The sequence below is a fragment of the Panicum virgatum genome, chromosome 9K (genome assembly GCF_016808335.1).
Source record: "Panicum virgatum strain AP13 chromosome 9K, P.virgatum_v5, whole genome shotgun sequence".
Classification (NCBI taxonomy): domain Eukaryota; kingdom Viridiplantae; phylum Streptophyta; class Magnoliopsida; order Poales; family Poaceae; genus Panicum; species Panicum virgatum.
This window is the reverse complement of record NC_053144.1, coordinates 6,019,010-6,086,950: the sequence shown is the minus strand read 5'-3', so window position 1 is coordinate 6,086,950 and position 67,941 is coordinate 6,019,010. Positions and strand designations below refer to the sequence as shown.

At 48.8% G+C, this 67,941-nt stretch overlaps 8 protein-coding genes across 17 annotated transcripts; 4 read left to right on the top strand and 4 right to left on the bottom strand.

The window, feature by feature from the left end:
• Window positions 1-24,490: 24,490 nt before the first annotated feature.
• LOC120649657 (serine/threonine-protein kinase Aurora-3-like) lies at window positions 24,491-28,313 on the top strand. Its single transcript, XM_039926515.1, has 7 exons — window positions 24,491-24,817; window positions 24,921-25,163; window positions 26,043-26,138; window positions 26,551-26,765; window positions 26,845-26,917; window positions 27,036-27,158; window positions 27,941-28,313. The coding sequence occupies exons 1-7, from the start codon at window positions 24,719-24,721 to the stop codon at window positions 27,953-27,955; spliced, it is 864 nt and encodes a 287-aa protein (XP_039782449.1). The 5' UTR covers window positions 24,491-24,718; the 3' UTR covers window positions 27,956-28,313.
• A 626-nt stretch (window positions 28,314-28,939) lies between these two features.
• Window positions 28,940-32,132, top strand: LOC120649654. Its single transcript, XM_039926511.1, has 2 exons — window positions 28,940-29,628; window positions 31,155-32,132. Exons 1-2 carry the CDS (start codon window positions 29,089-29,091, stop codon window positions 31,914-31,916), a joined length of 1,302 nt encoding a protein of 433 aa, XP_039782445.1. The 5' UTR covers window positions 28,940-29,088; the 3' UTR covers window positions 31,917-32,132.
• A 285-nt stretch (window positions 32,133-32,417) lies between these two features.
• LOC120649653 (mucin-1-like) lies at window positions 32,418-35,626 on the bottom strand. 2 transcript variants are annotated; one of them, XR_005665329.1, is made up of 6 exons: window positions 34,234-35,626; window positions 34,054-34,122; window positions 33,891-33,978; window positions 33,688-33,774; window positions 33,267-33,334; window positions 32,418-33,178 (listed from the first exon to the last, which is right to left on the bottom strand). XR_005665329.1 is itself a non-coding variant. In XM_039926510.1 (6 exons), the coding sequence occupies exons 1-6, from the start codon at window positions 35,248-35,250 to the stop codon at window positions 33,058-33,060; spliced, it is 1,431 nt and encodes a 476-aa protein (XP_039782444.1). In that variant the 5' UTR covers window positions 35,251-35,621; the 3' UTR covers window positions 32,418-33,057. The 2 variants fall into 2 exon arrangements, 1 of the variants encoding a protein (XP_039782444.1); XM_039926510.1 differs by having other exon boundaries at window positions 33,910-33,978; window positions 34,234-35,621.
• Window positions 35,627-36,240: 614 nt separating this feature from the next.
• Window positions 36,241-41,736, bottom strand: LOC120649652 (nuclear pore complex protein NUP58-like). 9 transcript variants are annotated; one of them, XR_005665326.1, is made up of 9 exons: window positions 41,015-41,728; window positions 40,089-40,197; window positions 39,125-39,559; window positions 38,327-38,591; window positions 38,212-38,261; window positions 37,638-37,678; window positions 37,355-37,425; window positions 36,577-36,687; window positions 36,241-36,467 (listed from the first exon to the last, which is right to left on the bottom strand). XR_005665326.1 is itself a non-coding variant. In XM_039926503.1 (9 exons), exons 1-9 carry the CDS (start codon window positions 41,638-41,640, stop codon window positions 36,320-36,322), a joined length of 1,836 nt encoding a protein of 611 aa, XP_039782437.1. In that variant the 5' UTR covers window positions 41,641-41,728; the 3' UTR covers window positions 36,241-36,319. The 9 variants fall into 9 exon arrangements, 6 of the variants coding, with proteins under 6 accessions (XP_039782437.1, XP_039782438.1, XP_039782443.1 ...); XM_039926503.1 differs by lacking the exon at window positions 37,355-37,425 and adding an exon at window positions 37,470-37,520; XM_039926504.1 differs by lacking the exon at window positions 37,355-37,425 and adding an exon at window positions 37,470-37,520 and having other exon boundaries at window positions 39,125-39,556.
• Window positions 41,737-42,226: 490 nt separating this feature from the next.
• On the bottom strand, window positions 42,227-44,034 carry LOC120649655 (CCG-binding protein 1-like). The gene is made up of 3 exons (XM_039926512.1): window positions 43,847-44,034; window positions 42,964-43,037; window positions 42,227-42,870 (listed from the first exon to the last, which is right to left on the bottom strand). Exons 1-3 carry the CDS (start codon window positions 44,016-44,018, stop codon window positions 42,547-42,549), a joined length of 570 nt encoding a protein of 189 aa, XP_039782446.1. The 5' UTR covers window positions 44,019-44,034; the 3' UTR covers window positions 42,227-42,546.
• A 4,712-nt stretch (window positions 44,035-48,746) lies between these two features.
• On the top strand, window positions 48,747-52,262 carry LOC120649651. Its single transcript, XM_039926502.1, has one exon. The coding sequence runs from the start codon at window positions 49,053-49,055 to the stop codon at window positions 51,849-51,851; it is 2,799 nt and encodes a 932-aa protein (XP_039782436.1). The 5' UTR covers window positions 48,747-49,052; the 3' UTR covers window positions 51,852-52,262.
• Window positions 52,263-56,854: 4,592 nt separating this feature from the next.
• On the top strand, window positions 56,855-57,744 carry LOC120649650. The gene is made up of 2 exons (XM_039926501.1): window positions 56,855-57,014; window positions 57,102-57,744. Exon 2 carries the CDS (start codon window positions 57,125-57,127, stop codon window positions 57,473-57,475), a length of 351 nt encoding a protein of 116 aa, XP_039782435.1. The 5' UTR covers window positions 56,855-57,014; window positions 57,102-57,124; the 3' UTR covers window positions 57,476-57,744.
• Window positions 57,745-57,755: 11 nt separating this feature from the next.
• On the bottom strand, window positions 57,756-62,349 carry LOC120649649 (transmembrane protein 147-like). The gene is made up of 7 exons (XM_039926500.1): window positions 62,160-62,349; window positions 61,276-61,345; window positions 60,145-60,204; window positions 59,939-60,053; window positions 59,437-59,552; window positions 59,209-59,333; window positions 57,756-58,243 (listed from the first exon to the last, which is right to left on the bottom strand). The coding sequence occupies exons 1-7, from the start codon at window positions 62,234-62,236 to the stop codon at window positions 58,123-58,125; spliced, it is 684 nt and encodes a 227-aa protein (XP_039782434.1). The 5' UTR covers window positions 62,237-62,349; the 3' UTR covers window positions 57,756-58,122.
• Between the last annotated feature and the right edge of the window lie 5,592 nt (window positions 62,350-67,941).

The window sequence follows — 67,941 nt, the reverse complement described above, 5'->3', positions numbered from 1 at the left end:
AGTCGTGCTTTGTAGTCGCATCCTATGAATATAAGAGATTTTATTTCGTTGAATTGACTGCGTGGCCCGTCGAGGCCTTGTGCGTTCGAGCCTATGTTTCTTTACTTTATTTCCGTGTTCTTCGTATGCGACTTAGATAAACATCTGCGAGGAAGTTTGCGTTCATAAGCAACGTAGGCGTAGGGTGGTGAGGGGGGTGCTGTATCCCGGAGGCGTAGGCGGCCCCAAGACTCGGCCGGCCCCGTACCGTAGTTGCTAACGCCTCGCGTCCATTTTTTCCAAGGATACGAGAAGCTTAGGGTCGAGACGGAAATATTTCGAAAAACATTGGCGACTTTTTGGGGATGTTCGGGGGTTCCCCCCGTAGTAGCCCCCGAGGGAGGCTCGGCTTTGCCGAGGGTAAAGCCGAGCGTACCTCAGTGTTAGTGCGCATCCGATCCCCCGAGGGTCCAGAAGGTTCCCAAAAATAAACCAGTAAAGCGTACTTTATTATTTCGGGAAATTGAAGATGTGAGTACAAACGATGTACAAATAGCTTGAAATGCTAGGGATAGAAGCGACGTAGCTGTTGTATGTTCCAAGCGTTGGTGAGGACTTCGCCTTTTTCGTTTGCCAGTTTGTACGTGCTGGGTTTGAGCACCTTGGCAATTATGTATGGTCCTTCCCATGGTGGTGAGAGCTTGTGGCGGCCCCAGTTGTCCTGTCGAAGCCTCAGCACCAAGTCCCCTTCATTGAGGTCTCGGCGCCGGACCCTCTGCGCCTGATACCTTCGCAAGGATTGCTGGTAGCGCGCAGAGTGTAGGAGTGCCACGTCTCGAGCCTCTTCCACTTGATCCAGCAAGTCTTCGCGAGCTCGCTGGTTTTGTTGCTCTTTGTATGCCATGAGCCTTGGCGACCCGTACTCCAAGTCAGTCGGGAGAATGGCCTCGGCGCCATAGACGAGGAAGAACGTGGAAAAGCCCGTGGCTCTACTTGGGGTCGTCCTCAGGCTCCAAATGACCGAGGGTAGCTCCGTGAGCCATCTTCGGCCAAACTTGTTCAGCTTGTTGAAGATTCTCGGCTTTAGTCCTTGGAGGATCATGCCATTGGCACGCTCCACTTGCCCGTTCGTCTGTGGGTGGGCCACAGCCGACCAGTCCACACGTATGTGGAAATTGTCGCAGAACGCTAAGAACTTCTTGCCTATGAACTGGGTGCCGTTGTCGATGGTGATCGAGTTCGGGACCCCGAACCTGAAAACGATGTCGGTGAAGAACAGAACTGCTTGCTCGGATTTGATCTTGCCGATGGGTCGAGCCTCGATCCACTTGGAGAATTTGTCGACCGCCACCAGCAAGTGGGTGAAGCCCCCGGGCGCCTTCTTCAGCGGACCGACGAGGTCTAGTCCCCACACGGCGAACGACCACGTGATGGGGATTGTCTGCAGAGCATGGGCCGGGAGGTGTGTTTTCCGAGCATAGAACTGGCAACGCTCGCAGGTTCGCACGACGTCGGTGGCGTCGGCGACCGCGGTGGGCCAGTAGAAACCTTGACGAAACGCGTTACCCACGAGGGTGCGCGGCGCGGCATGATGGCCGCAGATGCCGGCGTGGATGTCGCGGATCAGCTCCTTGCCCTCGGGGACGGGTATGCATCGCTGCATGACGCCCGAGGGACTGCACTTGTGTAGCAAGTCGTCGATTAGAACGAAGGACTTGGCCCTCCGGGCGAGGCGCCGCGCCTGAGCGCGGTTCGAGGGTAGGACCCCTCGAATCATCCAGTCAAGGTACTGGACGCGCCAGTCTCGTGAAGTGGGGGCCTCGTCAACTTCCATCGCTTCGGCCTCGTCCGCGGAGGTGGTCCCTGTAACACCCGGTTTATAAAAGAACATAAACCGAGCAATCATATACGTGCCAGGATCAAGTCACACGTATATACAACAGAATGAACAGTATATCATAGCACATATCACATAAAAAGATATAATAAAGCGAATACGAATGTTATTTATTACAATAATGACATAAATGTCTGATACAGCGGAAGCGAAGTACAAAAATACGAATAAAGCTCTCCGAAGCTGAAGCAGGGCGCCACAGGGACATCAACTGGGAGACGAACACCTAGAAGTCCTCGTAGTCCTGGTAGCGCTGGACGAACTCCCTCGTGTCGGCAGGAACTGAGCAGCAGTAGCGTAGTCAAGAGGAAAAAGTAGAGAAGAGGCAAGGGTGAGTACACAACTTGTACTCAACAAGTATAACACAAACTATGAGGCTCTAAGGTTGGCTGACTCAACTGCATTAGCTTTTAGTCTTGGCAAAATTTTATTAAAGCTATTTACCACGAGTTGATGAATTACCATTAACCCAGTTACATAGTAATTAATCAAGTTTAATCATATCACTAATGAGAAACCAAACCAAAACCAAGCCACCAAGGTAAACCCCGAGAAGCATCTCCCTCGTCGGAAGGAGATAACTTCACTAATCAAAAGGAGGATCTGGGCCGCTCATAACCGTGAGCACGGCTAGTATACCAGTTTTACACTCTGCAGAGGTTGCACATCTTTACCCACAAGTCGTGAGCTACGCCAGTTGTTCATCACACTTCCTTAGGTGAGATGACTAGCGACTCACTACGAGGCCTTTACAAAGAAACTCGTTGGTAGGGAGTAACCGCGAGGGTGGATCAGCGACTATGGAGCAGGTCTAGTGGGCGTCAAGACACGAAGCACAGACGAGGCCACTCAACACGAGGGCCATAGAAGCTTACCGCCCCTGCCCCGCAGGTAAGTTACTCCAAACCAAAAAGATCTAATTATTACGCCAAGTCTATCCCATTCTAGCCTTGTGGTAGCGCTGTTGTCCCAGGTTGTCGCTCTATGAACCGGTCCTTATGGAGAGTGGCCAACCAAGCACTAAGCACCGTGCTGGCCCCCTAAACCATGTTTCTACAAAAACATCTTTTGACGAGACGTGAGCCACTCAAGCACGAAGCACAGAGGGCCACTCTCAGAATTAAGTTCAAGTAAACCATTAATCAAATTAATTAAAAAGGGCCAGAGTATGTTATAGCGCAGCAACCTAGCACAACTAACCAAAATGCAACCCAAAGGTATATATAAAGGATATAAAGTGGCTAGGAAAGTCCTTATAGGCATACATAATTAAATGCAGTATGAAAAAAATGTAATTAAAGTGATAGGTTGTTCATGTTACACTTGCCTTCCTCGTACTGCTCTGGCTGCTGCTCAAACTGATCCGAAGACGGCTGCTCCGGGTACTGGTACTGGGGCTCCTCAGATGGATCAACGTCTACTCACGAACACATGGCCAAAACAATGCACAGAAATAAGCATACAAGCAAACACTAACAAAAACTAAGAAACAATACATCAATACATAAAAACAGCGCACAAAACTACTCTAGGACTATTCTACGCGTTACAACGATCGCGTGGATATAAAGAACGCCTAAAACGGAGCTAAAACGCATAAACTAGGCCAAAAACAAGTTCTAGGGGCTTATTTGTAAGAAAACTGAAGTTTCAGGGGCTTTTCTGCTAAAACCGAGGACTAAAACGTAAATAAACATTAGCTCCAGGGTCTAACTCGCAAAAAGACGAAGCTTGGACGGCGGGTTCAATTTCCAAAGAGCTCAGGGGGCTAAGTGTTAAAACCTGGACCTAAACCTAATTATTTTTCAACGCGCTAGGACTGCGGGTTGATTCTGATAAAACTCAGGGGGTCTTTAACAAAAGAGCCAGGCCGAAGGGGTACGTTTTAATCTGGGCGGTTGGTTCTGGATCTAGTGGTTCAGACCTGATGGAAACTCGATCTAATCTCACGCGTCCATTTTAGATCTAACGGCCTAGGGCCATCGGGCGTGGGAGCGGCGGCGCAAACCGCCGGAGCAGAGCTCCGCGGCGGCGAGCTCGCCGGAGTTGGCCGTTTGGCCGCTACAGGGGCTCGTTTGGGTCGGCGTCTGGTGCAAAAGGACGAGCTCGGCATGGGTAGTCCACTGGGGGACCCAGGGAGGCGGTTCGGGGCTCGGACGGGGTTCCTCGACGGCGAGGGCGGCCCGGCGGCCACGGAGTTCGCCGGAACTCGGTGCCTGGGCGCCTAGAACGCACCAGGGCCTACGGGATCTAGCGCAACAGAAAGGGGAAACTAGGAGGAGGCTCACCAGGCTTGGGAACGGGCCGTGGCGCGACACAACGGCGCAGGCGGCGAGATTCGGCGGCGAGGTAGGCGCGGTGTTCGCGGGGGTGGACGTCGAGGTGTGCTCCGGCGTCCTGGTGTCCTCGGATGGGTTCCTGAAGTCCCTGCGAGGGCGAGAAGGAGGTCAGCAGGCTCGGAGCGGCAACGGCGGTGAGTAATTCCGGCGGCGGAGCTTCTCACCGGAGATGCGTCCCTGGCAGAATCTCGGCGTAGGCGCGACTCGGTCCGGGGCCAAGGAGCTCGAGGAGTCTTCTGGTGCCAAGGCGGAGTGGTGGCGAGGTCTGGCCGGGGCTATGGCGTGGCCAAGTTGCTGGACCGCAGCGGCGCAGGGCTATGGCGCGGCGGTGCTTGGTGCGGCTGCGCTCTAGAATTTGTGGTGGCGGTGCGTAGGATAGGGTGGTCGCAGGGGGGTGTCCGCGGGGGTTTAAAGAGGGCGCCGGTGATCCTGGGAGGGCGCGCCCGGTTTGGAAGGCCGGCGAGATCCCAGGCGGGGATCGCGGGCGGGCGTTGCGGGAGGAAGGTGACGATGCTGACGGCTGGGCCCCAGCTGGCAGGGGCGGGGCGCGTGTTCTGCGGCTGCTGCGCGAGCGGGCTCGGGGGAGGAAGAGGAGCTGGGCCAGGAGGAAAGGCTGGGTCGGCCGGGGTTTGCTGCTGCGTGGGTGGGCCGCGTGGGGAGAGTGAGCTGGGCCTGCGCGAGAGAGAGGGGTGGGAGAGCGCTGGGCCGCCTTGGGCTGGGCTCGGGAAAAAGGGAAGGGGGAAGTGATGGGCCGGACTAGGTTGGGTTTTGGTTTCGGGTTGGGCTGGGTTTTGGGTTTTGCCTTTTCTATTTCCCTCTTCCTAAATCTAATTCAAACAAAGTTTGAATTCAAATATAAATTTGAATTCAAACCGCACTCAAATAAAAGTATGCACCAACATGAATGCAACACAAAATTTAACCTATGATAAATTTTAATTACTTATGAAACAAAATTAAATTAAATGCAAGGCTAAACACATTAAACCTTAGAAATTTAAATAAAGCCAATTAAATTTATTAATAAATGCTGAAATTTAAATTAGGGTGTTACAGTCCCGAAGCCAACGTCCATGGGTTCGACCCCGTCCGCCGGGGGGTTCCCGCCGGGGGACCCGGTGGACGAGGGACCCGGCCCCGCCGGATCCTTGAATTCGGCGGAGGGCTTGATGATGTCGCGAGTGAATATGTTCGGGGGAACGGTGGTCTGCCCTGACGCGATCTTGGCTAATTCGTCGGCGTCCTCGTTGTACTTGCGCGGGATATGATTGAGCTCTAGGCCGTCGAACTTGTCTTCGAGGCGGCGCACTGCATTGCAGTACGCCTCCATCTTCGGGTCGTGACAGCTAGACTCCTTCATGACTTGATCTACGACGAGTTGAGAGTCCCCGCGCATGTCGAGGCGCTTGACGCTGAGCTCGATGGCGATGCGGAGGCCACTGAGGAGGGCCTCGTACTCTGCCATATTGTTAGACATAGGGAAAAGCAAACGTATTACGTACCGCATGTGTTCCCCGAGGGGTGAGATGAAGAGAAGGCCGGCGCCGGCGCCGGTTTTCATCACCGACCCGTCAAAGTACATAGTCCAGCATTCGCCATGGATTTGCGGTGAGGGTAGCTGAATGTCCGTCCATTCAGCCACGAAATCGGCCAAGATTTGGGACTTGATCGCTTTGCGAGGGGCGTAGGTGAGTGTCTCTCCCATCAGCTCCACAGACCATTTGGCAATTCTACCCTCGGCTTCCCGGCTGCAGGCTATCTCTCCCAAGGGGGAAGACGAGACCACGGTGACGGGGTGGGCCTCGAAGTAGCGGTGCAGCTTGCGCCGAGCCAGAACCACTGTGTAAAGCAGCTTCTGAATCTGCGGATAGCGTGTCTTAGTTTTAGACAACACCTCGCGGATGTAGTACACCGGCCGCTGGACGGGCAGAGCATGGCCCTCCTCTTGTCTTTCGACCACGATCACTGTGCTGACCACTTGGGTCGTCGCAGCTACGTACAGATAGAGGGGCTCACCATCCGTGGGTGGCGTGAGAATGGGAGCATGAGTGAGCGACGCCTTCAGCCTTTCGAGGGCTTCTTGGGCTTCGGGGGTCCACATGAAGTGCTCAGTTTTCCTCAAGAGCCGATACAGGGGTAAGCCTTTCTCGCCGAGACGCGAGATGAACCGGCTAAGGGACGCTAGGTATCCCATGACCCTCTGTACCCCATTTAGGTCTCGGATTGGTCCCATCCGAGTGATGGCCGAGACTTTGTCAGGGTTGGGTTCAATGCCCCGCTGGGAGACAATGAAGCCCAAGAGCATGCCTCGAGGCACCCCGAACACGCACTTCTCGGGGTTAAGTTTTACCCCTTTGGCCCGTAGACAATCGAATGCGATCCTGAGATCGGCAACCAGGTCGTCCGCCTTCCTGGATTTTACAACGATGTCGTCGACATATGCCTCTACGCTGTGCCCGAGATGGTCCCCGAAAACGTGGAGCATACACCGCTGGTATGTGGCTCCGGCGTTTCTAAGGCCAAAGGGCATCGTCACGTAACAGTACATGCCGAAGGGTATGATAAAAGAAGTCGCGAGCTAGTCGGACTCTTTCATCTTGATTTGGTGGAAACCGGAATAAGCATCAAGAAAGGATAGGAGTTCACATCCCACAGTAGTATCTACAATCTGATCAATTCATGGCAAAGGAAAGGGAACCTTCGGACATGTCTTATTAAAACTAGTGTAATCTACACACATCCTCCAGTTTCCACTCTTTTTCTTCACTAATACCGGATTAGCTAGCCACTCGGGGATGGAATACCTCTTTAATGAATCCGGCCGCCAGAAGTTTCTGCAACTCCTCGCCGATCGCCCGGCGCTTGAGCTCATCGAAGCGTCGCAGGCGCTGCTTCACCGGCTTGGAGTTGGGTCGGACATCAAGGGTGTGCTCGGCGACCTCCCTCGGTATGCCAGGCATGTCCGAGGGGCTCCACGCAAAGATGTCTGCGTTGGCGCGGAGGAAATCGACGAGCACCACTTCCTATTTGTCGTCGAGGGTGGCGCTGATCTGCAACGCCTTGTCGTCGGAGTGGCTCGGATCGAGGGGCACCTTCTTGATACCCTCGGCGGGTTCGAAGCTCCCAGCGTGTCGGTGCGTGGAGTCCAAGGCCTCACTTGCCATTTTGTCGAGGGTGGCTGCGAGGGCCTCGTCCTCCGCTTGAGCTTCCGCGCGCTCAACGCACTCAACGCCGCACTCGTAGGCGTGCTCGAACGAAGAGCCGATGGTGATGACGCCCTTTGGACCCGGCATTTTGAGCTTGAGGTAGGTGTAGTTGGGGACGGCCATGAACTTGGCGTAGCAAGGACGACCAAGGATGGCATGATAGGATCCTCGAAACCCCACCACCTCAAAAGTGAGTACCTCCTTGCGGAAGTTAGCTGCCGTGCCGAAGCAGACAGGCAGATCGATCTGGCCGAGGGGTTGGACTCTCTTCCCCGGCGCAACGCCATGGAATGGCGACTTGCTGGGGCGGAGCTTGTCCAGTCCGATCCCCATGAGCTCCAAGGTGTGGGCGTACATGATGTTGAGGTTGCTGCCCCCGTCCATGAGCACCTTGGAGAAGCGTGTGTTGCCGATGATGGGATCAACAACGAGCGCGTAGCGTCCCGGATGTGGGACGTAATCGGGGTGGTCCTCGCGGCCAAAGGAAATAGTATCCTTCGACCAATCGAGGTAGGATGGCGTGGCCTTGGTAACGGAGAAAACTTCTCGGCGCTCGCGCTTGCGCTGCCGAGAAGTCATGTTCGTTGTTGCTCCTCCAAAGATGAAGAAGGCGTTCTCCACTGGGGGGGAACTCGTCATCTCCACCTTTGTCGCCAGCATCCTTCTTCTTGTCTTTGTCGCGATGCGCGACGTGGTTGTAGTATTTCTTGAGCATTTCGCACTGCTCGAGGGTATGATTGACCGGGCCCTTGTGGTAAGGGCACGGCTTCTTGAGCATGTCGTCGAATTGGCCACCACCGCCTCGAGGGGGGCCTCGCGGTCCTTTGCGGTCTGGGGAGGCAGCGAAGGCCTCCTCAGAGTCTTCTGCCTGCCCCGACCCGCGCTGGCCTGGTGGGACCGGCTTCTTTCCCTTCCTCCCCTGCTTCTGTTTCTTGGCGGGGGTGTTGGGCTTGGCGTTGCTGCCCTCCGCGGGCGCATCGTCCTTGCGCTTGCTCGATTTGTCGTCGAAGATGGCACCAACAGCCTCCTCGCCGGCGGCGTAGTTGGTGGCAGCGTCGAACAACTCATTAGTGTTGACGGGTCGGCTTCTCGCAACCTCGTGCACCAGGTTCCTGCACGTCGTACCCTCGAGGAAAGCGTTGATGACCTCGACGTGGGTGAAGCTAGGGAGCTCGGTGCACTGCTTGGAGAAGCGTCGCACGTAGTCGCGCAGGGACTCGTGGGGCTTCTGGCGACACCCTTTGAGATCCCAGGAGTTCCCAGGGCGCACGTACGTGCCTTGGAAATGGCCCACGAAGATGTGGACCAAGTCGGCCCAGTTGTGGATCTGATCCGCAGGCAGGTGCTCAAGCCACGTTCATGTGGCGTCAGCAAGATGAAGAGGAAGGTTGCGGATGATGACCGCGTCCTCTGTCGCGCCGCCTAGCTGACACACTAGGCGGTAGTCATTGAGCCAGACTGCAGGATCAGTCTCACCCGAGTACTTGACGAGGGTGTTGGGTTGTCGAAAGCGCGGGGGAAAAGATGCAGTTCGAATCTCCCGGCTGAATACCCGGGTGCCCGGAGGCTGCGGGGACTCACCCCTATCGTGCTCGGGGTCGAAGCGTCCACCCCGTCGAGGGGTGTACCTCCTGCCGTCGATGACGTTGCGGGTGTCGCCGTCGCCAGCGTGCCCACGAGTGTCGCGGATTCGCTACCTTACGGGAACTCTCCCGATGCGCTCGTGCACCGAGGGTGCCTTCGCGCCGGGCGCTACGGCTGCCTTGCCCTTCCCTGCTGGGGGTGTGTGCACAGAAACCTTGCGGTCCTGGTGCGCAGTCCCATCACGCTGCTCCGGGGCCTTTGAGCGCATACGAGACGCAGAACTCTCGGCCTGCTGCACGGCAGCTTGCTCGATGAGCTCCTGTGCCTCACGGCGCAGGTTGCGGCCTGAAGGCGTCGATGGCTCGGGCATAGCTTGAAGTAGATAGGCCGCAGCGACGAGTTTTTCGCCAGCCGTTTGCAGTTCCAGAGATTGGTCGATGTTGTCGTCGGCCAGGATGCGCTCCCGGGCTACACGTCCCGCCGCCTGGGCGTGTGCTCCACGCGCGGAACGCTGCTGCTCGAGTGCGGCGCGCAGGTCCTGGGTTTGTTGACGCTGCTCGTCGAGCTTGGCTTGAAGCTCATTGAGCTGCGCCAGCTGAGCTTGTCGCGCCGTCGAGCCCGACGAGGAAGGGGCTACAGGCGGGACCACCGGCTGCTTTGCTCGCGCGTCCGCCCCGCCGTCCCCGTCGTTGCTTGGGGCGTTGTCGTTCTGCTCGTCCGCAAGGTCCGCCATGAAGCACTCCCGGGAAGGATCGAAATCCCCCTCGCTGGAGTCTTCGGAGCAGGTGAGGCAGTAAGCCGTCACCAGTTGGAACGAGTGAAGAGCGTCGGGGTCGCGAACCCCGGAGTAGTCCTCGGCCTCCTCGGCCGTGAAGTTGTTCATAAACTAGTCGATGTCGTCGGCGATCGAGCTCGCCGTCTTGGGGTAGGATTCGTCAGGAGACGACGCGATGAGGCTGCGAATCGACAGAAGGTGATGACCCGGCAGATCCTCAAGCTCGATAAAGTTAGCGCTGGTTGACGAGGCGCGGGCAGCAGCGTTGAGCATCCCGAAAGGGAAGGGTGATGGCGACGTCGAACCCCCCCTAGGGAGCACTGGTGCTGCCGCAGAAGACGATGCCGGCGCAGATGATGCCGGGGCACGTGATGACGAAGCGGTGGGCCCGTTGGCCGAGATGCTGAGTTGCGACATGTCAGCTTCGACCCATGCGGGGGAGCTGTGGCGTGCCGCATGACGCCGCTCCGCGCGTGCTTGTCGCGAACGCTGACCCGAGCGCCCGTCGCGCCGGGCTGGTGAAGTAGAAGCGATGGGGTCGCGTCCGGGGGAGAGGAGCTGCATGAGGTAACCGTTGCCGGTTGCTCTGAACTCGAGACTCCCGAACGAGATCACGCGTCCCGCTGGGAGCGGATCCGAAACACCCATAGAGTGCGGGTTGGATCTGCTTGCCATCCCTGGAGATCAAATGGGAAGGAGAGAGAAAAATGTCACGCAGTCCCCTACCTGGCGCGCCAACTGTCGGTGTCCCGACCTGGGGGCCTGGATCCCAACTAGTAAATGCTGCATGTTTCCTCGTCCCAGATGATGATGCAAGAGGCAATCACAGTAACGCACAGTTTATCCTGGTTCCGGCCGCGGGGCCGTACGTCCAGCAAAGGGGTGTGCGAGGGCACTGTATTATCTTGCACCCGGAGTGCTTGTAGTAGGGGGTACAAGCAAGGCGAGAGAGGGAGGGAAGCTCCCAAGTCTCTGCTAGGAGTGGAGTCGATTAAGATGAATGCTCGGTAGTCCCTGAACGTCCTCTTGGAAAAGAGAAACCAGAGAAGGTCCAGCCAGAGTTCAGACGAGAGAGTCTAAAGGAAGCCCGCCTCCTCCTTTTATAGTTACAAGGAGGGGCGGGACACATGAGTGGGGGCGTGGAAGTCGTCGTTTTCCCCTGAATCGCGGGGGTATAGTGGTCGAACACTATAGGAAGTACACTGTGCGAAGGCGGCGAGCGTCGCAGTCATCCTTGATATTGTCCTTGGTCTTGCGAAGATCGCGCCGATCGTCCTGCAGTGTCCCTACAGGCGGCGTGGTCGTCGCCGGTGCATAGTCTTCTATATACGCGCGTGGTGGTGTTCAGTGGACCCTGCAGACTAGGGTCCTGCATGCACCAGCGGCAGTAATAGCGCGCGATGGCCCCGGACCCCCTGGTCGGAGTGCGGGCATGCACACTAGAAGGTCCGGGGGACACGTGGAAGTCCCGGACCCCTAAAGGGGAAGGTCCAGGACCCTGTCCATTTTGTACTGGGCGCCCCTCCCGGAAGGACACGTGACGTCGCCGGACCCCTTCCCCAGTGGGAGGCGAGTCCGGATGGTCGGTGTCGGCAGAACAGTGATGGGAGCAGTGCCGAGCCTGTCTTGTCCCGCGTTGCAGGTCCCAAGGTGCTGCTACAGCATCCGGGATGGCGGAATGGTGACCGGAGTCAGCGGATGGGACCCCGGTCATATCTACTGTGGGAGTGACAGCCTGACGCCGCCCGTCCTTTGAGCCGTGGTGGAGTGGCTGGCTTTTAATGCCTTCGTACGGCGAGCGGTTGGGCGGCGGGGTTGTTTGTCCCTTGTGCCAGGGGGTGGCCTCGAGCGAGGCGGAGATGAGCCACCTGCTCGAGGGTAGATCCGCTACCCTCGAGCGAGGCGGAGATGAGCCACCTGCTCGAGGGTAGATCCGCTACCCTCGAGCGAGGCGGGGATTGCCCAGCGGACTCGAGAGGGACCCTCGAGCGAGGCGGAGGTCGTTCCGCGGGTTCAAGGAGAAAGTGAATGGGCCGCACGCTGGGCTTCTTTGAGTCCTTTCCTTTCTTCCAAATGGGAAGCAGGCCGTGGGCCTTTGTGGGCCCAGTTGCCTCAACAGGTGTTTGTGTTTTTAAAGCGATCTTAGTACCCTGATTAGGGTGTCCCTAATCGTGGTACCCGACAATCCCGAAAATCACCCAAGCCCTCAAGTGTTCTGATCAAAGTTTGGAATAGCTATGGAAAAGCTAAACCAACACAAAAGGCCTCGAACGTGCGAACGAAACCACGAAGCAAATCGGAAGCGAATTGGGAAACAGCGGACCTTTCTGCCTGGACAGGTCTGACCGGTGCACTGGACCGGTCTGACCGGTCTTGTCTGTCCAAAGGCGAGCAGACCGGTCTGACCGGTCTTGCCTACCGGTCTGACCGGTGGCACCCAGAAAACCCCGAAAACTTAGATCCAAATGGTGGATCTCTACCAAACGACCACGGAATTCGATGAAATTTGAGGGATAGCTTCGCCCTACCCCGTGAACATATCTCCAAGAGATCTCGTCCTAAAGATTATCATAACACGAGAATTTCGGGATGAGATCAAAAGGGATGGGGATTTCTCAAGAACTCAAGAAATCCAATTCGAAAGAGCTCTCGATTCCAGAGGGTTTGGGTTAGAGCTAGAAGCAAGGGAATCACAACAAAGAGCTCGTAGAACCATCGCAATCGTGTGCACCAAAAATGAAACCAAAATCCATCACAAAAGGACACAAAAATGACGGGATTGGATTGATTCAAAAGCCCAGAGGGCACAAGGAGGATGGGGCCTCCTTTCCCAATCGAATCCAATACAAAGTCTCACAAATCCATAATCAAATCCTACTCTAAATAGAAGAACGGGGGGAGAGAGACACAGGGGCGGTGGCCTGGAGGAACAAGCAGTCCACGAACAGAATACAAAAGCCGCAACTAACCTAATACAAGTGAAGGGGCATTTATACCCGCGGAGACCGGTCAGACCGGTTCCATGGACCGGTCAGACCGGTTGGTTTGCAGCACCCCCTGTACACGATCCCATCTGACGGCTGAGGTTCTTTCTTCGGAACGAAGTCTTCTCCACGATGCCGCCATCTTGATGAAGATCCGGTCCGCGGTTTTGGAGGGTCCACGAAACCCGGGTAGATGGCCGGTTTTGAGAAAACCGCCAAACTCCACGTGCGGGAAGATTCCCGCCTCCACGCCGTGGCCCTAGACGCCGTTCCCGCCTCGGCCTCCTGACGGCCCTAAACGCCGCCCGACGCCCGTCACCTCCTCGCCCGCAGCGAGGCCCTAGACGCCGTCGACGCCCGTCGCCTCCGCCAGTCCCGAGACCGACGCCCGTGCCTCCACGACTTGGCGTCTTCAACCGCCGTCCGTCTGCTTGGTTTTGTGGCGCAAACCAAGAAACCCGCCTTCTATCGCCGCTTGCGCCCTCGATCCATGAGTGGACGCCACAGCTGCCGCCCGGCCTGAGCTCCGGTCCCGGCTGCCCTTCACCGCCGTCCACCGCACGGTCCATCGGCCACAGCACTTCCACGGCAACTCTCCGTCGACACTCGACGCCCGTGTACCTGCAATCCAAAGACCAAGCGCACGGCGCAATCTCCATAGAGTCGCGACTACACCACGGTTAGTCCACTCCACGTGTTGACCACCCGTCAACACCTAACGCTCCACACGGGCACTGAAGAAGGAAACACAAGAACATAAATAAAACGCACACACAACGGTTAGCCTGACACAAACACAAGCCACAATCAAACTAACACGCCAAAACCTCCAAGTCATCACGACAATCACTCATCACTATATATATACTTATATATGAGGTCAAGATACTTGTGACTTGACCTCTCAGTTCGCCGCCCGTCGGCGTCTCGCCGAATGACAGGACGTGACATGAGGAAACAAACTCTTTCGGGCCTTGTACCCTTCCATGCTTTTTCTTCCTCTGCGTGCTCCTCTCACCTGGAGTCACCTTCTTCCTCGCCGCGACTGCACGCACGCTGCTCGATGCATTCATGCATGCACGTCAGAAGAGAAGAATATCGGGTGGGGCTGCCGCGTCTTTTCTCGCCGGCCGGAGCGAGGGACGGGACTGCAGATGATGGTTGGTACCAGTAGGAAGGAAGGAGGGAAGCAGGAAGCATGATGATGGTGGTCAAGCTCGGGATTCGTGCCCGTCCTGCGCTAAGTAAGCTGTTCAAAAAGGTGCGGGACGGCACGCGCTTGAAAATTGGGCGCCCGCGCTCGCGAATCCACGCTTGAAACGAGGTGATCTCGCCACCAGAATCTTTCGGTGGTCTCGATCGATCTCACGAGACCGATCGAGAGCTTGGAATGCCCTTGGACATTCGACATCCAACCGCGCGGATTCTAGGGTAGCAGCTTATTGTAGAATGTATGTACGTTTCAAAAAACTCTTCTTATCTTATATTACTACTCCTTCTGTTCCAAAATATATATCGTTTTGATATTTTTAAATTTATAATTTTTGTTATGCATCTAGATATAATAAAATATATGAATTTAAAAAATTAAAACGACCTACATTTTGGAATGAAGGGAGTACATAGTAAAAAAAAAGAACTTAGTCGCTACAAGATACCTACACACCTCTGATACGTGACAGATTTGCGCTCTACGAGTACTACTCTACAATGCACGCATGCATACCGGTATACTGTTCCGTTCCGTGTGTCCCTGAATTCCTGACCTTCCATTTAGACACAGTACCAGTGCACAGTGGTATGGTCAGGGGCTCAGCGGTCAGGACTCAGAGGATCGACTGGCCCGTCAAATTAACAATGGCAGCCGGATACGTCACAGCTTTATCAGATCACCCCGCAGCGCGCTCGCTTTATTCCTCGGAATTTCCACACGCGGGGAAGAGGGCGAGCGGCAGCGGCAGCCTCCCGATAGCGATAGACAACAAGCCTAGTGCTTCCAATCCAGCCCGGATCGGGTGCGCGCGGCCAGAGGCGGGCGGCAACACAGCGCAGCGCGGCACGCAGCGGCGAGCAAAGATTCGGGAACCGCCATCATCACGGCAGGAGCACCACCTGCTCTCTGCGCCTGTGATGTGTGCCTGCCTTGCTTCCATCGATCGGCGGCAGCGCCACGCCCCAAGAACATTCCCACGCATCAGATCCTTGCCCCCCCCAATCCTTTTGTTTAATCGATCGCTCAGTGCTCACTAGCTAGGCCGCCTAGGCTAGGGCAGTGTGCGTCGCGGCGGCAGCGAGCAGGACGACTGTGCTTGTGTGTGACAGCGCGAGGGGGAGAGGGAATCGAAGACCGAATCGACGCCGGATCGCCATGCCAATCTGATGCCATGCACACCGCCGCCGCGCGCCTTGGACGGCACGAGGAGGAAACCATTGCGCCCATAACGTGCGTGATCCGGGCCAGGCGAGGCGCGCGCGCCGTCGCGGTAGCCAAGGCCGCATGCCCGGGATCCGGCCATTATACTAATGGCACACCGTCCGGGCGGCATGAATCATGAGCGGTGGGGGCAAAAGGAGCGGCGATCAAGATCGTGGTCGCAAACCCCAGGCGCATGATTACTGTCTGCCAATGCGCGTCGCTGATGGGGATTCGGTGCTGCCCGGACTCGCTTCCAAATGTAGTCTCTTGTGCGCAGAAGTTTTTTTTTTAGTTTGTCCGTTTGTGTAATCTTGGAGTAACGATGGCAAAGTTGGCAACAACGAACTGGGGAGAGTGAAAGATGCAAAGTAGGTTTCGTTACCCAGCAGCAACGTATTTCCGGAGTTCTTACTAAGCACAACTTAAGCCAATCTCAGTGCAAGGGTCATATGACTGTCATGATTATTAAATATTGTGACACATTAGCAAAATTGCTGATTTGGCAACAGAATTAAAAGAAGATAGATGATCTGGGTCATCACCATGACCTTCTCGTGGCACGGTTGTCAAAGCCATGACATGGCGAAATAATGAGGCGAAATACATTTTGCAGCTTCAACCCACCGAGAGGAGCTGAAATGAGTTTAGGTGTTGTTTGTTTTCAGGAATTTTTTTAAGTCACTGTCCAATCAAAAGGAATCTTACTATTTTGAAGTATTAAATAAAATTTGTTTATAATTTTTTTGACTGCTAAGTGCTAATTCGCGAGACGAATTTAATGAGCCTAATTAATCCATAATTTGCTACATTGATACTGCAATAACCATCCGCTAATCAAGGATTAATATACTTCATTAGATTCATCTCGCAGTTTACCCCTAGAGTTTTGCAGTTAGTTTTATAATTAACCTTTATTTAATACTTCTAAATATTAAGATCCTCTTTGATGTGATATAGACTAAAGTTTAGCTTCTGAAATTAAACAACCCCTTAATGGATGGTTTTGCTTTTGAAGCCGTTCCAAAAAGATCCGTTTGGCACCCTGTAGTGCCAACATGAAGCCAAAGCTACTGCAGAAATGACCTTATTACCGAGAGTTACTCCTACTACGCTATTTGGGCTAAAACAAGACAAGGGTTGTCGGACTTAGACACGCAGCCTGGTAGGTGCCGTAGAAACTGCATAAGAGCAAGTACATTGATACATGTCAATAGTCTCTTGTAGTTTTATGTAATATTTTTTATGACGTGGAGACGTGACAAAGAACTGTGAGACCGCTTCCACACTACTGTACGAGTTATTTGCTAAAAAAATCTTTTATGTATGGAGTACTAAATATAGTCTATTTGTAAAATCTTTTCAGGAATGGGTATAACTTTTCACGATGAATCTAATGACGGTAATTAATCTATAATTTTCTACAGTAATGCTACAGAAATCATTCTCTAATCGTGCGCTGAAAGGCTTCATTGGATTGGTCTCGTGAATTTACTAGGGGTCCGTGATTTTGTAATTAAATTTTATTTAATACTATAAATTAGTGGTCAAAGATGCAAAAGATTTTTGCGATTTTTTTTCACCTCAAAACAAACATAGCCTTAAGATGACTTGTTACAAGACGGCGGCGCACCGCAGGCTGCAGGCTGCAGCCGCCGGGTGAAAGCGGTACGGAGGGTGGGCGATGCTGCACTCTCGACCGCGCTTTTTTCTTTTTTTATATTAAAAAAATCAAAATTTCAAAAATATATGTCCGTTTTGAAAAATTTCAAAAATAACCCCGGTCGCCCCCCATAGGGCGACAGGCTCTAAGCATCCGACCCCCATTCCCTCTCATTTGAGCCCGAAAATTCCACCAAAAATCCAGAAAAAAAGGATAGGGGTGAGAAGAAGGGAAGCGGCGAAGCCCTGCCGGATTCAGCACTTGTGATCTGCAGGTTAGTACATTTAGTTTATGTATTTTTTCATTGGTATTGTAGAGTAATTTAATTTAATTAGTGCTATAGTAGAACCATTTAAGTAGGAGTTTAATGATACTTTAGTTTGTAGTTACGTAGTAATAAATTAGTTTAGAAAATTAGTACTACACATTTATTATTACAATTGCAGTACTATTAGAGACGTGTTTATAAATTAATTATGATTTAGAATAGAATTTGGCATTTGCAGTATAGAATTTGAGTGTCATCACGTAGTTATGAATACTTATACGTTGTAGTTGAATTCCATACTTAGTTTTTACGGATTATTGAATAAGGTAGTGAAGTAAAGAGTATAACTCGATAAGTATTATGTGATATACAGATATGTCGAGCAAGATGCAGTTTCAAGTATTTTATGGTGACTACAATGTTTTGTATGGGCCAAATGGAGTAGATCTTTCTGCCTTTAAGTGCACATCTAGCGTCATAGATAAACCTCTGGAAATGAGTTTTGGTTCCATATGTAAGTGGCTGCAGCGTGGGTTCCGTGTTGATCCGTTGACACATGTGATCACCGTCCAGTCTCTTGTTAATTGGGAGGTAGAAAGTGATTTATGGGAATTGATGATGATACACAACACTGATGACTGGCAGAAGTACATGCAAGCAGCTCTAGAGCGTGGGTGTCCTCTCGCCGTTCTTGTCCAAATCCGGGAGAAGACACAAAATGAAATCCATCATGGTGCAGATCAAGCAACTCCGAGTATTCGAAGATGAGTCAGAAGAGACAGAGAACCAAAACATGGGACCACAGGGCCTTGCTGATGAGGGAGAGAGGATACATAGCATTGTGGACGTGATGGAGGTAGAAGACCAAACCGCAATAGAGATGGAAGAATATGAGGGCTCATCTGATGACGAGCAGTACTCATTGCCAAAAGAGTGGAAGGAGCATGGTTTTGGTAGTCATGTCGCAGAAGACGTACGAAATCAGGAGTGGGAGTACAGAGGGAATGAGGTAGTGCAATGTGCAACATATCCAAACATTGAAGCTGTAAAAGATGCTGTGAGACTATGGGCAATATCATTGAAACGAGAATTCAGAGTCGTAAAGTCTGGCAGTAAAGAATATGAGGTGAAGTGTGTGTATGATGGATGTCCATGGCGAGTACATGCATTCAAGGGAAAATGGAAGTCGAACTGGAAATGTTCCATTGTGACAGAGCACACTTGTTTGCTGTCAGATGTTCTTCCCTCACATCGCAATATATCATGCGACTTTGTTGCAAAGCAAATGTATGGGTTGATTATGGACAACCTAAATTATGAGCCAAAAATGATTTTTCGACACATCGAGCAGACTTACCAGTACACCATTAGTTATTTGAAGGCATGGCGGGCTAAACAAAGGGTGTTCGAGATGCGGTTCGGCACATACGAGGCATCATATGATAACCTACCTTGTATGTTATCCCAGATTGCTGCTAGAAATCCTGAAAGCTTTTATGACACATACCTCGTACCAGCTGTGACTAGGGGGCAAAGAATTATGCAACGAGCCTTCTTTTGCATAGGTGCTTGTGTTAGAGCATTTCAGTGTTGTCTTCCGGTGATCTGCATTGATGGCACATTTCTGACTGGAAGGTATAAAGATCAGATACTCACCGCAATCGGGGTAGATTGCAACAACCAAATAGTTCCGCTCGCATTTGCATTTGTTGAGAATGAGAACTTAGACAGTTGGTATTGGTTGACCGCGTGGAAGAAGCAGGTCCGATCAACCCACACCCGCGAGCAGCAGGTCCTTCGAAGACCTGGTTCCTACAGTTTACAGTACGTATTCATTCCATATTTAAATTTAATTGTTACAATTCACATGTTCCATTGTCAATTGAAACCATTAATCTTAATTGTTTTTGCAGCCTGCTCTGTTGGCTGCGGATGCCGACGAGTACAGTGTGACCAGATCGCTGGAGGCGTACCTACTTTGGTTGTTTGGTTACATCATGTTCAACAACACTCATGGCAACTCGGTCGATCGGATTCTCCTTCCGTATGCACGGGAGATTACGGATGGGGACGAGGACGTACCGCCCTACAGCTGGGGTGAGGCGTTATTTGCAGCCACTTACCGTGGACTCTGCGACGGCTGCATGAAGACACATGGGAACGCTATCCTGTCAGGGTGCCCACTACTGCTACAGCTTTGGTCGTACGAGAGGCTAACCGTTGGTCGGCCCATGGTCAGCCACGAGCCTTACCACGGGGCCATGTACAACGACGAGGAGGACGAGAGGCCCACTATGGGAACTATCTGGATCTGGCGTCAGGTACGTTCGCAACAAATCTAATTTTGTTATTCATTGTTACATGATGCATTAACGCACTTTTAATTTTACTTATTCGGAATGCAGAGGTCCTGGACGCATGCGCAGGTTAGACGCGCATATCCTGAATTTGTTTCAGAGCTCGACATGCTGACGCCCGAGGACGTTGTCTGGGAGCCTTACAGCCCAGAGGCTGTGGCTACCCATGCACCAGTAGGCCTGTCTTCGCACTACTCCACGAATGCGAGCATGTGGCTTACTACAGCCATCCTGGTTTATGACATCGCGGTTGAGGCATATTGCCCCTGGAGAGTCAGGAGACAGTTTGGGCAGCACCAGGAGTTTCCGGTGCCCACCGCATTGGAGCGTGTCAGTCGCCAGGACCACAGGTAATTATGAATGAACTTGGCTCATATATTCGTGTCGAATCTAACGATTCTTCGTGGTCCACTTTTGTAGGTTGTCAAGGAGTGGCTTGCCGTGCTCTGATGATTGGCTCACCAAGATGCAGCCGTGGGTGGACCAATGGTAACAGGCAAACGAGCACTTGGTCCATCCAACAGGACCACACACAGACAGCTCCTTTAGGGCTTACCTCACCTGGTACTTACCCCGGACTCGGGCTCGTCTGGTTTATGTTGACACTCCCCCGCAGCCACACCAGGCGAGGCCTCAGGATGGCTATGCCCGACACCACGTGGAGGCATTAGCTGGCGCGGTGAGTCTCTTGATCATATTTGCATATATATATATATATATATATATATATATATATATATATATATATATATATATATATATATATATATATTCATAAGATAATTCATGTGTTTCTAACTGTTTCTTTACTGCATGGATGCAGTTTTGCCTTTGCAACATGATGGAGACGGACTGCTCGACTTACCTGACGAGGGTACGTGCCGGATCCCCAATGACCCAGTTTGAGCAGACAGAGGCATGGTCGAGGCAGCGTGACCAGTTGCGTCAGGTAGCGCACAACTTGGGAAGCCGTGTGCAGTACGAAGACAGCCACGGGTCGTCCCAGGCCTCGTCCTCGTTCCCGTGTCTGTCGACCGTGCACGAGCCGACGTCGCAGTTCTTCCTAAGTGCAGATAACGTACATATCTCTTTAAAATTAGATCAAGTGTTCCTACATATTTACAAATATCACAAACAGGATACGATCCAGCTACTGCGTTCGGCCATACTAGAATGTTTAGAGGGACAGCACCAGTTGGCGGACCGTATCTAGGGATGGTACCGGGGCCACAGATACCAGTCTACACAGGTTAGTTTATGTTTCGTATTTCAGTTTCTACATGTCATGACGAAAGACACGAGCGTACGTTAACATCCGCATTTTATGCCTAGGATTCTACCCCGATGCGGGCGCCGGACCTTCTTCTTCCTCCTTTCGACCAGATAACGAGGGCTTCACCTTAGACGACCTCGACAGCTTGACTCCAGAAGAGCCTGCCGTGCAAGGTGACCCCGATGTCTTGGGGTATTCACAGCTAGGAGGAGCACCACTTGGGATCTTTCAGCAGCAGACACCGCAGCGCCTTGCGCGTCCTGAGCGACAGGTGAGGTCTCCGGATGTTCTCACCTACTCCGAGGGCCATGTCCGTGCCCAGCAGAGGGCTAAGAGGGTCTGACGCCCTAGGGGTGGTTAGATATATCTGATGTTTGTATCTCTGATGTTTATTTGTAATGAGATAGCTGTGGACCGCTTATTTGTAGCCGATGTTTATGATTGTGCTAGTTTACTTGTCATTTGTTTCTATAGATACTATTGATGTGAACTTGTTATATTTGTGGGTTTCATAATGCTCGTGAAATAAGGGAAGTTCTTGCGAATTTTTTCCGTGATTTAATAAAGGACAAGTTAGGTGTGGTACGAGTTAGCGGCCGAGATCCTGCCGACGATGATGACGACTACACGCTCGAATAGCTCAAAATAGGAACCATAGTCTATCTAGCTGCGAGTACGAGATCATAGGTTGCCACTGCTCAGCACGGCGATCACGGGTTTCCCAAATGTCACATTCTTTGCCCAGACATACGTGACAAAAGACGACAACCCAATAGCAGTGCCCTTCCACCATTTCAAAAAGATGTGATAACACGGCAACCACACCAGCTCACCTTCAAAGCAGTCTCTCTGGCGAGGACGACGGACCTGTCATTCTACAGTGAAGGTCTGTGGCGTGTAGTGGGGAAGGCGGCATCTAGGCGCGATCGATCGAGCGGCAGCAATGCAGTGCTGTGAGTCTGCATGCACAGAGATGCATCGAGTAGTCATTTCGAGAATCGAATCTAGCCTTTTCAGTGTTAGGTCAGCTAGCCTCTTCACTGTGTTGTCATGTAGGCTTTTTAGGTGCATTTACACTCCACACTCCGGGTATCAGACCTTTGTGCGCCTATAAATACTCCGAAGTTTGTGAACTCCCAGCAGCACTCAAACACCAAAGCTCATTGTATACCCAATGTCTGGAGGTGGGTCTAGCGAGAAGAATTACTACGGTTTTGGAAAAGGAAAAGGGGGAAGAAAGGGAGACCCCATAATATGGGAGGGGCCTCTTGGACCTGATTCCTTTCTGGAACCAGTGTTTGAGTTTCCGCAATAGCACAAGAGTGAATTTACCAATGAAACTCCTCTTCGACAATACGATAACCGTATAGAACCGTGGCCAAAATGCAGACATGGTGAGGACTGCTTAGTGCAGATGTGCACCGACGGGATGGATGGCGGTCGGCGTTTCTTTAAATGTCCACACGCATGGGTAATACTCGGTTGTTTCATTTTTTTTATCTTCAATGAGACACCTTACATGAAATTTATTTTGCAGTCTTCCGATGCTCCAGAAAACGGTGGTTTTACTAGGTGGGTCGATCCTGCACCAATTGATTCTGTTCAGGAGTTCATCGAGTACCTCCAGATAAAGATCTTTGATCTGGAATGCAAGGTGAACCATTATGAGGAAGTGAGCGAGGGTAACAAAGATGACGAAGATGATGATACCAGAAATGCTGCCGGTTCACAGTATGAACCATGCACTATTCCTTACTGCAACTGCCCTTGTCACAAGAAGAAGGGCCCTGCGCCTCCGGCACCACCGCCTGCACCACCTGCAATGGGTGGATACTGCGGAGAAGGCTCAACGCAGTTTGCTACGTGGGGGTACGGCTACTAGGACAACCCTAGTGCTAGTGACATGCTGCATCGTTGTGTTTGTTGTGTTTATTTTAAAATTACCTAAGGCATGTTAGGTTAGTCCGGAATCTGTTTACCGTAGTTTGCAAAGGGTTCTGCCATGCCACTGCATGTGTGATGTGTGTTTCATTATGGTTGTATTATGATATAATATTTGATAGTTCACATTATGTAATGCATTTCTTAGTTCTTATTTCTTATCGTTATATTAATTAAATGTGTGTTTTTTAGTATTCTAGTGACATGAAAAACTCCGAAAATATTAAGGACAAGTTCAAACATTTCATAGATTCCCGGCTACAACTGCAAATTAATGGTAAAAGTTACAACACAGAGAGTCAAGCTCTCTACTGAAAACATAAACAACTAATTGCGGTGGCATGTGCACGCGACAAAGTAATTTTTTGTTGCATCTAAACCAACCATGCCTTATGGAATGCAAAATGCCGGGATTACATGGTACTACTCTACTGAGTGCACCGAGGATATTTGCCCTTCCTAATTGCTTCGGGGCCGGCTTCTTTCGCACGGCGTGCCCTCTCTCGCTTTCTCTCCCTGTCAGCTTCACGTTCGGCCGCCGACTTACGATCCACCTCCTCCATCCTCTTGCAGATCTCTTCTTGCTCTTTCTTGCGCTTCTCCTCTTGCTGTTCCTCGTGCTTCATTCGGCGCCAACGTTCTGCAGCCCACCTTGCTTGTTGTTCCACAAAGTCCTTTGCTTGCTGCGACTGCACGATGTCGAACCACTGCATAAAATCACAAAGAGGCGGAGGAGACTTTGTCCAACAAAAGTTAGAATCATAACTCAATGTTAGGTCACAAAGAAAAATAGTGTATGTTGTCCTGCTACTTTGGCCCGGTCTTTGCCGTATCGCTTAGGTGGATCATATTCGTAGTTCTCACACATAAAGAACCTCATGCCGTAGTCATCTCCTAAAACCTCAGATTGCATGAACTTGCATAACGAACCGCAGAAGCACATTGTCACATCAATTCCTTCAGGTACGGTGGCTACACACTCGCTCCACGGAATGTAGGTTGATCCTGACGAAGACATTGGCGCTATAGTGTGGTGCGCCAAATGACGAACAATGATTTAAATAATGCGCATATCGTATACCAAATCGATGCGTGAAAATATAGGTATTGTCATAATTCTATTGTCTTATGCTGCAATATCAATAAGGTACTGTCATAATTCTATTCTAATGCATAATTAATTTAAAAATAAGTCTGTAATAGTACTCAAATTGTAATACTAAACGAGTGTTCTAAATCACCAAATCTAATTCAGCTAATCCGCTAATTAAATAAAATTGTTATACAATATCAACGGATTCATACGGAAGTTACCGGTAGATCACAAGTGCGGAATTCGGCAGAGCTTCGCCGTTTTTCTTCTCCTCACCCCTCTCTTTTTTCCTGAATTTTTAGGTTCAAATGAAAAGGGAATAGCGGCCATGGCTTATATATAGGGGGGAGGGACCCTGTCGCCCCTGGGGTGGGCGACAGGCCCCTGTCGCCTGAGGGGGGGGGCGACATGCCCTTTTTTTTTTGCCAGGGACCTCGTTGCAAATTTGAAGAAAAAATTTACACTTAGGGCCTGTCGCCCTATGGGGGCGACCGGGGGTATTTTTGAAATTTTTCAAAACGGACATATATTTTTGAAATTTTGATTTTTTTTAAATATAAAAAAGAAAAAAGCGCCTCTCGACCAAATTGGGCCCGTGATGCACGTGGCGGCGCGTAGATGGGCTGTTTTTTCGGATGATGGGCCTCTATGTTCTGCGAAGAGGTGCGGGATATTGGGCCGAAGTGGTACTATGGTCCAGCCTGCAAAGCCTAGCCCAGAGTTCCCCAAGTCCCATTCCTCCAACGGTTCGCAATCGGGAACCCCCATATCCTGAATCTCTCCCTGCCGCCTACCAGTCCCGATCCGCCGGCCGCCGCTCCCATTTCAAATTCCGACCCCCAGCCGCCACCGTCCTCCCTCCGGCCTCCTCCTCGACGCAGCTCGTCGCCGTCTTCCTCACTCACCTCACCTCGCCTCCCTCCCGTGGCCGCCACTCTCGCGTGCGATGGCGGCGCGTCAGGAGTGGAGCATGTCGGACTTCGAGATCGGCAAGTACATCGGCGAGGGAAAGTTCGGCAAGGTCTACCTCGCCCGCGAGAAGCAGGTTGGTTCTCGGAAGCATTACCCACCGATTCTCCCAGATGCCCCACCCCCTCCCCCAAAATTTCGCCTCCGATGAGGCTGACCTGCGCGGGGCGATGATGCAGAGCGGGTACGTGGTGGCGCTCAAGGTGACGTACAAGGCCAAGCTGGAGAAGTACCGCTTCCACGCGCACTTGCGGCGAGAGATTGAGATCCAGCACGGACTCGACCACCCCAACGTGCTCCGCCTCTTCGCCTGGTTCCAGGACGAAGAGCGCGTCGTCCTCGTCCTCGAATACGCGGCCCGTGGTGAGCTATACAAGGTCCTTCGCGCTGCTGGCCACTTCACGGAGCGCACCGCCGCCACCGTAAGACCCCCCTGCCCCTGTCGTTCTTGTTACACTGTTAATTTTCACCCAAGCTTTTGTGCCTCTGGTTGGATTGGACCCATTGCGCTTCCTTCTACTGTTTACGAAATTATGTTAGCCTGAACCATAATATGTGAAGCCAGCCTCTTATAGCCGCAATTTGATGAGAAGGACAGAAGGAAAAGAGAAAAACGAAAGAGGAGGAAGAAAAACATCTCTACAAAGTTTCAGACAACTAAGTCCATGAGATGATTATGTCTTAAGTTGGCAATTGTATGATACGGAGTATTACTAGTCGACTCGTGAAAGAGAGCAAGAGGGTCTTTAGAAACGCCTCCAACTTAATGTATAATTCATTAATTTCTGATTCCTCAATAGTGCTTTCCTGTGCATTGGAAGCAAGTTGAAGTTACAGTTCATAAAAGAGGTGGTTCAAGCAGTAAATTATTTAATATTTGAAAACTTTAGTTCCAATCTATAAGTTGTCAGAATGGTTTAGGGGTTTCTATAGATTTTCGTATTATATGATTGCAACATTAAAAATCTTTAGAAACTCTGAAATACAAGGCAAGGATCCGTCCCATTTTACAAGTTAAGCTGAAACAAAGTTTTCCACAAATTGCGACCACATGAAGTGCACTCTGCGGTTTACTCCCCTCGACCTATACATTTATATGTGAAACAATTTGAAAACACTTAACATTTCCTTTAGCATGACACTGTTTCAGCTGGTCAGCTTTTGATAGTGCCATTAATGGCCAAAAATATGTGCTGGGATTGCCATACCAGGCCCTAGAGCATGATATACATATGCAGGCTTCCGTCTGATTTACCATTCTTTTGTTAGATTCTGACGGCACTGAACCTTATGTGTTTTAGTACGTTGCAAGCCTTGCTGGTGCACTGGCGTACTGTCACAAGAAGCAGGTCATTCATAGGGACATCAAACCTGAGAATTTGCTACTTGATATTGAGGTTGGTTCCTCTTATGCCATTGTTGCACTTCAATGCTGTTATCATGTCTAACCATCTTTGATTTGTGCATTTATGTTGGTATTATTTATTGTTTCGATCAAATTTAGTGGTGCCTATCTTTGTACTTTAACTGCCTTCTGTAATGTTGGTAGTTTTTTCTTCTTCTAACCCGATGGTCTCATTTCTGCTCAACATGTATTCTAACATAACCATTACTGTTATACACTTATACTGCAAACCTTGCTCAAGGGTAGTTCCCATACTTTTTACACCATTTTGTTATATTTTTAATAGGCTGATGGTCTTCTTTCTTCACACCAGAAGCTGATGCCTCATGCCGCTGTGTTGAGTTCTTGATGCACCAAGTACTGAATGTTTGACTTGATAACGAGTTAACTTCCTTATTCTCCAGGGCCGACTTAAAATTGCAGATTTTGGATGGGCAGCTCGGTCAAATGCTAAACGACACACACTTTGTGGCACAATTGATTATCTGGCACCAGAGATGATAGAGAAAAAAGCTCATGACCATGCCGTTGACAACTGGACTTTAGGAATCCTGTGCTATGAGTTCTTATTTGGTTCACCTCCTTTTGAAGCTGATGAACAGGATGATACCTTGAGAAGGTATGGCCCGAGACATCTGTTTTCTTTTTCTCCCTTATACCCATTCCTTAACATTCTGTGCCACATGTATTTTGAGCAGGATTCTTAGAGTGGATTTGACATTCCCTTCAAGTCCTTACGTATCTTCAGAAGCAAAGGATCTCATTTCCAAGGTAATGTAAAAAATTACTAGTTTTATATATATATATATATATATATCACATATTAGAGATTAATTAAAGTGATGAGTATGAGTTGGACTATTGACATGAAGTGTGAGTTTGAATGCAGCTTCTAGTGAAGGATTCAAGCAAGAGGCTTTCTCTTGAAGACATAATGAAGCATCCATGGATAAGAAAGAATGCAGAACCTTCAGGGAGTCGCATTAAGCAAAAAGATCTAGGAAGAGTTAAGGTAAATGATCCCTCCATTTGTTTCTATACGGCATATGAGGATGTGAAAATGCCAAACTTCATAAGTTTTAACCAGCAACTAATCAAATTATGTGCATGTCTACGTAGGAATGTTATATCAGTAATTTAGATTTCATAAGTTTTAATTCTTATTAGTAACAATTGATACTACTATATTTTTGGAGAACTTGGTGGTCAAAGTGTGCTCTTAAAGGCTTTTTCAAATCCTAAATATTATTTTGGTACAACACTCTAGTACTTAGCTGAGCATGGAAATTTGCCCCCATAGTATGTATTCTTCTTTAGCTTCACTTAATTTATCTTTGTCATGTCTGATTATATTGATCTGTCAAATACAAGAACTTGACGAGTATTGCACTCATAAGAATTAGTCCAGGTACAGGTCCAAAATAGCCAGTATCAATTTCAATGTGGTTATACATTTTCATGCTTGGCTGAGATACCTGGTCTGAACAAAAGGATAGCTCTTTTTTTTTTCCTAATCAGTCAGGAAAGCACCTTTTGCTCTTCTGATCATTGTTCTTAAGGCGTTAAGGCGAGTTGTGGCGAGTCAACACCGCCTAGCCGCCTAGGCAGACTAAGCCGACGCCTAGGCGGGCTAAAACGCCTAGGCGGGCCAAAACAGGGGAGCGCCTTGTCGCCTAGGCGACACCTAGGCGACGCCATAAGAACATTGCTTCTGACTACTTGTAGATGACACGGAACTACTGTGGAGTATCACTATGACTTTTTGCTAAAATTTCATTATGGTTTTCTCTACAGCCTGTACTCGTATGAAAATCGGCCCGTTTTGGCGAAGCACTTGTTTGCCAGTGGCCCAGAAACTCCACATGTTCGTTAGCTGATGTGGTGTGCCGAACTCGTCGCTTCTGGAGGTCAAATAAAATGCTGTCACTTTGGACGTCTGTAGTTCTGACACTTCGGATGCCTGCAGGCTTGCTCCTACTGTCCTACTACAGGCTGGAGGAGTCTTGTTGTCGATTGAGGTTAAATGCAGCGCTTGTGTGTTTGAACTGGGCTGTTAAACCTTTGCAAATGAGAACATTGATGGTAGTGGAGAGGAATGTGGTTTTGCCTGTGGGAACCTTATTTATCATTGCTGCAGTATTTTGTGTTATGATCCGTACTGACGGTATTAGTAATTCTGTGGTCTGTAGCAATGAAATGCAGATACAGCCGTCATGGAGAAAAAGAATCCTTTTCTCTGGTTGGAAAAAAGGGAAAAAAGAGAGGATATGCATTAGTATCATGGTGACTTCAAAACGAAATATAGAAGTTTCATCTTTTCAAAAAAAAATATACAAGCTTCCCCACCACTCTACCAAGAAGATGCCACCACACTAGCGTAGTTGCGTACCCTCTGTCCCAAAAAAAATGTAAATCTCGCTTCCTGAGGAGTCAAACAATTTCAAATTTGATCAAATTTATACAAAATAGTATTAATATTTGTGTTACAACATACTTTTATACTATATCTATTCGGAAACACAAATGTTAGTAATTTTTTGAATAAATTTGGTTAAAATTAAAATAGTTTGACTTCTTGGGAAACAAGATTTACATTCGGACGGAGGGAGTACTTGCGTTCGTCTGCTGAGGCAGGCGCGCTTCATACGATACGGACCGGAGCTGAGGAAGCGAGCAGCCGGCTCAACTGAGCAAAGCCGTCGTGGCCCAGAAGGCTGGGGCCACGCCGTAACCAATCTTGTTTCCCGGTCCCACACATCAGCCTTTGCGTGTACAATTTTAACCATCCACGAGGAAGCGCACCCACCAGGCTTCTTCGTCTCCGCTCTTCCTCCTCCGTGAAGAGGAGATCCCCCCTCTTCGGGGAAGGAGGCCCTGGAGACCTACCCCTCCTCGACCTCGAGCTCCAATCCTTCTAGAATCTTCCGGATCCTCCGAACCCCATGGCCCACTCGCCCCTCCCTCTCACCTCACTCCCCCTCCTCCTCCTCGCGCTGCTGCTCCTCTCCGCCCCATCCCCGTCTGCCTCCGCCTCGCTCTCCTTCCTCACCGATTCCTCTAACGCCTCCGTCTCCACCTTCGCCGACCCGGAGCTGGAGGACCCGGCCCCAGAGCCCACCTTCCTCGAGGAGGTCATCGACGACATCTCGGAGAAGTACGACTGGGACCCAGACGCCGAGGTCAGGGTCTGGCCGCTCGACGCCGACGCCGTCCGCGTCGGCGCAGTGCAGCGGTACGAGTTCCGGGCGCGGGGGGGCGGGTTGGCGGCGCTGGCGCGGTTCTCCGACGAGGCCGTGGACTGGAGGCGCCCCACCTCGCCCGCTGTCGAGGAGGTGGACGGGCCGGACGGAATCGACGTCGTCCCCGGCGATGGCGCGTTTGGGTTCAGCTCCGGCGTGAGGGACGTGGAGCTGGTCGGGCCGGTGGAGCTGAAGCTCGCTGGCAATGAGGATGGCGGCCTCGTCGAGCTCCAGTTGCCATCGGTGAGTGGGTTGACTTTGACTTATCGCTTCTCCCGATGTTGCATCCGGATCGGTTGCTTGCGTGTTAGGGTTGGTGCGGAAATTGTGTTAGTTCAAACTTCAAAGCCTTGATGATTAGTAGGCTTCAACAGCTGAGTTGATTTAGTAGCAGCTTTTGTACTGTATAGAAGTACATCTTCCAGTCCCAATATGCGAACGAGCGCTAGCTCGGCTGGTGGGAGTGCGGAAGCGAAAACCACCAGGTCGGGGTTCGATCTCGGCTCGCACAGGAAAAAAAACTCCCTCGCTTGTCCCACGTCCAAAGCACTGTGGAGCCCGGCCTAACTCACAAGGCGACGGGCCCCCGTGTACGGGTGGGGCAGGGGTTCGGGGGTTTTCTTGGCCTGCTGTGACAAGGTCATTCTACCTCTCAAACAATGCCGTGGGGGCGGTCTCACCCCCCGCAGGTCAAGTTTTTTTAGTCCCAATATTTAGTGTTGCTGATGACCTCACATTGATTGCTGGTGTGTAGTTGTTCAATGTTAAATCAGTGCGGATCCCTGGTTTACTTTGTTTCGTGTGTGCAAATTCATGCGTATGCTGAGACTTCAACATTTTTTTTACTCAAAACTTCGCTGGTTTTTGGTAAGGTAATTGTACAGAATCAACGCTAAGCTTGGTTCAACGTGTTGTTCTGACTTGATTATATTGGGGCTGTCTAGAAATGGACCCATATAGGCATGTGCTGTGATTTAAGCATAGTGCAATATACTGTGTGCATTTAAATTTCTCTAGATATTAATTGGCGCACATAATATGGGAATCTGTTACTAATGAATACAATGTGGATGCCTGTTATTAGATATTTAAATTTGGGATGCTCCTTTCTTTTCAGTTCCTGCTTTCTGATTGAAGTGAATGTATCTTCATAATTGTTTAAGTTGGAATAGAGTGTAGCTCAGCAACAAGAGATAAGATGGGATGAACGGTGAAATAGAACAAACATTCTGTTCTTGATTGCCATATAATCTGAGTATTGCTGGCTGTTGTGGGTTTAATGGAAAAAAGATATGAATAAATCGTGCAAAGCAATTATCGACCGGAAGTCTTTCTTGATCTGTTTTTAACTACCTATTCATAAGACCGTGCTATTAACAATGCATAAAGGAAGTTGCATTAGCAGCAACACCACTTTCATGCTTCTTGTTTTAGAACTTTGCTCGCTAGGTTTTACATATTTTATTAGAGTTTGCTACCATTGTCGTTTTTTTTTTGTCTTACTAGACTCTTCAATTGTCGTGTGCCCAGTACTAGACTCACTTTTCAAAATTTCTTGGTTTGCCCAGTATTTAACAAATTAGTAAGGTCTACCTCTTCACATTCTGTGCTAGCATCTTTTCATGAATTAACAACAAAACATTTATAGGCTAATTTTGTCTTTCCTTTCGTATACTTATGGCCGCCCTATTTTACTCAGCATCTTAACTCTTAGCAGTGCAACTTCTCCCTCGATTGTTACAGAATCTTATATTGCTCCTCTTGTGCAGGGGAATCTCACATATACAAGGCTGAAGAGGATACTTGTCGCTGATGGCGTTGGAATTAAGGTCATTGGTGCACAGAAAGTTTCAATTTCCCACCTACACAGTATAGGTCTTTTAGCAAATGGAAGCTTGTTGACTAGTAACAATGGCCTAAGCCAGATATGGCCTTGGAGCTACTCAACCTGTGCCCCGCTACTTCAAGTTGGTGTTGTAGGATCTGTTGTTATTGTTGTGCATCAGAACAGTGTGTCTGGAGGCCATGTGAAGACTACATTGAGGTCACATGACACCATGGAGTTATTGCTGGATAAGTGTCAAGTCAACCTGTCAAATCGATTGATCTCGGCATGTTTGTTTTGTTCCATTAGCCCAAGCCTGATAAAGCTTGAAAAGATCTTGAAGACTTGGTTTAGCAAAAGAAACCAGATGAGTAGCTCAATGCGCTTCGTTGAAGCTAAAGTAACATGGATACCTTTGGTGAAATTCCGTTTGGAGCTTGAAAGGGACATCACTGAAGAGGATTCCATCTGGGAAGATGTTCCAGAGTGGAAAACGAGACCGACAGTCCAGCGAGTCACCCTTGACATTATAGCTAGGGTGGAAGATGACGATAGGCTGAAGGCTATTTCAGTGAAGAAAGTTAAACAATCATTCCCTATAGTTGACACTACTACTTGGGGCAGCCTGACTTCAAATGTTTCGTTCACACAGTTTATGTCATTTGTATTACCACCAGAACCGCTGTCGCTGGATGTAAAATGGTGATAGTTTTTGCTCTGATCTGCTTCTCATAGGGATGATAGGAAATTGCACGTGTACATCGATTCCATGTATACTTGATTAGGCTGGAAGTGTACCTGAAAAATGGTATTGCTGTATGCCAGTATCATCTTGTATTCTTGTTACAGTTTTGTATTGCTTCTGGCAAATATGTGAGTAACGTCTTACATTGTTCATAGTGCCTTTGTGCAACGGCTGTCATTTAGTGCCATGCGTGCTGATTTATATCTGCCTAATTCAACTTTACAGCTATGCAATTCCACCAAAAAAAATCAGTCACGAGTCTGTATTTTCAAGTTATATATATCTGCTTTCTCTGTGCAGTGGCTATCTTTGGTGCCTTTGCATGTATTGTTGAATACCATGCCTTAGCATATGGAATTCTCAATTCTTCTCTATGAACAAAAATCTGAGCTGCAGACCCCTCGTGAACATGAGCTCCAGAACTACCCGTTATATACAAATAACAGTATCACATGATTATGATGTTCCCAAACAGGTGAACGTACCAGGTAAGATAGTTAAAAAAATATAACAGTACATTGGTTCATCTCACTCAAGTTACACGAACACCCCAAGATAATAGGGCTAGTAACGCATAAAAATTAAATCTAAAAATTTTACATCACACAATTTTTTGTCTGGGTGAATGCATCAATTCAGTCCAACCATACGGTTTCTCTCTCGGCAGTCGCACCATGCTGGCCAATACACAAATGAAGAGAGCCACATAACGCAGACCGACCAATCTTTTATGCTTCTATTTCCTTTACACAAGTTTCAAACATCATCTCCATGTCTCAAAAACATAACAGAACTTGCCATGTGATGCTAAGCCTACTGCCAGCCATGAAGCTCATTCATCTGCCTCCAGAAACATACAGGGTTTCCCTTCTTAGGCTACATAGTACAGGAATTGTTGCCTTCGAAAGTGCATCTGACAGTAGAGAGGGAAAAACTAATCTGTCAGCCAAGCTGCCAATGGGCATCTGAGGCAAGGCGACATCCAATAAATAAGAATGCAAAAACTGCGGCTCAGCTTTACACTTGTCAGTAAAGCTCGGCCGGAAAAAGAAAAGGAAAAATGGGACTGCATTTTCAATGTGGTACAGCCACAATGCATATCTCAGGATGTGGCGACTGTGAATTGCGCCATATCATGCTCATATATTGTATCTGTTATTTTCGACGGTGGCCAGTATCGAAGCACAGATCTCCCTAGAATGCTATTCACTGGAAGCGGTCCCCTGCAGAGATATACAACACATCAGCTATTATTGTGGAATTTGGGGTTAAAACATGAAGCATAAATCCTCTATTAGAAGTTTAGCATACCAGTTATGTGAATCAAAGCTGTTGTTTCTGTTGTCCCCTAGTACAAATACAAAGCCTTCAGGGACAGTCTGGTCAAGCAACAACAATTAATTAGCATGTGATACTAATGGAGTTTTGGAAGATAAAACTACTAGTTCTGTGCTTGTATGTGATCAAACCCATAAAAGGCGCAGCCAATAGAAATCAAGCAAGATAGAAAATACAAATAAATTTGAGGTTGCAGCCAATTGAAATTTCAACCTATCAGTTTTTTGAACACGCTGTTTCAACATATCAAATACTTGAAATTAACATATTCTCTAACAGGATCAACAGTTACTTGAGATAGGATTGATATCACAAAACTATGGTGTCAACTTGCCGCAGGTAAAACTACAAATAATGGTGCTCTAGTATGTAATAAGAAGAGAATCTGTTATACCAGTGGATCCATTTCATAGTCAGCCGGCTCCAGCACAAATTCTTCATCCTGGATTACTCCATTAACCAACAAGTTACCATCACGTACCTATCAAATACAGGGAATGCCAATGGTTACAAATCATAAGTGGACCATATAACTCCAAAAATTGTTTAACAAACAATGTACTGTAGAAAAGAAGAAAAACATAAAGAGGTTACTACCATTGGGATAAAAGCTTACTTCAACGATGTCCCCACCCTTCGCCACAACTCTCTTGATGAACACATCATTGGAGCTGTAGCCCAATGCCTACAGATCATCCTTGTTATATCTAAACTTGATGACGAACTAGATCAGTAAAATGGAGAAACAAGATTATCATACCTGAAGGACTGGAGGTGCACGAAAGATAACAATGTCCAAAACTTCTGGCTCCCGGAAAATGTAAGAAATCTACAGTCACGATAGGTGCAGGACATTAATGTTTGTTCACCAACATCAACAAACAATACATAGACAAGAAAAAACCACATTCATGTAACATAGTCAATGGAAATTTTATACCTTCTCAGCAAGGATTCGGTCACCAACATCAAATGTTGGGTACATTGATTTGGATGGGATGGACCTTGGCTCAGCTAGGGATGATCTATAGAGCAACGGCACAGTCACAGCAGCAAAGACAGTCTTCGCATCATCCGAGCATGAGCTCACCCACCTCGAGAGCCAACCAGCCTTCCTGCTTACCCTTGCACCGGCAGCAAGACTAGCACCACTCTTCCTCACCATCCCAGCTGCACCCGAGGCAATCGCGCCACTACCAATTCCAGCTGAACCTGAGGCAATGCTGGCACTTCCAACCAAAGCTTGAATGCCCACCTTGGACGGAGCAGCCACAGCAGGTGACGGCACAGGTGAAGGACCAGGCGATGGGACAGCTCTGCGTGGAGCAGGACGGGGTGATGGTGCAGCTGCAGGCGGTGCAGGCGCTATCGAGGCACCTGTTGCTCGCGGTGCAGGCGCCGTCGAGGCACCTGCTGGGCGTCTTGAGCCGCGGGACGCCGTGGCAGCGGTGACGATGTCACTGCAGGGGAGCCACTTGGTCGCCTGCAGGAACGGGAGCAGCGCCGCAGGGTTGAATCCGGCTGATATTGACGGGGACGCCGCGAGGGAGGAGGCCCCCGCAATGCCACCAGTCGAACCCATCTCGGACGCGAACACTGACAGCAGGCCCACGGCCAGCGACGTTGGCGGGTCATCCACCGGCGGTTTGGTGGAGGACGACCGCGGCAGCAACAGCGAGTGGCCGCCTCCCGCGGAGGCGGCCGGAGGCAGAGCCCTGGGCCTGGGCTTCGGGTGGTTGTGAATCTTGTGATCCTCGGCGTCATGGTGGGAGTCGGCGCGGCGGGAGGTTGCGAAGAGGCAGAAGGGGCGGGATAGCGCGTCCTGGAGGAAGCGGCACCCCGGGCCGGGCGCCGCGCCAGCGCCGGCAGCGGCGGCGCTGGTGCAGCGCAGGCCGAAGGACGCGGCCAGGTTCTGCGCCACGTAGCCCGAGTAGGACACGGTGATGCGGATCGCCATCGCGGCGGCGCCTCGCGCACGCGCGAAGGCGGAGGCGGGTACTCCTGGGTCGCTGGACCTTACTGGAGATGGCGGCCCATTCCGATCGGGTGGCCGTCGGCGGGAGGGCGCGCGGGGTATCGGAGATCTAGGGTTCCGCGGGAGGGCGGCCGGAGGCGGCTACAGGAATTGCTGGAGGGGGAATAGGCAGATCAAGGAGCAGGGGTGGGCGTCCGGCGAGGTGCTGCCTCGCCGGCGTCGGCCGCCGGGGTCAACGGCGGAGGCGGCGAGGTCGGGGAAGAAGATGAGATGCGTGTGGAAGCCTGGAAGGCTGGAAGGGAAGCGACGACGCGGCTCTTTTATGTTCGTTGCAGCGTGGAGGAGTGGCGGCCGCTTTGATTTTCGGGGATTTTCTACGGGGGTGGCCCCGTTAGGTTGGAACGAGTGTGGTGGGCGGATATGCCCATACCGGCATGCTGCAAAGTTCTGGGAAGAAAAACCGAAAAGGAGATAAAAGTGGCTCTTTTGTGGGGTAACCTTCCGCCGCGTTTAGATCTTTTATTATTATTATTATTATATGTTTCTTGTTCTTATCTACTGAATACTGTTTCGGAAAAGAACATTGGATCGATGATGTTTTCCGGCAAACATTGTTTTGAACAAGTTACGGGATTGATTACACGTTCTAGATAAGTATAACAGTGATCTTCTATCAAGCATTGCAACCATCGACCGCTAATGCCCAACAATTCTAAGGTCAATTTCCTTTATTCACTGCGTTCGGCCGCCAGCTCCAACTCCAACCCAACAGTATTTTCCTATCACACCACTCCAGCCACCAGCTCCAGCCAGCCCAACAGTATTTTTCTCTCACACCATTCCAGCTCCAGCCTGCCGAACGCAGTTAGAGGAAACATTGTACTTGGCCAAAAGCATTACAGCTGTGTTACAGATGTACTGATGGCTGAGGACTCATTGTAAACAGCGAGCACTGCCACACTTCGACACAGATTGGTCAATTCTATCCTTCTTTTCTATACGCACTTTCTATCAAATAATCGTTGCTACAGTCACCGTCTTCACATCACAGCTATACCAAATCATCTACAGGATCCCTAAAATTCACAAAATTACAGTTCTTGGCACTCGAGGGGATGAGCGAAATTCTGAGCGTCCCTATTGGCCTATTCCCACCACCGGAAAAGAACCTGTTCCGGTTCCACTTGAGACAGAGACCCCTGAAGCACATTCAACCCACTAGTTTTACGCGCTGTAATGACGACACTTTGCTACACCTCAAAGCAAAGCATTGACCAGCCTCCAGTGGTTGGTTGGTTGCCAACTTACCAGGGCGATGCTTCTTCCCAGCTTCTCCATCCCCAGTCCAGGTCACAGATTATCTCACGTGGTTGCCGCCCACGAGCCGTAAGAGAGAGCATGTGCCATGTCACCTCCAAACTGCGAGGGAGGATTAAGGAAACACATTTAGATTCGGATTAGAGTTGAACCAGTCCAGATTCCAACAGAAATAAATAACGTCTGAAGGGGCACCGCATGGTTGGTTAGAACGATTCAGAGGGGGCAAAGATGAATACATGATCGCCAGCATAGGGTCCATATAACAATTCAAGTTGCTTTTCTGTACAAGCATAAGCTGAGGAATCGTCTAAGTAGTAGAACTTCAACATCTGAAGTTCCACTAATTTTCTGCTGGGCTTGTGACATAGGAACTGCCGTAAGCACTGACGTAGCCCAGAGGCAGATACATAATATTAACTGGGCAAGGAGGCAATAACGAAGCAAGGGAGCATCCAGATCGGCAAACCATCAGACTTTGATAATGAAATCACACCATGCTATAGACACATCAGGGACCCTCCAACAACACATGTGGCTCCTTTTGCTTTTATGATTTATTTTTCGGCGACACAGAGCAAGCATGCAACTTGCTACTTTAGAAGTATAGATGAACCAATGCCCTAAACAAGTATACTGCAAAGGTCCTGATCTGATTTTTCTATGATCTGAAGAAGCTGGAATTTTTTGTTCTAGTATGTATCAACTGGAATGTGCAATACACCAAAGAAGTGTAAAAATGTGCTGTGCAATAGTCAAAGCTTTAAACCTGTGTAGAAGTGTAAAAATGTCCGTGCAATACACCAAAGAAACACGGGGTAACACGTTGACCACAAGCTGCTGCAGAAAAAGGAGGGGAAAGGGAAGGAGTCAAATGGATTTACAACAGAATATGAAATGCACGGTTAGCAGTTTCTTCTGGGTGGCTTCCTTCCCTGTGAACAAGTGGGCAAGCACAGGAAAATGACATCAATTTAATGAAAAGATAAAGCAATCAACATGATAAGATGACATGAGAAAGGCTCTGACTGCAAAAATCAAAGTTCACTCACGCCAGAAGGTAAACGATTGATGCCTGAAACTGCCATTCCACCTATATGAACATAGAGGCACGGTGGTGTTAAGTAATTCTTACAAATAAGAGAACCAGGATTATAATTATCTGGAACAAAAATGCCAAATTAACCATGAGGATCAGGCAGGGAGTAAGTTTAATCCTGTAAGCATGGAAGCTAACAATCAAGAACAATGAACAAGGACTATCACAACTGCAAGTATAGAACGATAAAAGAAAACGTGCAATGCCTTCTCCTTTGACCACTTTCACCGCATGCAACTCAGATACATGCAAACAGCATGCAGGCCTGATTGAATTCAAATAAGACTCTTCGAATAAGCCAGAGCTGTATGCATTTTATCCTTCATGTTCCGATAGCAGGATGCATTACTTTTTTACAAATTCCGAATGAAGAAAGCACATGATATTGACCATATTTTTAAAATTGTGTTAGCTGCTGATTCTATTTAGTCCCTAATGAACTTCAAGTAAACAAAATGTAACTTCTTATTCAAGAGGCCAAATTGTTTTCTGTTTCTATCCAGTTGCGTAAAGCATGTGGTGTATACCTTCATATGGTATTGAGAAAGGTGACGTAGCAGAAGATGGGATGCCAGGACTTGTTTAATGGAGCAGGACTTGTTTGCGTGCTGAATGAAGGCAAAACAGAAGGCAGTGGAACATCTGGGTAAGAGCTTGGGGAAGTTGCTACAATGGGGAATAAAGTTTGCTGTAGCTGGCTTGATATCATTGGCACAGCAACCAGTGTTGTTGGCTGGCCTAGAGGTGATAGATGCAACATCGGATGGATTATTCCGGCAGTTGCTTGTTGTTTAGCTTCCTCTCTTCTATTTGCCTTGTGAAAAGGATTACTCCAATCATCCCTGCATCGTCGATCCTTCAGATACTGAGTCTTCATTGTTTCAGCACTCTGATGATTATGTTCCACCTGGACAAACAAAATATAAATTTTGTATAAATGAAAATGTACCAAGATAGTGTTTCCAAACAGGACATTATCTTTTTCTTTACAAAGCCAAGGGTGTTATATTAGAAGGGTGCAAATACAACACATAGATGGGTTTAGGGCAAGCAGTAGGTTACCAAATAAAAATATTATAGCAAGCTACAGTCATCAACATATATAGAGCAAATTTTTCTCACTATACCTCCTGGTTTTGTTACTAAATCCAAAGATGTATTGGGTCACGTTTTTATTAGAATTGCAAAAGGAAGTTAATAAGATGGACAGGCGCAGGTGACCTTTTTTTTTTGAAACGAGCAGCAGGTGACCTAGGAGGAAGCTCAAAACAAGATAGACAACAGTGAGTGAGACTTAGCATTCTCTGCAGAGACAACTTTATTATAAATTCATAGTGACTGAAGAACTTGATTTGTCAGCTTTGTTAGCATGATAGAAAAACAGATGTTGTGTTAAATTCTGAAGTATCTGTGATGGCTAGTATTTTGTGTAAGACTTACCTTAGACGCCACATGCATTAGATAGTCATGGATATTAGACACAACTTTTGACAGAGATTCCAAAGGTTCTGCAAAGGTTTTATCCTTCATCTGGACACGCTGTTCTAGTTCTAGAATCCATTTGCAGCATTCTCCAAGTTGATCCTCAAACCTGGCAACTGTGTGTTGCACAAAAGGAGAAGGCCGCCTTGCAGCACTACTATAACGATGAAAGCTTGGTGCCATAGTCAAGAGCTGACTGAAATCAGTCTGAGCATCAGAAGATCCAGAGTGATTTGCAATTCCAGCACTTAAACGCACAAACCTTGGCCTCAGCTTTACATAGGAACGTATAGCAAAATCGGTGTTCCAAATAATTTCTTTGATAACAGTCATTAAACTCTCAATTGAAATCTTCTCTCTGTCCATGATGGTAGAAATAGATGCAGCCTCCTGCTACATGAAGAAAACAAATCTTCCTATGACAAAGAGTCTCTCAAAGTTAAATGAAGCAACCTATATTTTGAAGCGCCTTTTCATTAAAAGTAGGTTCCACAACAAATAAACTGTAGACAAGGAGGAGCCAGAACTCTGTGGAGCAATCCAATCATTCAGAATATGTTTCTAACTGCCCTCGTCAAACTCAAAACAAAGGTCCACTTGAAGAGAGCATTCAGGCGATGACAGTGTAACATCTGAATTAAACAACTCTACTAGGGAAATCCAGGTTATAACAACATCTGATATAAGCTGGTGGTGTGCTAAATTATGAAGGCTGAAATATAATTGAAGCAACTATCAGACATGCAATTGCAAATGAATATGCTCAAGAACATTTATTATCACTGACAATGCACTTATCTGTGAAGGCTGCAACATATAAGTATATAACGAAGTTACTACTCCACAAAAATGCATCGCAGAGTGAACAACTATTAAAAAAATTAGTTAAAAATCCTATAAAACAAAAGTAGTAAAAACCAACCTGAGTAATCTGACCAGCATCAAATTCAAAATTGAACGGTGATAGGTCATCAAGGTGGCTGCACTCATCCAACTGCTCACTATCATATCTGTACTCCCTAATGTTGTCCCTGAAATCAAGCATGAACCAGGTGATCATCATAGGATTTTTAGCACAGATCACTTCAAATGATGCACAATAAAAGCTTGATTCAAGAAAACTCCATCGAGATCAATCCGAAAATCTTCGAATTCAGAACCACAACCTGGCCCAGAAGGTCATTGTCACTACACATGAAACAAAAACCCACCAGCAACAAATTTGCCAAGAAATTTCACATACAACGGCAAGGAACGCGAGGTGTCTTCCAACGACATCCAGAACACAAATGACCCACCAAACCCAAAATTCTGATCTAACCACACAATGCGCTCTCTATTCACCATACTCACAACAACACAAAGTGACCCGAGAAACCCATGATTCTGATCTGAATAACACAACGCGCCTTCCATTCACCATACCAAACAAATCAATAACACAAAAACCCAAATGCTCAGGCTCAGAACTATGGTCCCAAAAACAAAAGGGAAAATTCGATTCGTGCCACCACAACTCCGTGAAATTGGGTGTCACGTTCAAAATCATGCCACTCAATGGCATGATTTTGAACATGAAATCCAACTTCAAGAAATTGGAGTGGCATGGATCAAAATGACCCAAAACAAAATGCACCCCTCCATTCACCGTGCTTAAGAAATCAAACACAACGTGACCCTCCCACGATTTCCCCAACAAAATAGCGCGCCCTCCATTCACCAAATAAAGAAATAAATGCAATGAAACCCAATCTCGTAGAAAAACCCAACCCTGACCAGAAAAAACGCCCCTCTCATCAATCTCTCAGCTGTAGAACAGCAAACACGAGTGCGGGGAGCAAAGCCTACTCGATTTGAAGAAGAAGCCCCTGGGAGACCGGGTGCAGCTCGTCCCACTTGGTGTCGTATCCGGCGGCACCCCCATCCACCGTGTACAGCATCAGCACCTGCGGCTGCGGCCGCGCCGCCGCCGCCGCCTGCTGCAAACCCGCATCCGCGGCCAACCCCTGCTGGCGCCGCTGCTGATGCTCCCCAAACGACCCAAGCAATTCCGCCTGACGCCGTTGCTCCAACATCCTCGCCGCCGCCCCCGCGTCCAGGAATTGCTGAGACTGCGATGACCCAGGAGAAGCGAGGGGAAGCGAAGTCGCCACGGGCGCACCGGCCGTAGGCGTCGGCGTCTCTCCCCGCCCCTGGTACAGCCACCCGGCCGTCCCCAGAGATAACGGAGGCCCGGTGCATTGCTCGAGGGCGGGTGCCTGCGTCGCCGCTAGTTCATCGGAGGTATTCTCGCTGATCGTCGGGAGACGGCTCTGGTTGCGCGAGGTGGCGTGGAATATGGGATTCGGATGCGGCACCTTCAAGTCCGATAGCCCGCAGCGGGAGGAGGGGAAGTCGGCGTCGGAGAAGCTGAGGCGCCTGGCCGCGGCCTGCAGCTCGGGGTCCAGGTTCAGGTCCCAATCGAGGCCAGGCATGGCGGAAGCCGAGATGGCGGGTGGCGTGGAGTGGACGGATCTGCCCTTCTAGGGCCCTGTGAATTGCGTGGGGCCTGGACTGGGCTCGCGGAAGGGCAGGGGTATTTATTGCCTTGGAAAGCTGGGAGTTGGGACGCCGGAAGCGCAGCCGCTCCAAGACGGCAACCGCCCGCCAACGGACATTGGTCATTGGTGCGGCCTGCGGCCGAGGCCGGCCGGTGGCGTTTCGCTGTCCCGCGGCCGAGGCAAATAGGCAATCGGCGAGTAGGATAGGAAGATGAACACAGATTTTGGACCCATTTTGCAACAAATGGAACTAGTGAGAAATGGCAGTCATGACTCATGAGAGGTCAGCAGAAATGCCATCAGAACAACAGCTAAAAATGCCGTTATTGAAACTTGACCCTTTTTTCACCGTGGGGCAAGCCCGAATTTCATACTTCTAGTAATGAAATTACAACATCGCAAACAAGAGGTTCAACCGTGAAAGTTCAGATAACCAAAGTGCAAACAACAAAAGGAGTCCGCGACTACAAGATAGTAGAGATCAAACACCCAACCTGAGGTGCCGCAACAAGAGCCAACATGTCCAGAAACTCTGGGTACCAGATACTTTATTCCAGGCTATACGAAGTAGACATACATATACATAGATGCATCAATACACAGAACCTCGAAGGGGAATACAGAGTGGAATAAAAGCTATGCTGGACGTAAGAGCTGTACAGCACAAAGCAGACACCGTTATACAGTTCAGATTGCAAAAGCAGGGAAGAACCTATTAACCAAATCTGCATATGTGCAAGAGCAGCACTAATAATCTCACCACAGGCCACATACAGCTTCAGATTATCATGCCACAAAATTTCGAAAATGGATATTTGGATTGTGGTGAATGGACTTGATTCAGTCGGTCTCATGATCAGGGCGCGGGGTGTGCCAATCAGGGTATCTCCCCATCCTTCTCAGTAACCTTGTGTAAGGAGACTCTGGCATCAGGGCTTCCTCTTCTTCGGCAAGCTCTTCCTGTGTTTTCGGCAACCCGTCAGGCACAGGGAAAGGCCTTGGCTTCGCCGTTTGCCCCTGGGAGCTTGATGAGACAGTATGATGAGCTTTCTCAGCCATCTTTTTCCGTAGATTTGAACGGTGATGGATGCTATCGATCAGGTATTTCACATCTCCCTCTGAATCCTTCACCATCCTTGCAATTTCCTCTTTGGGTAGCTCTTGCTGTTGAACAGAAGGAGAGTTAGATGAGTCAAGGTAACATGCTGGATTAGTGGATTACAGATATCAGTTGACTATGGATCAATCAACACAAACCTCAAGTTTATTCAGTTCAAAGTATGAATCCCAACAGCTGCAACATTCATCACCTTCTATGGTCGTGCAATAATCTGTACCCGAACAAGAAGAAGCACTGTTAAGTAGTTGCAAACAACTTACTTGACCAGTTATAGAAGGCACAAACTAACTCAATTGAGATCCTATTCCTACCTGATCCAAACAAGTTAGAAAAAAAGGCTAACTGAAAATGTTTGTTAGTTCAGTCAACCTTCATCTAACTTTCTCCAACAGCAATATATCCGCCTAATTTGATATATGCCTCTAATCTCACAGTTGGACATCAGGATTCAGATTATGCATCTCACGAAAGACAGAAGAGTATGCCTATTTACAGACCTAGCAACGTTAACTCCACTTTACAACATGTGTGTGTGTGATAAGCATGTCCCACTAAATAATTTAGAGATCATTGCCTTACATAAAAATATAATGAATACTGAGTTCTCTAGAAATGCTATGTGCCTCTGGATAATGGACAGCAGAACATTTTTTTCTACTTGTGCTTGTTACCATCACATTCTTTATTTGATGAAAAGTTACCACCACATTATAACCAGTAAGAAATTTGTGATTCAGTATTACATGTCAGCTATCTAGCCATACAGATTTACAAAAATACCAGTAAAAAAATGTTTGTACTACTATAACAGAAGATAGATCACGAACCTACCTAATTTTAGGCTAAAACAACAACATAACCATCCAAAAGTTCAGTTTACTAAAGAAGAGAACAAAATCAGAAACAAAATAAACAAAAAAAAACATCGGCAGGATGCCGCATCCCACGCATAAAAAAAATTCACAAAAATAGACCATGGAGCAAACGAGGCGAGAGTACTCCATCAGCGGAGCATCGTACCTGTGATCTGGTCCATGCGCTGGACGAGGGGCTTCTCCTGCCTGAGGAACTCGTCGAGGATGCTGCGGCTGGAGCTGAAGGTCTCCCGCTTCGGGATCGAGTCGTAGTTCCGCACCGCGCGCACCGACGCCGCCGCTGGCACCAGCGGCCGGAGTGTGGTGGAAGACATCATTTGCGCCCACTTTTTTAGTGAACTAGTTAAATACCCCGTGTGTTGCTGCGGGATTTCAGGGCAAAAAAAGTTGAAGTTGAGTATGTTGAAAAAATAGAGTTATGAAGTTGCAGCCAATTTTAACATTGCAGATATATTGCATGTTTATATATAAGAAATGCTTAAATATGAAAGTCGATGTACATATAAGAAGTTCTAGTTGCATAAACCAGTAAAAAGAGGAACCATAATAGTTATGATAAAGATACATAAATTTTATTCCGGGAGAAAATGAAAATATCCGCATCATTTTGTGAAACAAGATATTGGACTTTGTATTGACTCTCTTGGATAACTGAAGTTTCTGGATTTTTTTTAAAAAATTAAGTGTGAGCAACGCAATTGTGTGAAATGTTGATAATCGGAAAGAATATATTTTGTTTAATAGTTTTATTAATACCTATGTTTCATTAAACCAATGTAGATATTTTGAATTGGTTATGGATTCTCCACCATCGTGATCTAATCTGTATTACTGTAGTATAATAGGATGTTAGGAATGGGTGTGACAAAAATACATGAGGGATGTCAGCACTTACATTATTTTTTTAACATTTTATTGCTAATTCTGTCAAAAAAAATTGTTCATATGGCAATATAAAACTAAGTAAAAAGTAAGAAATCTTAGTGGGTTGTGGAAGGCCAAGATATGAGCTTTCATTCATATCCAATGGTTGAAATAAAATGATGATGTGGCTTCACCACAAGTGAAAGAAATAGTTATTAATGATGTGGGTTTCACCACAAGTGAAAGAAATAGTTATTGTGGCTTCACCACAATAGCTTTGCCTAAAGACAAGATAGCCTGACCTGCTACTCCAATTGGAACCAGAGAAGGCTGGCAGGTCCAAGCTACCATCCACCATAGTGGAATAATGGATAGGTAAATCATAGAAGTGGCAATATTCCTGCAACTATTTTACAAAGCTACGCAATTGCAGCTGTACCTCAGTACCTGTATGGATACTAGTACAATCTTATCTCCATTTGGAGCTGGTCCTGGCTGTATATCAAAAGGCTTGAAAAGCTATTGTTAGGTGTACATGCTTTGGCCTTTGGCGAAAAAAGCTTTCTTTGAGCTGTGGCAAAGGGGCTTCAAGAGGAAAACAGCATTATGGCATGGGGCAGTAGTGAGATAGATTTGGCTTTTGACCCTTCCTCCTTTTTCTCCAACGCTTTGCCACTGAGAGAGAGAGAGAGAGAGAGAGAGAGAGAGAGAGAGAGAGAGAGAGAGAGAGATGGAAACTCAAATGATTCTTCTTCCTAATCTCTTCATCAACTGTCAAAGCTTCCCTGCAGAAAAGTCCCTGCCTTGAATTCTGATGAATAGACTGAACAACATCTATAATTGAGCTCTGAGCCTGTGCTATCAAGAGGAAGCAGTCTAAACCCCATCTTCTAGAAAAGAAGGCTCTGTGTGTCCTATGCTCATGCCAGCCTTTAAACTAGTATCATGGATGCTCCACATGGAGAAGGAAAAAAAAAGGGAGAGATTGTGTAACGTCCCGCCTCCCCGAGGCCGGGCCCGCTTACATCTGGTTGCTTTCTAGGACATAGACTGTCCTCACAGAACAACACCAGTTCTTTGGAGACCGGCTTCCAGAAAAAAAGTTGCAACTTGTTGATATGAGTATCCTATTAATCCTATTAAGCCCTGAGCCGGGGTGTCACAGATTGCCATCCATGGGCATTGACCTAAGTTAGTTCGATTTGTCCTCTGCCTTTGTTTATCTTATATTAGTCGGTAATCCTTTGGTTTTTTAACGATATGGTCAGATTGGTGGCCTTTGGCCGTCCAATAATGTTGCTATCTTGTGCATCAACCGAGTCATCGCGCTATGATTGGGTTTAATGAAATCAGACCACTCACAAATGTCTTGTAGTAGTATGCATATATATATATATATATATATATATATATATTTCTTTCCGGCAGTCAATTTGACACAGCATCTGTTGTATATAGGCAAAAAGAAGTAGTATTATTTTGCTATTCTAGCCATCTCAAATAAAAAACAATAGAATCAAGATATATGGGATTAAAAAACACAGAAATTGTTTATCATCATGCCTATCAGTAAGTATATCATAGTGTGCCGTAGAATGCTTAAAAAATATTGGCATAAGGATTTTTCCTACAAATGCTAATATTGGCATAAGAAATTTCCTATAAAAGCTACCTAAATAATCAACAATCCTTGAGGCAGTATCCAAAAGGGTAAAAGTAAAAAAAACTACAGATAATTCATCCATAAACATTTTCTCACATTTCGAAAGCTCACTGAAACTAAATAAATAACTACATGGGGAAAGATAGCCGATTAATGAAGTGCATCGGACGTAATCAGAAGGGGTTCCACAGTGGCCCAAATAGTACATGCATGTTTCAATCAAAAGAGGCATGATGATCCTGGTCCTGGACATCATATCGGAGGGGCGGGGAGGCCTAAAACTTTGCCGGCTCGATGGCATGCATGGCCCACATGTCTGTCTAAACTGTTGACAAACCGGCAAACCGCTACGCCTTCGAAGCCCGAGGATGACCCCCTGATGCATCAACATCGACCGAGTAATCTAATAGTATATGGAGATGGAGCCGCCATGGTCACCAACGTTGACGCCGTGCGTATTAAAACATTGCCCCGATCTCGACGAGATTCGTGGACGAGCAGGTAAAGGTGACGACTGACGAGCAGGTCAAGGAGTTTCCTAGCTGAGTTTCCCTCTGCATCTCGCATCAAACGGGACTGAAATCATCGGATTTAACAGGTTTGCGTTTCTTTCTCTGAAGCTGAATTCACGCAGGTGATGTCTGATTGTCTGAACATGGAGGATCGATCATGCTGCACAGCACGCGAGCTGCAAGCCCTCCATGGCCGCAGAGGGAACCAAGGGCCGCCACACCACACAGTTCCATGAAAAGGTAGTGCTCCACTCCAGCAAGGTCATCGATCACGATCACCCCCTGTTCTGTTCTTGTTTATTAACGGCTGACGGCGGCACGGCGTTGGCTTGCAGCCGGGGATTCAGGTTGACATCGGACCGGTTGAAAATAAACCATCTGCACAAAACTAATCGTGCTTACGCGAGGCCAGCCGGCCGCTTGGCTGCTTCGGTCCACGGCCCGATTTCGTATGGCATCGACCGGGGAAACGGCCTCATCTGAACAATTCAGGCAGGGAAACGGAGATCGTATTTGTTCGTATGTGCCCTGGATGTATGTACGGTAACGGCACCCCGAGCCCGAGACGGGCACGATCAGATCTGCTGGACCGGTTGGGTTGTGGGAAGTGGGAACGACGCGTCCTTCGCCTCCGAGATCGAAGCCTCCGCAAGTCAGCGGGGAAACCTGCTCCTTCCTTTCACCTTCTGGCCAGTTGGCAGTGGCGATCGTGTTTACTAGTTTGTGGGTTGTGGCTGGTAATAAGCTTCTGTTGTACTACTGCATTATTGGATTTTTTTTTAGTTAGCATCCCAAGATTTTTCTGCTGAATGCAAGAAATATTTTGGCTTGGTTAGTGTGCTAATTTTTGCATTAAGAAGAATTCCTGGGACAAACGGTGGCAAACACATCCCACTTGCAAACATGTATGGCATGGCCATCCATAGGTTGTACGGTACCGTGGAAGAAAAGAAATCAGGGTATCATTAGGTTTGAAAATAAACATGTGGGGATTAGGACATGCAGTTCCTATAGAACCATCATAATCAGGCCGGGTCCCATGTAAGATGCACCGGGGAAGAAGCTTTTGCTGATGTGGACTTTTTCTAATATCCGTGGCAAATTGACCAAACAAATGGAAATTCAGTAATTCTCGAGGGTTGTAGTGAAATCAACCACCCCAAGGAGAATATCTTTGGACAAAGTCAATGAACACGATCCCTCCCATTTCCACTCCCCCAAACCAAACCTTTCAGCATATAAGGGAACATTCAACCCCAAGAGTAAACATCTATGTGAGAAACATGGAAAATCAAATGCATTTGACCCTCTTTTTTTGCTTGAGAAAATGATAGAAAATGCCATGGTCCATGTGAAACAAAGACAAATACAGGATCACCTGGACGGCAGGACCAGCAGGGTACCTGCAAACTGTAGACCGTGGTGGTAGCAGTAAATTAATGAGCTCACCAGCAACTACATCCAGCCTCATTTAGGGCGCGTTTAGTTGCAAAACCAAAAAATTTTGGTCATCACATCATCCCTTTGACCAGATGTCGGGATGATTTTTCGGACACTAATTAAAAAACTAATTTCAGAACTCACTTGGAAACCGAGAGACGAATCTTTTGATGCCTTTGACCGCATCATTAGCACATGTTGGTTACTGTAGCACTTATAGCTAATCATACACTAATTAAGCTTAAAAGATTCGTCTCGTCATGTACATCCAAATTGTGTAATTAGTTTTGTTATTTAATTATATTTAGTGCTTCATACATGTGTTTAAAGGGGAGGTGAAAATTTTTGGGAACTAAACGCGCCCTTATCTTCGAAGATCGCTTGGATCCAGACGCGCAGTACAGATTTTCTTTCCAGCGGAAGGCAAATCTGGGATATCTGTACACTAATTCTAGTCCGTAAATGATATGGAAATTTACAGACGGGCAAAATACAGCAAAAATATGTGGAGTCGCCATTAAATGCTGGGTTGGGCCCCTCCTGCTTTTAATTCCGTGCAGGCGAGTTGGTGTGCTCCAATTTACTCCCCTCCGCCTCCGCCTCCGCCTTCTTCCTTCCTCCCTCACTCCTCCGTCGCCCCCCTTGCTCTGCTCCGTTCCTTGATCCAGATTCCGCAGCGGCGAGGGCCCCCGGCCCGATCGTCCGTCTCCGTTGATCCCCCAAGCCCTAGGGGGAACCCTGCTCCGCGTCGAATTCGGTCGCGGGTTGATTTGATCCCGAGAATTCGCGGGGGGACGCCGGCGGCGGGGATTCGGATGGTGTAGGAGGGAGGGAGGGAGGAAGAAAGGTCTCGGCTTTGTGGGCGGGCGGCCATGCATCTGTCGCTGTGGAAGCCGCTGTCCCACTGCGCCGCGCTGCTCCTGGACAAGAAGAACCGCCCGCCGCGGCCGCCGCCGGGCGGGGCCGGCGCGGGGTCCGGCGGCGGGCGGCGCCTGCAGGAGAGCAAGCTCCGGGAGGCGCTGGAGGAGGCCTCGGAGGACGGGTGCCTCGCCAAGTCCCGCGACGAGTCGCTCTTCGATGGAGGGGACGGTGCGGAGGAGGGGTCGGTGGGGCGGTCGCGGTCGCTCGCCAGGCTCCACGCGCAGCGGGAGTTCCTGCGCGCGACGGCGGTGGCCGCGGAGCGCGCGTTCCAGTCGCCGGACGCGCTCCCGGTGCTGGAGGAGGCTCTTGCCACGTTCCTCGCCATGTACCCCAAGTACGCATCCGCCGCGGACGTGGACCGCCTCCGCGCCGACGAGTACCCTCACCTGGACAAGGTATGCCTCGACTACTGCGGCTTCGGTCTCTTCTCCTACCTCCAGAGCTGCAACCCTGCCGACTCATCGGCGGCGTTCACTCTCTCGGAGATCACCGCCAACCTGAGCAACCATGCGCTCTACGGCGCCGCCGAGAAGGGCACCTCCGAGCACGACATCAGGACCCGCATCATGGATTACCTCAACATCCCCGAGTCCGAGTACTGCCTCGTCTTCACGGTTAGCCGTGGCTCGGCGTTCCGGCTGCTCGCGGAGTGCTACCCCTTTGGCACCAACAAGCGGCTGCTCACCATGTTCGACCATGAGTCTCAGTCAGTGAATTGGATGGCGCAGGCCGCGCGCGACAAGGGAGCCAAGGCATACTCCGCCTGGTTCAAGTGGCCCACGCTCAAGATCTGCACCACCGAGCTCCGGAAGCTGATCTCCACCAAGAAGCGGCGGCGCAAGGACTCCGCCACCGGCCTGTTCGTGTTCCCTGTGCAATCAAGGGTCACGGGGGCAAAATACTCTTATCAGTGGATGGCATTGGCTCAGCAGAATCACTGGCATGTCCTGCTCGATGCTGGGGCTCTGGGGCCTAAGGACATGGACTCGCTGGGGCTATCGCTGTTCCGGCCAGACTTCATCATCACGTCATTTTATAGGGTTTTTGGGGCTGATCCAACAGGTTTTGGCTGCTTACTGATCAAGAAGTCGGTAATGGCGTGCCTGCAGAGCCCGAGTGGCGGGACAGGCGCAGGAATGGTGCGGATTGTGCCGGTCTTTCCGCAGTACCTTAGTGATTCAGTTGATGGGCTTGATGGTGTCCTGGATGGGCTGGAGGATGATACTATCATTCCAATTGAGGAGGGGTCAGCGTCGAACAGTCACCATGCATCCCAGTTGCCTGCATTCTCGGGCGCTTATTCATCAGCTCAAGTGAGGGAGGTGATTGAGAGTGAAATGGACCAGGACAGTTCAGATAGGGATGGTGCCAGCACAATATATGAAGAGAGTGAGAGTGTTTCTGTTGGGGAGGTGATGAAGAGCCCTGTGTTCAGTGAGGATGAGTCATCTGAGAACTCCTTCTGGGTTGATTTGGGCCAGAGTCCACTTGGTTCAGACCATTCAGAGCATTCAAGCAAGGGGAAATTGGGATCTCCATTGCCAGCGTCCTGGTTTTCTGGTAGGAAGAATGTGAAGAAGGCCTCGCCAAAGGTGCCATCAAAACTGGCAAAGAGCCCTTTTCATGAAAACCATGTTATGTCATTCGATGCAGCTCTTAGGTCAGTATCACAAGAGTCACGGCCTGTGAAGGTGGTTCCAGATGAAGATCATTCACATAATAACATAAAGAATGACATTCCTGTTAGTGAGATTGAAGAAGATAAGGATGCTAAAGGAAACAAGAGGTTCGTAAAGTTTTCTTGCGCCAATGGCCCCGCTGAAGGCAGTGCAACCTCCGTTTTTGGGAGTTGTAGAGCCCGTGAGAACGGCTCCACTTCGGAGATTTGCTCAGAAAGTCAGGCAGAAACTAAAGAGAGTGCAATCAGAAGGGAAACTGAAGGTGACTTCCGGCTGCTGGGAAGGAGGGAAGTACACAATGGCAGATTCAATGGTGGAAGATTCTTTGGAGTAGAAGAATCGGAACGAGTCTCAAGTATGGGGCGTAAGGTATCATTCACTACGGATGATAGTAGGCTTTACCGTAATTCGGATGCTGGAGAAACATCTGGGTATGCAATGGCAGATGACGACGACGACGATGCATACAGTGACTATGATGAACCTCAGGATGGCAGGAAAGAACCTGAAATTATCTGCAAGCATCTTGATCATGTGAACATGCTTGGACTTAGTAAGACCACACTTAGGTTGCGATACCTGATCAATTGGTTGGTGACCTCACTATTGCAGCTCCGGTTACCTGATTCAGGGGGTGGTGAGGGGGTACCCCTTGTCTATATATATGGTCCGAAGATCAAATATGATCGAGGAGCAGCAGTTGCATTCAACATAAAGGACTGCAACACTGGAACCTCACTGATCAATCCCGAAATTGTACAGAAACTAGCAGAAAAAGAAGGCCTCTCATTGGGTGTTGGGTTTCTAAGTCATATACGCCTCACGGACAACCAGAAACATAGTGCGGTTGATGTGGGGCTTAGCTGTTCCTCACCAGCAGCAAACGGTCGCCGTGAAAAGAAACATAGCAAAAATGCTATTATTGGGACTGAAGTGGTCACTGCTTCTCTTGGGTTCCTTACAAATTTTGAGGATGTCTACAGGTTATGGGCATTTGTTGCAAAATTTCTGGACTCATCATTTCTTGAGCAAGAGAGGCTATCATCTATTCCTGAGGATGCAGAAAGGTAGTATTAGAGGATTCCAGTTTATGGCTATTGCAGCTACTTCATAAATATAGAGGGAAGGAGGCGAGAGTGTAATTGAGAGGAGGATAGAAGAAGGGATGTCAGGTGCTTCTGCGTATTGCTTTTGCAACCAAATATCTCCGCTTGACATCAAGGGTCAATACTTGGTGGTTTGGCTGATATATTTCTTCATTCTTCTTTTTCCGCCTTTTCTAGGCCTGTGACTTTTTTCGTTTGTAGATTTTGTTGGAGATCTATATGTACCATCTAATTATTTTGAGGAGCATCCTTTCCATGTACTTGTTTGTAAATTGGCTCCATTGGCCATGAAGTACACTTTCTCGCTTGTATGATTCTTGCAACATGGATAGCATGATGACAGGTGATTCCCACCCGTTTTAGTTTTGCTGCTGAATTCTCTACTGTCCCATTATGCTAGTGTCTGCTGTGCTGTTGTCATGAATTCACCCATTTAAGTACATGGTAATTTCAATCGTGCCGGTTTCTGATGGCATTGAGAATAATGGTCTGCTAGCTGCTGTTTTCTTTGAGCTTTCATTCCAGACGGTATTCTTTTGCCTCTTTTAGCTTTACTCCCGGCACTAAGCAGCAAAGTTGCCTGTTAATCATGTGACAATTGGTTAAAAAAAAAGCGAATTCTGCTGTGACTGAAGTTGCCTGCTTCCTAACATATGCTGACCTTTTTTGCTTGGCGCTGCTGTTAGTTGCTAATTTTGTATTGTGGCGATCGCTTGTAAAGCTTATCGACGACAGGGTTGTTGAGCTGGTAGTTTCTTGGTGCATTTCGCGGTGCTGTATCTGAAAAGTTAATTGTTCTATCTGCTGGAGTTGTCCTTTTGCTTAATCTCGAAGCGCTGTTGTTGCCTTGCGGGAGTAGAGTTGGATTAGTTATGAGGCAGCAGGTGGCGTGGCTGTCCTTTCGAGTTGCCCTGCTGTGCTGAATATTCAGAATCGCCTGCACGCAAACCATAAGAAAATGCAAGGCATGCCATAGTGCCTATTGTACCCAAAACTATCCGGTTGCCTTCATTATACGATTCAGACATTCATTGTTACCCTGTGTTCTTCAAAATCTACAGTCGCTTCCTCATGTGGAAATCAAGTCAAAGATTTTAGCATGCGTGCCCTGTGGCACAGGCTCTCCTGTGTCCAGAATCACTAGCAGCCCAACGCCGGCACGGTCGCGCGGTCACCAACCAACCAAAGCCGGGCCGCCCCGGCCGGCTTTCGCGCGCGCACTGATTCCGTTCGGCGACTCCGACGTCCGCCCATCCCGTCCCGTCGCGCTGGTGCCCGTCAACCGGTGCCGGTTGGTTGGTGCCAACACGACGCTGCCCCCCCCCCCCCCCCCCGGTGGAAATCGCGCGCGCACCCGGCAGCGGAAAAGCGAGCCGCTTTTGGGCCGCCGCGCCTTTTTCCCCTGAGAGCAATCAGGGGCGCGGACGGTGGTGGAGGGGCGGCGGCTCGCGATTTCGCGAGAGCGACGGCCGGGGAGAGCGCGACGGCACTCTGGCAGGCGGCAGGAGCAGCAGCATCCTCCCATCCCCTTCCTTCCAGCAAAGATCCAGACGCTGTAGCACGCGCGAATGCATTGTTGCTCCAACTCTCCAGCAAGAGGAAGATGTGGGGATTTGATCATGTGACCATGTACTTGCGAGCGCACGTGGCCATGTGTGTGGTACTAGTACGAAAACAGGGAGGGAGTTTCTTGGCACGAGCACCTACTTTTCCAGTCAACGTAACCCTGGTGCAGGCCGGTTGAGATCTTCAGGCAGCGGGGTACTACTAACCGTAACAGGAGTTTCTTTTGCCTGTCCAACAAAGCAGTCGACGATCGTTCGGGCCTACTAGTGAATGCGTGACAGTGTCAAATTGTCTCTTGCGCTACGTACACTTGTGTGGAGTGACTCGAGCATTGGCTGCAGGTCCAACTTCGTCCAGAATTTTGACTTCGTTTTCCATAACAGAAATGTCCTCTTTCGAAAAAAAAGTCAAACCTCAGAAAGCCACAGCGTTTGTTCGACACGCACCCCGCAATCCTAGTCAAACGGGCGACTCAGCTGCTCACGCAGACAGGGCCTGGATCGCAACACCTGGAGATGGTGCGCACCTAACGTCGTGTTCGTGTCAGGATTTTTTTTTCAGAAAAAAAACTGCTCGTCTCGTCACAAAGAAGACGAACACACACAGTAAGAATACAATGGGAAAGGCCCAGATTCTAGTGGAAGACCATCATGCCGATAACCACTGTTCCATCCGATTCCGATGGCAGTCTCGATCGCTCGCCACCGGCCACCGGCCACCGTCCAATCTCCTCGAGTCCTTTCGTAAAAAGCACCCGTGTCACCGAGTGCTTGCGGCTACGTGGTCATGATGGTATCGTATACGCCGATCCAAATATCCCGGTCACCCCACCCCCAGCGGAGATCGTACTCATGGCGCCGCCAGGTCCACCCGCGCGTCCGTTCCGCGGCTTGCCGCCGGCGCTCATAAATACGCTGTCAGGAGCCGCCGGGCCCCACCCCCGCGGAGGGGAGGGAAGCGATTGGCCGGGGAGGCGACGCCGAAGCCGTTTGCGACGCTCCGTCGTGGGGGAGTGTGGACGACTCGCACTCGTACTCGTACATGGTCCTGTGCCCTTTGCAAATCCTGCGCGCCTCCGTCGGTTCATCGCTGGAGCGTGCTGGCGTGTTGTGCCCATCTGCCTGAGAGAGAGAACGAAGCGCCTGACCCCACGGTGGGCGGCGCAACGGTCGGGGGGCGAGACCCGATTTGGCAGAGGTGTGTGGGCCGGATCTCGCGCGCGCACAGCCAGCTGCAGGCATGAAAACAATGTGGAGTCTGATGCACGGAGGTAAGAGCAGTGTAATGCAACTAGGGGTGGTAAAGGGTCCAACATTTTGAACTAGAAAATTTAAGGATCGGGTCCTAAAAAGATCGGACTCTAAACATATGTATTTTTGAATTAAAAATTTTAAGGGCTTTATTGGGCTGTGAAGAGGCCATTAGGGCCATGACCCATTACCACCCCTAAATGCAACAGATGCCAACTTTAACTTACAGCTCAGGTGAAGCTCAGGCCGGCTAACACCACACATGCAGCTCAGGCCAACTCCGTTCTGCTGGCTGCTTCTCCAGCCAACTAATAGTATTTTTCTCCCACCAAACCAGCACCAGCCACCAGCCAGCCAGCAGTAATTTTCTCTCACAACAAACCAGCACCAACCACCAGCCACAGTCAGCAGAATTTTTTTTTGAAGTAAGTTGCAAATATAGGGCACGCCTGCAGAGAAAATTGATAAAACAACACCTGTTTCGTGCGGTGCTCGTGAAATAGCATTGGTAAAACTGCATATTCGTATAACAGCACCGGTTACACATCTATTTCACGAAATAGCACCGGTTTAGGATTTAGTATTTTCGATTAGGGTTTAATATTTTGGATTTAGGTTTTGCGGTTTAGGATTTTTGAGGTTTATGAGTTTAGCATTTTAGTATTTAGGATTTTGGGTTAGGGTTTAGGATTTTTGAGGTTTATGAGTTTAGCGTTTTAGTGTTTATGATTTTGGATTAGGGTTTTAGGGTTTAGGGTTAGGATTTAGAATTTAGGGTTTAGGGTTAGGGTTTAAGGTTTAGGGTTTAGGTGTTTAGGGGCAATTTGATACTACTTTTGATGAAACCGGTGTTGTTTTATAGTACTTCTAATGAAACCGGTGCTGTCATGTGAATCCACGAAAAATCAGTGCTATATCGCGACCACCGGGGAAAACCGGTGCTGTTTCCTCAGTTGCCCCCACGCCTGCATCCTAGAGGAAGAGGCACGTTCCTACCTTGCAGGGCAGATCGGCTGGAGGTTATCGTGCGTGGAGTTCCGACTTGCAGGGCCGCTCTGCAGAGTTCATGGAGATCCTCGCTAATCACGGCGACGAACAAACTTTGGGGGACAGAGCTCATGTACGGAAACATCACAGAGATGGTTTACTATCAAATTATTTGGATCATCAGCACCTTTGAGTTCATAGATCAAACGAACTTTCTCCTTAAATATGTTGATTCGGCAGCCCTTCTCCACACCGATACGTGCCACGTTGAAGTAGCTACACCACCGACTGCACAAGGTCCACAACGTTTGATCCGACTTAAGGTCCTTTACATCATCAAAGGTCATACCTTCTTTTGTCTGACCTGATGTCCAGATTGAAGACGCATCCACCTATCATAGCAAAGCAATGTTGTTATAAAAATGACTACTAGTACAATATTTGGTCGATAAGTACAAAATTTGTTATAAGAATGAACGTTTGCTCTCGGTTGTGTTGGTGGCAGCCTGTGGGCCTCTTTATTGGGCTTCATGACATGTCAGTTGGCTAGGCCCGTTGCCCGTTGCGGATCGGTGGATTGTTGGGCTAGCATTCTTTCTATTCGCGGTAGGCAATACTAGGCTGGACTCTGTCAAAAAAAAAATACTAGGCTGGACCTTTTTTTAAGAGGAAACCTGAGCCGGAAAATTGGAGTCCCGCCGACCCCCTCAAAAAAAAGAAGAACAAGACTGTAAAATCCGCTTGACTGTTGACAGGACGGACAAGAGGAAAAAGGTGACGCGGAGAGGGATGTCGAGAGCTTGGTCACGCAGTGCAGTACGTCGTACAGCTAACTCGCGTACAAATGTTATGCAAATTGCCAAATTCTCTTCCAATTACCATGTAAGTAAACAGTAAAGGTTTACACGCACGATCCATTTAGAGCCGAGGATTAGAGAACGCTCTGAACTACTCCCTCCATACCTGAATTACTCTGTAGCAACTTCGTCCTAGAAGAACTGTACAATGTGCAAAACCGCCAGTGAACGACAGCCGCAACGTACGCTGTGTGGCGTGTGCATCCCACGGACGCCTCCGGGAAATGGAAGATGAAAACATAGGCATGTGGACCATCCCTGGCTAATCAGGACCCCTCTGGCCACCAAATGGACCTCCTCCATGTCACCACCAAGGATAAACTCCCCCTTGGCAACCGTCCGTTCCCCGCCCCGCCTTATCCTCCCCTGATCCCGTACAAAAGCGGGCTCCCTCACGCTCCCGACCGCCCGCCAGCTCAAGCTATCCACCACCATAGCCGCCCCGTCGCCACACTCTTCTTGCTCACGGTAAGCGTCGTTCGTTCATGCCGCATTCTTCTCATCCTCTGCAGCATCGCGATCCTCACCTTCTTCTCCGTTGCCGTCGAGGCGCAGGCTCTAGCCCACCGAGCGCAGGAATGGCGTCGTTCGCCGTGGCAACGATCCCGTCGCTGGCGGCCCCGGCGGCCAGGAAGAGGTCCGGCGGCGTCACCTACGTGGAGGGCATGAACGCCTACAGCGGCCTCAAGGGGCTCAACAAGGTCACCATGCTCGGGCTGCGCAAGACCGCCGACTACTCCTTCGCCAAGATCGTGGCGTCGCTCAGCCCCGCCGGCAAGGCGCGGCGCGGCAGCGCGTTCGGGGCGCAGATGAACGCCGCCGCGGAGATCTTCAGGATCGCCGCCATCATGAACGGCCTCGTGCTCGTCGGCGTCGCCGTCGGGTTCGTGCTGCTCCGGGTGGAGGCCGCCGTCGAGGAGGCCGAGTAGGGGTGGATGCCCGCCCCGCCCTGATTGCAGCCACTCCGGCTGTCGCCTCTTGCCTCATATAAGCCGTGATATATAAAACGTGACGTATGCTTTTGGTTGAATTTACTTCGGTATGTATCCATGACAATTGATGAATACCGTGCAAACATGTTTCTGGTCTTCTGGAGTCGAGGTCTGCAATGGATCTTCAGGTGTTTTTGCGACTCTCTGAGATCAGAATGCAAAAACATCCACGTCTTGCAAATGAAATCGTGTACAAATTTGTAGCAGGAGGGAGAGAGGCAACCAAAGTTTTTACTCTTTGCATTCTGATGAGATATCTGAATTATATGATCTATATGCTAGAAGGTGCGACTAAACAGAGGACTTGAAATGCACAGCAGGATTAAAAAAATGTTTCAGCTCAAATGCCTAGAAGAGCATCTGTTACAGAATCACTCATTTGAGGCATGGGTTTCTGCTCTACAGCTCACAACAGATGATTCTAAGTAAAATGTTCTATAATCGAAGACCAAGAAAAAGTTGTATCCGAAGGGCTCAACTCAAAGGATCATCCTAATTCTTCTGACGTATGTCAGGACTCAGGAGGCATCTTCAAGAGCGTCGAATCATCATAGGTAAAATTGGGCAGTGCTATCGTTGACTCATCATGTTGGTCTCTGACAAGCTGAGAACAGCTGCCAGCTGATGAAAGCCATCACAAGTGAGGAGAATAGCTCAAAGCCAACCACCTTCGGTGTCTGCCACTCCAATGATCTTCTCAAGTAACTGCAACATTTGTGGGCATGTTTAGTCCAGTGAACAATAAGCAAAACACTAAGAAAGCACAGAATGTGCAAGTCCCAGCAAAGCAAATAAGCAATCCGACTAAAAGGTGAGGAGTAAAGAATCATATCTTTCAATCACTGATGAGTATAAAACGTAACCCCCCCCCCCCCCCCCACCCCAGACGCGCGCGCGCGCACACACACCCCTTTCGGCTAAATCTACAGCTGTACACTCATATATCGTAGTTCAACAGAAAACTCAAAACACAGCTTTTGTCATGGTCGGACTCCAGTATACACGCCGCAACAAGATACGCCAGGAGTCCGAGTCGTAGGTTATTTAGATTTGTTTTGAGTCTAGTATGTTACACAAGTTGTTATCAGGCTTGGCGTTATATAAGCCTTGACCTGCATTAGTTGGAGATAAGCTGGGTTGCATCTTAGATTGGATTTGGTGCCTGACTTCTCGTCGCGCTGTGAGCTTCAGCCATAGCTCCCGCGCGCCGGCGAGGTCCAGGCCCTCGTCCAGCTACTTCCTTTGAATACAATCTACGCCGAGTGCCTCCTACGAACTCCCTTCCCTCGTGCGTTCGTGACAGCTTTTGGTTGGATACTAATTCAGACACCTTTTGGTGAACTCAGTAAGAGAAAAGGACAAGAAAATCAAGACTTCTAAGTTCTAAATTATGAAGTGCGGAGGATTAAGGAAAAATCTGGGAAAGGAATATATAAGAATGATATCTCATTGATCAGGTGTAAAGCATGGTGTTCAAGGGGTTAAGAGCTCAGATAATCTTCTAATCTCAAGCTAACACAAATCACGCTAGAATAATCTACATATATAGATAACAGCAAAGGTAAACATACACAACTAAATTTCATTATTTCTCATAATGAAGAATTTTATTTCAGAAAAAAGGGAAAATAAGAGCATAAATAAAGTGGAGCATGATAGGGGTGCTTTACCTGGTGATAGATGGCATTGTTGCCAAGAGCAAAGCACAAGCATAAATTATTGGAACCAATGTCCTAGGCTTGTTCTTCCTAAGCCACATCAATGATCCTAATGCAGCAAGGGAGAGGGTCATCACCTGTAGGAAAACACAAATCAGCAGTGTAGTAAAAAAACTATGTTAAATCAACATCATGAGGCACTAGGAAGTAGGTCACTTCAAAACAAGGAATCTCGCATACAAGATTAGCATTTGCTTCGATTCCTTGAAATATGTACTCCCATGTAAATTCAAGCCCTCTTGCCCCAATCCAGAGAGGTGCCAGTCGGTGCAGAACTGAATCAGCAAAAGCCCAACCTGAAAACCCAAAACATCGATGATAAGTGACAGCAAAGTTATCGTCACTAGGAAAAGGTTAGAACCTCGCATTTTTCCACAGTTACGCAGAACACCAAACAAAAGGAGATGATGTAAAATTTTTGGTAACCACTGTCAACAGCCAATATGTCTAAATGAGCTTTGTATCCAAACCAAGGCCATCTCATGGAAAACTAACTTCAGCACAACTCAAGATAGCACATGTACAAAAGGATAAGCAGATATTTTTTAGCACATAGTATGCAAGGGAAAATAGGAAAGGCACAGAATGGAGATGCAAAAACTAGATGAAAGAATAAATGTCCCCGTGGACACAAATTGACAATTTGATACAATTCAAATTTCAGCGAGAACTCTGTACTTACCAAGACCAACAGCCTGGAACTTATGATTCTGAGAGATGTTTCTGTGAGTCAATTGTGTTAAAGCAAAATATAGACCAGCTACATCTATGAACCCGATAAAAACTTTCATTAGCTCCTGCAAAACGAAATAACAGGATATATTAGAGGACACGAAGAACATGGTATCAAAGTATATTTTGTGTGCCAAGGAAGTGCAGCAAATATACCTGATAGGGATCAAAGCTATCATTCTCAGGTACTTTGAGCAATGTTGCTAAGCAAACAAGCTGCCAATAGGATACAGCAACGTTAGCAACCAATTAACTACCTAAAATCACTTATGATAGTCCGCATAGAAATAGAATAGGATAGCAATCACCCACTGCAAGTTAAGAACAAAAACTTCAAGCAATTTAACTCGGAAACACCAGAACATTAAAAGTTTAAACTTGCCCGCTTTTCTCTATGGAATAACAGTACAAAGAAAACTGTATAACAGGGAGCAAAACCAGTTTATTCCACACAGAATAAACTACATAGAATTGAACTTGAGAAATACTCAACGACTTCTTCAAAAGCAGTCACAGGAAAAAAAATGCCTGTTATGCATCATGTTAACCCTCAAGGCAACAGCTTGTCTCCAAAAGCCAAAAGGATATATGTTGCAGAATTGTGTTAAACTTATTACCAAGGAAAACTAATGAAAAGAGTGCCAGAGAAAATATTAATCAGAAAAGTAGATACCAAGAGGCCAAAAGAACAAGATATAAAACATTCAACTAGGAAAAATCAAATGGGTAACAGATCCATGAATGGTAAATAATTTGGCTTAAGAATCATGGTACACTCCAATTTTCTAATTGGGAGATATATTTGATATTTCAAAGCACGACTAGGTGAACTAATGACAAAAAATTGGTTCATAGATCAAACTAACACCAAAAGAAATATAAAAAAAAACTAGGTAAAACCCCTCAAATATATAACATACGTACGAAATTTCAAGTTTTGCCACTCTGTATTAAGACTTAAGAGTAATTAAAATGTGAATACATCACAAAGATAAGCTAAAGGAAAAATGGGTTGGTATTACCATCCAGTGTCCACAGTAAACTTATTTTTTTCGTAGCTATGTTCCATCTAACATATTTATTTTGTTGAAAGTGTTGAAGGTTCTAGAGCAACTCCATAACCCACATCTAGTTTTTATTTCCTTCTAGAATGCTTCATGTTATTTGGTGCCCAGATAAAGAGATATGTTTTCCCATGATTGCACCTAATTATGATTGTGTACTAGATGTAACCCCTTTGTCATTTTAAATTTCACAAGACATAAGAATCCTGGACTGTTTGCTGACCTTTACAAGTGCAGTTCCAAGATAAACAGCAGCCGCTTTTACAGAAGTGCCGATTGTATCATACTCTGACCTGCAACAAATGAATGGATAAGAAAGTGTAGTCCAAGGAACCTATGCATACAGAACGCTGTTTGCATCTATGTTCAGATAAACTAGGCCAACTAGGGTATAAATTCAGATGAAACTTGCGAAGAATTCATCTAACTTATTTAAATGTTCCATTGATCATGGGTAGATGCTCCCATGCTCAAGTGGGTGACAGTTGAAGAATAAGCGGGATTAGCTGAACTGGATGTGACTGTCACATTAGATGAGCAATGAAATATAGATCCAGTTAGTATTTACTTCCCCATAGCATTAAGTTCTTCACAATCACAATATTCATATTCATTCCATACAGCCAGTAACATAATTCATATTGCTAACATGTAGCTCACCGGAGTCTTCCACTCGATCATATTCCCCTCCCAACCCAGAAAAAAAATTGTAGGCATGAAATTATCTTACTTGACAGGTACAGGTAGTAAAAATGACCAGCTAACAAAGCTTCGATTCGAACACCACAATCCACTCGTGACTCGGTGAATCCCAACGAGTCTAATAAGTTCGCCAGCACACACGGAACCCAGCACACACGGAACTACTCTCATGTCAACCCAACCCAGCTGAGCAAAATTCACTGCAATTGCACCGACTAAAACCACATCAGACAAGCCCAATCACAGCGACAACGCGCGCCACCATGCGTTCGTGCTCCTCGGTGCAGATCACGGGGCAAAGCGCCCGGATCACTCAACACACGCAGATCTCGCGTGTTTAGGAAACGGATCTCACAGCGACGGTCAGATAGAGAAGGAGAGCGAGGAAGTGGGGAAGGGATTTACAGGGGGGTGGCGGAGTAGTAGACGACATGGGGGCCGAAGGTGAGGAAGGCGCAGTTGAGGAAGTGGAACACCGTCATCTCGTCGCCGCCGTCGTCGTCTCCGGCGTCTGTGCAGCGGCGAGGCCGAGGCGCCCGAGATTGGTGAGAGACGACGAGCAGAGCAGTGGGGGTAATTGGGCTCGCGTGGACATGGTCGAGCTAAGAAGTATGGGCGCCGGGGAATGCTAAGTGGGCTTGTTTGCACTTGTGATGGGCTGATGGGCCTAAACTTGCGAAGCACTGGGCCTTTTTTTTGTGAGAGAAGGCACCGGATACGGACTTCAATCTTCATAAGCGTATGAGTGTGCGTGCGTTGTGAGTATTTGAGTTGTATTGTGTAATCTAAAAAAGTTATTTAAAAAAACAACGGACCACAGAGCTTGGCTATGAAGCTGAGCTGGTCAGTTGGCAATTGGCATGGCACATCACTGAATCATACTCGTAAGATGCCATGACCATATGCCCTGTCGAGAAGGTTTAAATTTTAAAGATACTGGGAACGCTTTTCTTCTCGAGCTCGTTGGAGAAGCGCTAATTATTGTATGTAAAAAGTTATATAAAATAATAACTTTGCAAAGATTTTACGGACCCTGCTAATCTAGATGCAAGTACTTCGTTTTGCAGTGGATTGCAGACGATTCAGTTACACCCTAACCTGTCTTCAAAATCTGTAACTAGTTCTAGAAATATGTGGCTTCCCTGATAGAAAATGCTTCCCTAATCGGCCCGGAGAAGCAAAAGCCTGGGTTGGCATGGGCTCAGTCTGCAAGGAAGAACGCGGTTCGTGACGTACGCGTCCTCTGCGAAACACCTGACGCGCAGCTCCTGTAGTCCTGTCCTGCGCTCGGCCGCTACTCCTTGGACGCGCGCCTGTTGTCGTCGCGTAACCCCGACCCCAACCCAACAAAACTCCGTGGCCTCGTCACACCCGCTGCTGCTGCTGCTGCTCGCCTGGCTTCAATCAGCTGACACCGGCCGGGCCGGAGTTCGGCTAGCGCCCGCATGCAGTGATCCCCTCAAACCCCGTCGGGGTACCAGCCCCAGCCACCAGCAGCGGAGAAATCATCATGGATTTCCGGGCCGTGGTCCGCCCCCAATCACCCCGGCCGCCCCGACGGCAGAACGTAAGCTAAGCGGAGGTCGCAATGATCGCAGGGAGAAAGGCAGCGACCTCCCACCGAAACGGAACCACCTCTCGCCTCCGGGGGCCACGGGCCGCCTCGGCTGGCCGTTGGGCGCCCCCGCGCCGGGAACCGCGGCCGGACGGACGGACGAGCTGGGCCGCCGGGCCGGTCAATCATGCGCGCCCACCGCGGCCGTGGCTGGCTCGGCGCGGCGCGGCAGCTTTTGGAGGGCGGCCAGGCCACCACCACGTCGCGCTCGACCGGCCAGTACGCGCCCACTGCCCGGCACCGACCACTGCGGCCACTGCGGCTTTGGAAGAAAGGAAGGAAGGGATCACTTCACAGTTCGCAGGGCCATGCATGGCGGAGACCACACGGCCGGGGCTCCTAGTCATAGCCGAGGTCCACGCGCGCCATCGAGTACGTGCTGGCGGCGCGAATAATTGGGACCTGGGAGGCGAACGCAGCATAATGCAGTGCAGGGCGTGTGTTGATGATACTTGGTTGGGAGTTTTGCATTGCATTGGAAGCTAAGGGTGCTTGTGCTTGCAACCTGGGATACGTACGACGACCTCAGGTTTCTCGTGGGCTGGGTGTACGCAGAGGCAGAGTCTCAATCCCAATTGATCGGTGGAGTCGCACACGAGCGGCACTCTCTGATTCTGGTTCTCCCACTACCAAGGGCACTTTCTTTTCTTTGAGCAATACCAAGGGCACTTTGGCACTGCAAGTACCCAACTCAGCACACTTCACTTGCATGGCGCTAGAGTCCCCACGAACATGCATCGTGCGTGCATGTAGCACGCATAGGTTTTGCCAGTCAGTCAGGCGCGCATCGGCCCCGCGGTTGGCTGTGGCGCTTTTTCAGTACCGACTTTTGACTGCTCGGAGTAATGCCGTTTGCCCCGGGCACGCACGCATGAGCTAGCTAGGTCCCCGTACGTAGGCTCTCTGTATAGCAGTACGTGGCAACATACGTGCGAAACGTATTTCTCGAGACAACATGAGAGCAGAGCAGACTGGAGAGTGCTTGAAGTACATACACAGTATGTACACTCTACTCTCTCTTGTCTTTTGAAAATAAATGTACACTCTACTCTACTCCACTACGAGTAGTACACTACCACACAGCAGGCAGACAGGGGGCTCCCGACTCGCACGGTCGCACCACCGAGTAAAGAAAGCCCACCAGCGGGCGGGGGCGTACCCGCGGCGCCCCGGACCAAGATCGCGGCACGCACATACCAACACCGGCGCGCGCATGCATCCGGCCGGCTGCGCCACCACCACCATTAACGCGCGCGCACGGGGCCCCGTGCACGCAGCTAGGCGGTGCCGATCGATAGGGTCCATCGAAAAGCCATGCCAGCTTTTGCGCGAGGAACACGCCGCGTTAGGCGCTGGCCCGGATTAATCAATTCACTAAACAACGGGGATCAAAATTCCCCCCCGCCAGCCGCCCCATTGAGATTTGTTTAGCCGCCTCGAGAAGTTCCTCCCGCTTGTTGCCACCTCCCCGGCCGCGCGCGCGCGCGTGCCACCGCGCTACGGCCCAGCGCGGCGCGCGCGCGGCGGTCGGAAGAATCGCCGTACGCTGGGGCGCCCTTTCTGCCTTGCGGTGGCGCGAGGGCGCTGGCGGTCCTTGTTGTTCTCTTCCGCTGGTGCGTCGCGTCGGCTGGTTGCTTGGGCGATTAATTAGATTATTATTATGTGAAGACGACGAGATCAGAATGTAGGAGCCGTACTTTTGCCCCCCTAGCTAGCTCTCTCGATTCCCCTGGGCGATCGACCGGCCGTGGATGGACTATGTTATCGGTCCCCCGCGCTCACGTGACCGGCACACGTGCGTGCTGATTTTAGTGTGGATTGCTCGCCGCCGGCCGTGATACGAGGACATCGCCATGCTGGACATGCACGAATCAGCCTCATCTTCAAATTGCAAGTCGACTCCAACTCGGTTTTCACATTCATTTCGGATTCAGCCAACACCCCTGCACGGTTTCGGCGATATCTCCCTCATACGGAGTCGGAATGAGGTGATCTTGGATGCGTTGGAATCGTGACGACGAGACATTTCTTTTGGTTCTGGTCCCAGCTCCAGAAGCCTCGTGGATCATTTTATGTGACAACGGAAAAGTGCTGCGACACCTGTTTTGGGCTTTTTTCAGGTTTTGTATCGTGCCGGGCCTTAAGCCCAAGTTGTGGATGCCCCCCTGGTCGCCCCCAACCCTAGGACGCCCCCTTCTCCTTTAAACTCAGTAGCCGCCGCCGTTTAGACTTAAGTTTTGTTTAGTTCTTGTGTTTTCCTTCGAGAAACAGAGATTGATTCGTTGTAACTGTGGCGACAAGTCCTTTTACAGTGATCCAGAGCGCCCGTTCTTGATCTACTCCACTATGTCGATTAGTCCTTTGGAATCGAGTTCTCGAATCCCTCTTTGATTCGCTTCATTCATATTTACAATATCAGATTGCGTGTTTACATCTTCTTGCTTGTGTTTTTCGATTCGCTTGCAGGAAAAGCCTTCTCGGCGAGGTCAATCAAGTTGTGCTTGGTTGATAATCAACGGAGCAGTGGTGTAACGGTTGTTTGACTTCGAATCGTGCTGATTAGAAGTCGGATCGCCAACGTCACACACTCCACCAATCGAATTTACCTCTACCTCTCGGAAGATCGGGCCTAACTCTCATCAATTGGTATCAGATTTCAGGTTTCCCGTGAGGTATTACCCTTCGTTTTTCCCTTTAGATTCGTTTCGTGTCACTGTCCTAGAGTCCACAAAAACCCTACAAAAAATATCACTGTCCTAGATCCGTTTTAGCCTTTGCAATTTCGTTTTAGATTCGCTTGGTTGAGTTTGTGTCTGTGGTCGAGTCTTGTTGCTGGTTTAGTGTGTCCGTAGTCGTATTTCAATCGCCCGTTGCAGTTTGTTTGTTTCCGCTGCTATCCCATCCATTTTTACCCAAACAACAAGTCGATCCACCCCATTACTCGACTTGCCCTCGCTAGCCGCTTTGCGTGAACTCTCGCCGCGCCAGCCCTAGATAGGTTGCAAACCGCCTTGTTTTTTCGCCTTGCATCGCAGCCTTTCTTGATTTCATCTGGCGATACCTATTGCTGCATATACCAGGGATACTTTGCCCTAGCTGAGACGCTTTGCTCAGTCGCTTTGTGTGCCGGAGATAGGGAAGCTTTGCCCAAATCGCCGCCGGCCAATCTGTCAAGTTGTGCCATTGGAAACGCGTAACTTGAGTTACCTTCGGTAAAATAGGCATAACTTTTCGCTCGGTGCTCCGTTTTGGCTCAATTTTTTACAGCAGAAAGAAGACAAAATTCTGTACATACGATAAAACCGCATCGCCGTTTGGAGCCGATCTCAAAAAATTCAAAAAATTCGGGAAGAAAGAGTTTTGAGGCTTCCAAGTGATTTTCCAGCTTTTCATAAACGCTCCTGATTTTCTGTAGGCCACATCCCACCTCTGTTTAAGGTGCAAATTTTTGTGGTTGGAGCTTGTGTTACATCTGTTCGGAGAAAAATATAAAAAAATAGTTGAAAAAAAGAAATCTTGATTCCTACTAGTTCTGGAGGTTTTTCGGGGAAAAAATTAAAAACAAGTGCATAGAGTGCTGTTTTGCTTGTTCTTTGAGCTTTATCCATCGTTTTTTGTTCCAACTTGCTGTGCTACGCCTAGGAAATGTCTTAGCCAGCAATTGTGACTTGTACTTTGGATACTTATTGAACTTTGCTAATCTGCATTCGTTATTTTCTACTCCTTGCTACATATTGTGCCTGTCCCACAGCTCTACATATACTTCGATCAGTACAGGTTTATTTTGCAACTGTTACACCCAGCTCAACAACAGATTGTACCATCCTGTTTGGCTTTGACAAGAACAATTGCAAGACGGTAGTAAGCCGCTTGAGATTTTGCTCTCCACTTTCACCATCACCCATGTAACACCCCGGTGTTAATTTCGATGCTAATCGGGTGCTTAAACCGCTAATTACGGACTTAAGCTCATCGTTAGCGTTAATCGAGTTCGTGCGGTAAATATCGTTTTAGCAGTATTCGATCGAGTTTTTGTCTCTGATCCGAGCTTCAAATCAAGTTGTGCCCAAAAACAAAGTTGTAGATCATCTTGTCCTCTACAACTTCTATTTTGGTCAAATTTCGGGTTTCAATGTGAAAATTTGAGTTTTGGGCGGTCAAACTTTGATCAATTTCAATTCAAACGAATTAAACCCGGTTACTGTGCTCTCCAGTGAACCGTACGCGCGCCCATGCCGTGAACCGCGTCGTCGCCGGCGACGCCACGCGTCGGCCGTCGACGATCCTCGCTCTTCGCGCGGGCGCATTCTATCCCTTCTCGAGGCCACGTTGCCCTTATCCAGTCCCGGTTCCGTCTCCGTTTTCCCCACCCCATCGTCTTCTTCCTTGGGCTCACGCCGAGCAAGCCGAGCAGAGCTCGCTGCCGGAGCTGCCCCGGCCAGACCTCACTGCCCCGCCTCGTTTCCTTGCGCTCAGTGCCGCGCGAGCTCGCCCCGAACCTCCTCCATCCATCCACGAGCGCGGCCGTGCCGTATCCCGACCGAATCGAGCCCGCGACCGCCGGCCACCTTT

Excerpts from the sequence above, each read along its gene's own strand:
- LOC120649650 (XM_039926501.1), top strand. The coding sequence starts at position 57,125 with ATGGCGTCGTTCGCCGTGGCAACGATCCCGTCGCTGGCGGCCCCGGCG.
- LOC120649657 (XM_039926515.1), top strand. The coding sequence starts at position 24,719 with ATGGCGGCGCGTCAGGAGTGGAGCATGTCGGACTTCGAGATCGGCAAG. Across the intron at positions 24,818-24,920 it reads ACCTCGCCCGCGAGAAGCAG|AGCGGGTACGTGGTGGCGCT; the intron begins GTTGGTTCTCGG and ends GCGATGATGCAG. Across the intron at positions 26,766-26,844 it reads CAGGATGATACCTTGAGAAG|GATTCTTAGAGTGGATTTGA; the intron begins GTATGGCCCGAG and ends TATTTTGAGCAG.
- LOC120649653 (XM_039926510.1), bottom strand. The coding sequence starts at position 35,250 with ATGGCGATCCGCATCACCGTGTCCTACTCGGGCTACGTGGCGCAGAAC. Across the intron at positions 34,123-34,233 it reads ACCGAATCCTTGCTGAGAAG|ATTTCTTACATTTTCCGGGA; the intron begins GTATAAAATTTC and ends TCGTGACTGTAG. Across the intron at positions 33,775-33,909 it reads AGGGTGGGGACATCGTTGAA|GTACGTGATGGTAACTTGTT; the intron begins GTAAGCTTTTAT and ends TGTATTTGATAG.
- LOC120649649 (XM_039926500.1), bottom strand. The coding sequence starts at position 62,236 with ATGACGGTGTTCCACTTCCTCAACTGCGCCTTCCTCACCTTCGGCCCC. Across the intron at positions 59,334-59,436 it reads TCGAAGCAAATGCTAATCTT|GTGATGACCCTCTCCCTTGC; the intron begins GTATGCGAGATT and ends GTTTTCCTACAG. Across the intron at positions 58,244-59,208 it reads ACAATGCCATCTATCACCAG|TTACTTGAGAAGATCATTGG; the intron begins GTAAAGCACCCC and ends CAAATGTTGCAG.
- LOC120649652 (XM_039926503.1), bottom strand. The coding sequence starts at position 41,640 with ATGCCTGGCCTCGATTGGGACCTGAACCTGGACCCCGAGCTGCAGGCC. Across the intron at positions 39,560-40,088 it reads ATGCTGGTCAGATTACTCAG|CAGGAGGCTGCATCTATTTC; the intron begins GTTGGTTTTTAC and ends TTCTTCATGTAG. Across the intron at positions 37,679-38,211 it reads TTTCTCAATACCATATGAAG|GTGGAATGGCAGTTTCAGGC; the intron begins GTATACACCACA and ends ATGTTCATATAG.
- LOC120649651 (XM_039926502.1), top strand. The coding sequence starts at position 49,053 with ATGCATCTGTCGCTGTGGAAGCCGCTGTCCCACTGCGCCGCGCTGCTC.
- LOC120649655 (XM_039926512.1), bottom strand. The coding sequence starts at position 44,018 with ATGATGTCTTCCACCACACTCCGGCCGCTGGTGCCAGCGGCGGCGTCG. Across the intron at positions 43,038-43,846 it reads GCGCATGGACCAGATCACAG|ATTATTGCACGACCATAGAA; the intron begins GTACGATGCTCC and ends GTTCGGGTACAG. Across the intron at positions 42,871-42,963 it reads TTGAACTGAATAAACTTGAG|CAAGAGCTACCCAAAGAGGA; the intron begins GTTTGTGTTGAT and ends TCTGTTCAACAG.
- LOC120649654 (XM_039926511.1), top strand. The coding sequence starts at position 29,089 with ATGGCCCACTCGCCCCTCCCTCTCACCTCACTCCCCCTCCTCCTCCTC. Across the intron at positions 29,629-31,154 it reads TCGAGCTCCAGTTGCCATCG|GGGAATCTCACATATACAAG; the intron begins GTGAGTGGGTTG and ends CCTCTTGTGCAG.